The following is a 72,089-nucleotide window of genomic DNA, read 5'->3' on the forward strand; positions in this document are numbered from 1 at the left end:
AGTCTCATGTCATGAATCCCAAGTGGAGCACTGACCATTTTGCCAACAATCTCCCCCTCAACGTTACTTGAGGGGATTTGAACCCGTGACCCAACACTCTGATTCCATTTGTTGGCCCATTTTGTCATTGTGTCAAAAGACCAGTCTATCAATGCTCAATACAAACTGTAGAGATATGGATCACATGGGAGGCAGTTAGTCCCTTGTCATGAATCCCGAGGGGAGCACTGACCATTTTGCCAATAGAGATCGCCTCTAGGGTCAAAATGTTCAATTGGTATTTGGATAATCAGCGACAACCTCAATGAACAACTAATTTTTTTGTAAAGGACAAAGTCCTTTTATATGTGATCCTACATTGTTTACCTACTAGCAATAAACTATAAATATATAGGATTGATTTGCAAGGGCATAGTAGGCAATGGCGAGAATGAATTTAAGTCCTATGACTGTTATCCACAATTGTAGCTTAGCAAGAAAGCCCACTTCAAAAGGGTAAATGATGCATTTTTTATGTACATCACCAGGACATTATAGGGAGGAACTCATCAGAGGCTCACACAGGAAGTCAAGAGCTTAATAAGCAAGTATGAATCCTAGTTTATCTAGTATCCAAGATTCACATTGTAAGAGTCTAGGGATTTATCGGATGTCCTTATCAGCTTCCGATTTATCCCACTAAAAGAATGGTCTTGCTTGAAGTTCTTAGACAATTGGAAACATATCAAGGCTTCCAAAGAACAAAGTAGAAGGCGACCATTTCCTTTCCATTTTTCATTGAAAATATGCTAGAGTCTTGCCCAACGACATAGGCATCTAAGAGTGTCGGGTTGGAGATGTAGTGGTATCCATTCATATTTTACCAATCCAGGGCTGATTTCAATCCTCACAACCATATTGGATCAGTGAATTGAGAGAAGTACATGCATAGGGTAGATCTTGAGGAATTTTTGGGCAAATGCAGCGGATGAATTTGAAGTCAGGAAAAGGCTATGGTCAAGATTACCAGTAAGTTTGATAAGAACAACTGAGCTTTTCTATGTGCTTGATCAACTGGACGATGATGGAGAGTACACTCAGTCTCGCTTTGATGAGAATTGGCCTCTTCCTCCTGTCAGATGATTAGAACCAAAGCTCGAATATTTAGCCACCTTGATGTGGCTAGTTGTCAAGTATTCACAATGGTGGGTTGATCAACAAGTCCAAGTACTAAATTGAAAGAATATGACTCTCACTTATAAATTAATGAGCATCATGAAATCATATTATTTTAATGAAGGAGAATCCCAAAGTGACAATCTAATTGAAAGCATTAATTCTAGGAAAAGGAAGGAGACAGTTGATGGATCTAAAAGGTCAAAGGGGAAGAAAATTGTGAATGAGGAACCTGCTGAAAAGAGGCAGAAATCAACCCCCTCCCACTCTGCTACATCCAGGAATGTGAACAACGTATTAACTATTAAGGATGAATCACTCACCAAGATAAGGATTCCTTCTCCAATCCACGAGGAGAATATTGAATCAATCCAAGAGGAAGATCAAGAGCCCCCATCTCCTATAGGCACAAAGATACTTGAGTCAGAGAATGAGATGGATATTCTGGGTGAGGAATTTCAAGAGGGAATAATTTTCTCTCTTCGAGGAGTTCAGGATATTCTATGTGAAGAAGGTAATCAGGAAGAGGATGGCATTGAACAACCTACAATTCCTGACTGGTTGAAAGAAAGGTTGAAAATAAAAGTACCTATGAAAGTCTAGAAATAAAATGACACAACTGATTTCTTGGCCAGATTAGGGAAGGTTGTTGTAAAGAAGCTAGCCAAGAATTTTTTCACAATTCAGAGGGATGAAACAGGCTGTCATATAGTTCAGATTGTTGTACCGAAAGTGGACAAGGCAAAGGAGGATATTACTCCTTAGGAGTATGAAATTACCACTATCGTCTTTGAACCAACTATAAAAGGTCAAGAGGTTGAGGACTTGGAAAATTCAGTCACTTCCATGAAGACAAGATTGGAGAAGGAGATAAGAGGTTAAGTGGACTAAGATGGTGTGCAAAAAGGAGGGTATAAGTGAACACTTTTTTTCTAAAATCAGGTAAACCTAAACTTAGAGGAGAAAGTTGAGAGTCATCCACTCAAGATATGAATATACTCAAAGAACAAAGATTGTAGTACTATAAATCTAGTTTCCAAACTACTATTTTGTTTCAAAATTGGATAAGATTAAGGGGTCAAATCCTTCGTGCACAAAAAATAGACCTTGATTTTTCTGAGAAACATAATAGTGTTTGACGTGCACATAAAAAAAGTCATAGTTAGATTTATTATTTTGACAAATCCTTTTGTAGAAAGATAGTTAAGAGTGAGCACTAGAAGTTGTGTATTTTTTTGTAATTTTTTGTTGAGTATTTTGTTTTTTATGATTTTTCCAATCGAGCACATCCTGAAAATCAAGTACCTATTCATGCGTGAAGCATAACTTGCACCAAAACAATTGAAAATGTAATTTTTTTTCTAAAATTGTAAAGAATCAAGTGCACTACAATAATAGATAAAGTTTTTTAAATTTGGATAAGTATATCAAAAGTTATTAAAAAAATGGTACACGTATGTCTCTGAGAACTATGGAGACAGTGGTAAAAGAAATTCAATCATAATATGTTATTGTTTTTTCAAATTTTAAAAAAATTATATGGCTAGAAAGCTCAGAACATGGGTGAAAATACGATGACAATTTTAAAAATATGGGCTTGATGAAGTGTAAACCTGATGATGACAAAGTCGAGAAACCAAGTTCATAAAACAAAACACGTCAAAAAAGAGGGAAATGGAGGGAAATCAAACTTCCACACAACAACTCTCTCATCGAAGCCTATTCACAAGCCTAACCAAGCAAGAGCGCGTACGAGGTTTCTTTTGAATAAGAACCGCGTATGGGGTTCCTTTTGAATAAGAACTGGGTATGAGGTTTCTTTTGAATAAGCACCGCCTACGCAGTTTTGCATGTGATACTCTAACATAAAGAAATTAATGTGTATGTTTAAAATGTGTGTGTGCATATATATGTATAGGTATAATACGTATATATGTAGATATTGTATGTATATATGTATATATAATATGTGTATATATATACACACATATGTATGTATATGTATATAATATGTGTATAACGTATGTATACATATATGTATGTTTATAATATATGTGTGTGTGTGTGTGTGTGTATTATCTTTTGATATTTTATGTGTATGCACATGTACATGTATATTGATATATATTGTCTTTTGATATCTTATTGTACATTATATTCCTACCTCTCTCTCTCTCAGGACCCCACATAACACCTAATGACATCATGTAAGGTCCCTTAGATCACATGACCCCTTAAGACCATATGATGTCCTAAGGGGTCATATGATGTTCTAACACATGTGTGGCCCCATTACGACCCTACATGACCTCCAATTATGCCATATGACCCCTTCAGACCATGTATGATTGTTGGCATTTGATCATTTGAATCAACCGGTAATGGTTGTTTTCTAGATGCAACCGATACTTATTTGTTTTGTAAAGAGATTAGTTTTGCATGATGACTATATTGTATGTTGTCATTGATGGAAACTATGTTTCTTAAGTCATCCAAGTCCTACAATACAACTGGTAGACAAAGATAATTTATATCAGAACCAACAATTAGGACTATAACCGGTAAATGACCGACATAGTTACAGACCGACAACCGATACGTAAAATCTATGAAGATTGAAGTAATGTAGTTTTGTAGCAGCATTGAAGATTGGTAGATGAAGATATGTTCATGAACGCACGAGCTGATTTGATCAGGTGAAGGAGATTTGATTGACATAACAATTATGTTGACAAAAACTTGATTGGTAGTGATGATAATCACTAAGATCGGTAAACCAACACAAAATTTGTTGTCTTATGTCAGTGGACGACACAAGGCGTGCATTGCAAGTTTGACTAGATTCAATGAACCTAGGGAATTGTTTCAAGGTTCTAGCCAACTTAATGATGTTTTTAAGATGTGTGATGAGGTATGAAATTGATGATGAGTATGAGCTTGAATGTGTGAGAGATCATTAGCGAATATTGTATTTCTGATTGTGCGCTGATCAGAGAAGCTTTGAGATGTTGTGTATGTGATGGTGTAATATTCTGAAGAAGATCTTATCAGACACAAAAGGTGTTATTTTGAGATCATTTGTACTTGTTGTCTCCCTAACAATTGCAGCAAGAAAATCCTCTCACAAGGTCACTCCTAACAGGGTGCAGTTGGATCCTAACAGGTCTGATCATTAAATCCTCTAACAAGGTGACACATTAGCTTGTGTTTTCAAATCCCAGTAACTTGGGTTGCTCCTAATAGGCCTGGTCCTCACAGGCCTTATTGTATAGTTCTTAACTAGCCTTACACACTCCTAATAGGGTGTGCCCCTAACCGGGTGTTCTAGACCTTAACCGGTCAGATCCCTATACTACAAATAGTGGATCTTGTGGATACTAACTCCCACAGTGGTTTCCCATTTGGGTTTTCCATGTATATTCTCTTGTGTTATGTGGTTTATATGTTATGTGGTGTTTTCATACTTGGTGTTATTTCTCACATGCCTATTAAGTTTTAAGTTGGTGAAATTGTTAATCAGATTTGTGTTGTTTTTACTTGCACCAATTCACCCCCCGCTTTGTGTCTTATAAGTTCATCAATTGGTATCAGAGCCGAACTTCCTTAAGGCTTAACCGCTTGGAAGGGATCCCTAATCCTAAGGAAAATATGGGGGAAGGAATGAGCTATAGAGAAATGGCTAGAGAGCTTGCTGAAACCAAGGAAGAGCTTGAAACCTTAAGAGGGAAATATAAATATTCACTCTCTAAAAGGAAAGAACTTGCAAAACAATTGCTAGAGGTCTCTGAAAGCAACTTTTCTGATGAGGCAAACATAGATACATTGGTTGAAGAAGTGGAGAAGCTGAATGATGAGAAGGCTAACCTAAGAAGAGAACTAGAAGCCCTTACAATCCAGATGAGTCAAGAACTTGAAGCAAGAAGGACTACAGAGGACAAGATCAAGGAAAAGGAGCATGAAATATTCAAGTTAAATCAGGTAGTCGGTACCCTGTATGCTCATTAGCATGAGCAGAAAGAAGAAAATGAAGGTATACAAGTAGATCTAGATATGGCAATCTCTCTTAGAGAGACCCTTATGAAGTAGAATGAAGATCTGATAAAGGAACTTGCTGAGGCCAATGACAAGCTTGATAAATTCAACAAGAGTTCCTCTATGCTTGATGAACAGATCCAATCTCAAAGGATGAATGGTGATACAAGTGGATTAGGTTACACTACATTTGAGAAAGGTGAACCTTCTGGTACAAAGAGCAACATGCATGAAGATAAAACAACTCCTAAAGTTCAAAAACCTACTAATAAGAAAGCTTACACACCTATTTGTTTTAAGTGTCATAAAACAAGACATATTGCAAATGTGTGTAAAAGCAGATTTGATACTAACACTGGTTATAGACCTAATGCTAGATATGTGCCTAGGAAATTTGAAGGTTATTGTTATACATGCAACATGTCTGGGCATAGATCAATTGAATGCATATATGGAACTAATAATCCAACTCCTCATATGAATCAAAGACCTGTTGGTGATTGGAGAAGGAATTTCAAAAACCGGAGAAATACTAGTTGGCAAAGACCTTATGTTAACCTGTCTAGTCCCTATGAGATGGAGAAAAGAATCAACATGATCTACACAATCAGCAACAACTTTGGACATGTGGCTATGAACTATAGAAGAAGGATAGGTAGAGGCAATGCAGAACCCTAGAGAGCATCTGAAATGGCATGCTATCATTGTCATAAACCGGGACACATTGCTAAGTTTTGCAAAATGCAAAGGAACCAACTGGTAAACCAATCTGAAGATCAGAAAGGAAAGAAGACAATAGATGTTGAAGAAACCAGAGCAAAGATGAATAGAATCTAGAAGAAGAAGAGTGATGATAAATCATCTAAGGAATCAAATGCTTCACCAAGTGTGGAGAATTATTTACCGACAAACTAAGTTGTTTTCACAACTTGGGGTGTGCATATTGTGAAATTTAAAGATGAACCCCTGGATGAAGTATTGTAAGTTGAATCTGCATATTCTGAAGTATTTTGATATTTTGATAAGTTTTGGAATCATAACCGGTAAATATATTTTAGTTTTGGCAACCGGTAATATGTTTTACAGTGTTTTAAGATGTTTTAGGGTTTTGTCGATTAAAGCATTTATTGTAGTAGTTAGATGGCAAATAAATATAATATTTGAATTTCATTTGTCACCTTGCGATTTCCAGTGCATTTGGAGAGCGAGTAGAACAAAGAAAAGTGTGTGCCAACAACATTCAAACCATTTACCAGCAATCTGAAGTGATCAAAGTGAAGCTTGGATCAGTGATCCGGTTATTGAAGGTTTTGACGGTTGAAAACCATTGCACCGAAGTGGAAAAGGTATTTATCTAGGAAATCCTACTTTTACTTGGTGATTTGCATATCTGAAATGGATACACCTCATCTTATCAATGTGACCAAGAGGGCAAGACCAAAATTTAAAAGACATCCTTATAAGTCAGAGGTAACTGATCCTGTCGGTGCCCTATTCGGTGTATCGAATGGAGTTTGGCATGTAGAGGATGTAAGATCCTTTTACCACTGTAAATTAGATGACTTGGGTGTGGCAGCCATTTTCAATCAGTTCAGAAATCTATGTGATAAAAAGGGTATTTTGAAGGAACAATTTAAGAGCGTTGCTGACAAAGGGTTTCAACATGCAATCAGTTTTATTGATGATTTTGTTGACGAGTTGGTCAGATTTGTTTTGAGACATATACATGATCAGTTTTTTATGGTTGGATAGACCTCATAAGATCATGAAGGAAGCAATTCATGCAGTAACCAGTTTCTGCTCAATCGGTGAAGTACCATTATTGAGACCGGTGTCAAATAATGAAGTTGAAAAGCTCACTGGATCAAATTGGGATGGAAGAGCCATGACGGTAAATAATATAAATGACCCCACTGTGAAATATGCATCCATGGTGATAGGTTATATAATTTTTGACAACAATAGAATGAACATACCGACATCAACTATTCATACTGCTTACCAGATGATAAAAGAGGATGTGGACTATGATCTAGCAAAGCTTTGATGAGCCAATTAATGGCAAATCTGGAAGTTGTAAAGAAGGACAAAAAGTTTAGATTTAAGTTTGGTTAGCTGATTATGGGTTTGTTCTTTTATTTTCAAAACTTTTTCCTTGGTATTGGAGATGTTCAATGGATAACCGGTAGCCCTGCCCTACTACAGATGAAGAACAACATTAGGATGCTAAGTGATAAATTAGATAATATTTCATGGGGTTATTTCAAGAAATTTCAAAATAAAATGCATGCTAGAGAGCGCATACTGGCAAAGGTGGTAAACAAGTATGAGGATTCCATCTATTTTATGGTAGATATAGACACATGCATGATGAAGGTTGTGATTCCCCATACCACATGGGTAATGCCCATGAGATATGAATTAGACAAAGATCTACTCATTGCTTATGCTGATCATCTATTGGAACACAACCGGTTGACACCACTGCAGAAAGGTTTGGAAGCTATAAAGAGAAATTACTTCAAGTACATTCTAAATTGCAGCAACCGGTAATTGTTAAGAAAGTGAGGAAAGTGGTGGAGGCCTTTGCTGAACAAGCCGGATTCACTAAAGAGCAAATGGCAACTGCAAGAGCTAAACATGCAACTGAACAAGAAGGTACATCTAGTGCACCTACCGGTACCCCAACTAGTAAGACAAGAGCAATGAAAGTTACAGAGAAAATGAAGGCAGCAGAAACTAAGGTAAAACCTACTAAATCTCAAAGAGATAAGCCTTCTAAGATTCAATTCTGGAGGAAGCAAAAGATTGTGGAACCACCTGTTGCACCGGCACAAACCAGAAAAAAAGGAAGAAGGCACAAGCCCACAAATCGACAAATGTAGAGGCTACTGAGTTTGATGAAGATAAGAGGCCACTTAGAGAAAGTGCCAACAATCCTAAGACAACTGGTAAGGGTAAGACACCTAAGAAACCAGTAATATTTGAAGATTCTTTTACAAGAATGGTTAGAATTGTTAAGGATTATGGACTCTATAAAGGTTTGAATACATTGCTTAGTCATTTATCTGAAAACCAACAAAGAGAGATTGAAGATGCTGTTATCTTCAACATGAATAAGTATTGAAAATCCCTCATTGAGCTACAAGGGAAAATTCCAGACGCTTTGTATAATTTGATTGATGCAAGATGGTAGGCTGCAATCAACCTAGATAGAGAATTCATTGATTATACTCTCAAACACTTGAAACCAGAAGCAAGTGAAGAGGAGATTGAAGAAATAAGAGTCAATGCAAAAGCAGCTTTTAGATCCAAAAATAGGTTAACAAGGATGTTGATAGGAGAGACCGAAGCAGTCCAGAAGGAGACTAAGATTTTTCTTAAGAAAGCTTTAGGTCTCATCCCTAATAATAAAGTAGAAGAAAAAGATAAAGAAAGTGAGGATGATACCCCTGTAAAGCTTAAGGTAGTAGATTTTCCTGAAGGTGTCAAGCCTACAGACCTTGAATCAGATAAAAAATACTTGTATGATGATCCTATTGATACTGCAATAGTAGTCATACCAGATGATGACACGAGAGACAATGTTGATAATATTGCTGATAATGTAACTGTATTTGATGTTGATGTACAAGTGTTTGATCAACATGAGCAGGAGCAAGAATAGGATAATGCACAGGTCAACATTGGTGTACAAAATGTTGATATGGAGATTGGTGAGCAACAACAAGATCAAAACAAAGAAGAAGAGAGAGTAGGCGACAAAAGCACAACTGAGCAACCGACAATTGCACAATCTACTGCTACTCAAACTGAATTGGTAAATGTAGATGCAAATGTAAATACTGATGATACTCAGAAGGAAAAGGAAGCCCCGGTGACTGAACTAGTGAATGAAGAGGTAAAGGTACAAACCATTGAAAATCCACCACCGATTAAGGACTCTACCGATGAAGATAAAACAGAGGAGAATACAGAGAAAGAGAAGATAGATAAAGAGGAGAAGAAAGAGGAGAAGAAGGACACCTTATCTCCTGATTCTAAGAAGAAGAAAATAAGTGATGATGATGATGATGACACGGTGAGTATTAAAGGTCCTATAGACATGGATAATTTGAGTGCTTTGGAGTTAATGTAGATTGTTATTGCCATGAAATATAGAGCACAAAAGAAAAGAATGAAGGAACAACAAAGACATGGAGAGACTATTAAAACCATTGTTGATATTTTGTCAAGTCTCTTACCGGAGACTGATACAGAAAATTGGCTACCCCTATGGCTAAACTTGGACAATTAGTTGTTGATGTCGGTGAACAACTTAAAACTTTTGAAGAAGCTGCATACATTTATGTTGAAAAGGATTATGAGAAGAAAAGGGGAGAACAACTAATGGTTGAAATAGATAAAGGCAAGGTAGCCCTAACGTCAATAAGGACTTGTTGAAAACCAGACTGGAAACCGCAGGTAATATTTTGGCTACTATCTCCCAATTTTCATTATTTTGTGATGATTTAAAGAAGAAGAGAGATGATACTGAGAAGGAGTTACAAAATTTAGGTGAATCATTCACACCGACATAAGACTCAACAATCAATTTTGGCAAAAATATTGTTGATCTACGGCTCCAGTTAGAACTATATGAACATGAGCGGGTAAAGCGGGTCAGATCAGTGAAAGAGCTCTAGAATCAACTACTTCCAAAGGTGGATATTATTTAGAGAGCATTCAAAGAGTCATAGAGAATCTTGGCAACTCCAGAGATGAGTATAGTTGATGCTATGGAGGAGTTAGCCGCACAGATAATGACACATGTTGAGATAACCGAGACACTGTTAGAAACTTGGGACAATGATCTAAAACAGTTGAAGTTTCATTTCAGTGATGTTTTCTTAAGAATTGCATTGTAAAGACTTTATGACTCTTATATCTATATATATGCTCTGATGCAAATTTTTCTATACAATGTTTATATCTTTCATGTACTTTACTTCTTTATTTGGCATTGTTGTCAAAGGGGGAGTAGAATTAGTTATGGGAGTAAAATTTTTGTATGTATTGTTAAGGGGGAGTAATGATTTCATTTTTGTAATGACATGTAATTGCTAAGGGGGAGTATGAGTCTACGTATGTTAGAGAGCAAATTTTTGTATTGCACACTTAGTTGACAAAATTTTCCTAAGTGTTTCCATCAATGCCAAAGGGGGAGAATGTTGGCATTTGATCATTTGAATCAACTGGTAATGTTTGTTTGCTAGATGCAACCGATACTTGTCTGTTTTGTAAATAGATTGGTTTTGCATGATGACTATATTGTATGTTGTCATTGATGGCAACTATGTTTCTTAAGTCATCCAAGTCCTACAATGCAACTTGTAAGACTTAACCGGTAGACAAAGACAGTTTATATCATAATAAACAATTATGACTTCAACCGGTAAATGAATGACAGACTGACAACCGGTACGTGAAATCTATGAAGATTGAAGCAATGCGGTTTTGCAACAGCATTGAATAATTATAGATGAAGATATGTTCATGATGACATAAGCCGATTTGATCAGGTGAAGGACACTTGATTGACAAAACAATTATGTTGACATAAACTTGACCGGTAGTGATGATAATCACTAAGATTGGTAAACTGACATAAAATTTGTTGTCTTATGTCGGTGGTCGACACAAGTAAGGCGTGCATTGCAAGTTTAACTAGATTCAATGAACCTAGGGAATTGTTTCAAGGTTCTAGCCGACTTAATGATGTTTGTAAGATGTGTGATGAGGTATGAAAATGATGATGAGTATGAGCTTGAATGTGTGAGAGATCATTAGCAAATATTGTATTTCTAATAGTGCGGTGATTAGAGAAGCTCTAAGATGTTGTGTATGTGATGGTGTAATGTTCTGAAGTGGATCTTATCAGACATACAAGGTGTTATTTTGAGATCATTTGTACTTGTTTTCTCCCTAACAGTTGGAGCAAGAAAATCCTCTCACAAGGTCACTCCTAACAGGGTGCAGTCGGATCCTAAGAGGTTTGATCATTAAATCCTCTAACCAGGTGACACATTAGCTTATGTTTTCAAGTCCCAGCAACTTGGGTAGCTCCTAACAGGGCTGGTCCTCATAGGCCTTATTGTATAGCTCTTAACTAGGCTTAGACACTCCTAATAGGGTGTGCCCCTAACCAAGTGTTCTAGACCTTAACCGGTCAGATCCCTATATTGCAGATAGTGGATCTTGTGGGTACTAACTCCCCCCGTGGATTTTTCCATTTGGGTTTTCTAAGTATATTCTCTTGTGTTATGTGGTTCATATGTTATGTGGTGTTTGCATACTTGGTGTTATTTCTCACATGCCTATTAAGTTTTAAGTTGGTGAAATTGTTAATCAAATTTATGTTGTTTTTACTTGCACTGATTCACCCCCCCTCTCAGTGCCTTATAAGTTCATCAATGATATCTTAAGGGGTCATATGGTGTCTTAAGGGGTCATATGGTGTTGTAACACATGCATGGATAAATTAGGACCCCACGTGACCCCTAGCGACATCATGTGACATCTATTCCTCTCCCCTCATCTCCCTCCCTCCCTTTTTTATTCCTCTCTCTCTCTCCCTCCCTCCCTCACTGCCTTCCTCCCCCATCTCTCTCTCTCTCTCTCTCTCTCTCTCTCTCTCTCTCTCTCTCTCTCTCTCTCTCTCTCTCTCTCTCTCTCTCCCTCCCTTTACCATCCTCTCTCCCTCTCCATTTCCTTCCCTCTCTCCCTCCCTCTCTCTCCCTCCCTCCCTCCCTCTCCCTTAGGATTCCACATAACACCACATGACCCTTTAGGAGTATTTGATGTCCTAAGGGGTCATATGGTGTCCTGAAGTGGTAAGATGAACCATTATTATAATATAAAAAGCAGTGCCGCTACTGTTTACAAAACTTGACATGTAAAGGGTTATATGGTTTTTTAAGGGGTCATAAGACACCATATGACCCCTTATAACATCTTACGATCCATAACGACACCATATGGTGTTGTAAGGGGTCATATGGTGGCTTAAGGAGTCGTAGGACACAATATGACCCCTAAGGACACATTATGACCCATAATGACATGTAAGGAGTCATATGGTGTCCTAAGGGGTCATAGGACACTGTATGACCCCTTAGGACACAATATGACCTCTAACGACACCTAAGGGTTCATATGGAATCCTAAGGGTTCATATGACACAATATGACCCATTACAACACCTAAGGGGTCATATGGTGTCTTAAGGGGTCATAAGATATTATATGATCCCTAAGGACAACATACGTCCCATAACAACACCTTATGATGTTGTAAGGGGTCATATGGTGTCATAAGGGGTCATAGGACACAATATGACCCCTAACAACACCTAAGGGGTCATATGGTGTCCTGAGGGGTCACAAGATACCATATTACCCCTAAAGACACCATACAACCCATAACGACACCATATGGTGTGCTAAGGGGTCATAGGACACAAGATGACCCCTAAGGACACCATATAACCCTGATGTGGTGCTCTAAGGGGTCAAGTGGTGTCCTAAGGGGTCTCTCTCTCTCTCTCTCTCTCTCTCTCTCCCTCTCTCCCTTAGGACCCTACATAACACCATATGACCCTTTATGAGCATATGATTTCCTAAGGGGTCAAGATGGCATTACAGTATTGTGAGGTGGCAAGATGAATCATTATTACAATATAAAAATTAGTACCAATACTACTTACAAGAATAAAAAATCAACATGCTCCCCCTCTCTCTCTATCTTCCTCCATACCCCATCCCCCCTCTCTCTCTCTCTCTCTCTCTCTCTCTCTCTCTCTCTCTCTCTCTTTCTCTCTCTCTCTCTCTCTCTTCTCTCCCAGAGTTTACTTTAGTGGCAAATATTCGCCAACGATGAATTTTTTCACATCAGTGACCCGGGAAATGACAAATATATTGTACCGACTGGGGGTGGCCATGTCACTAGAACATTATCAATTTCCATCAAATTCACGCGTCGATTGCAATATGTTTTATGCAATTAATTGTTTTTATGGGAGGATTTCACCAATACAATATATGGTGGACACACGGTAAATTTAATTTTTTTGCTTACACTCTCCGAGGTTACCTTAATAGACGACCATAATTCGCCTATAGGCAATGAAGATTTGTTGGCCAAGAGGACCCAATTTTACCGACATTTTGCCGATGTGTGTCTCCATTCACCCCAATTTTCACCAACTCTATTGCATTTACCAATTAATTGGACGACCCATAATCGCCTTGAAAATTACACAAGTTGTGTTATAGTTAAGTGAGATTCACCAAATATTTGTATACCATATAAAATTTCCACAGAATTCACCATATAAGGATTGGTATAAATACATTCAAAGATCAGATCTATCTCTGCATAATCTAGTGGGTTCTAGGCTCTGCATTTGGATCAATAGCAAAGTTTCAGACCAAGGAAAATCATTGTTGTTGACTGCATTGGCGACTGCTAGGTACCCAAAGGTGAGCGATCATATTTTTGAAGTGTTATAATATTATTCTAAATTTATCTATATCTGGTTGCACTGTTGAGTTCATTCTTATTCAGTGGGGACCTGCTAATGCCAAGAGGTCAGCCATGAGACCTCAGACATCTAGATGGTAGGTCGTAGGGCCAATGAAACATATATTATACTTTATAGTATATTAATACTTCTTCAACAAATTGATATTTTTTTTGTAGCTTTTATTTCATTGGATATATCAAACAGGAAGAAGGGTAGGAATCTTGAATGTGGGTAAGGCCATGAGAGGCCAACAAAACGCATAACGTTCTCTTCGTAGTTTGGCTTTGGCAACGATTGTGGTGAAAATTGGGAAGGTACATCATCACAAGTACAAATACAAAATTCACAACCTACACCGCATGTTGAAGATGATGGTGAACCTAATATCTCAGATCATGATGAACTTGAAGAAGATTATCTAGTAGATACCCAAGTTAGCCGGAATGATATAATCGACTTGGGTGATAATGCCACATATGATAATGCACAGAAAGGGAAAAGAAACACCAAATAAAAAAAGGATCAACCCAAATCAAAAAAGGATTGGGAGTGGGATATGTCAGTGAGGAATTTTCAAATTAATTGGGCATCAAAGTATCCATTCATTGAACTAGTGGAGAATCCAATTGAAGACAAGCCTCTAATAGAATGCAGGTGTAAGATTTGCACTTGGAAACATAAAAAAGAAAAGAGGTTGCAGCTAAAAATTGACACCATAAAAAAGCATATGGGTAAAGTTTATGAAAAACAAATGATAGATGGAGTTGAAAAATTAGTGATAAGATGGAAAACAAAAGAGGAATGTAAGCATGTGAGGAATGCCAAAGAGTATTATTTTCATGAGAAAATACAGATGAAGCCTGCTGAAGTTAAAGGTTCTATTGAAGCTATTCTTGGAAAAACAATACAAATAGAACAACTGGGAAAATTTGTTTAGTTAAGTGTTGTTTTTTATATTTTGAGCAGAGGGTGTGCTATGACAAATTTCCCATCAATTAGTGGTTCATTATACTTTTAAAAAGTTCCTAACTATCCTAATAGTCACCGATCAATAAACAGTGGATGGGAATGGGAAAGTTGTCTTGTTGAGGATGAAAAAGAAGATGTAAAGGAAAAAATAAGAGAGTCAAACTTTATTGCATTTTCTTTAGACTAAGTTACGGTAGTAGATAATAATTCATGGGTATGCATGCATGTTTATACTGTACAAAATCATGCCTGCCAACCTCATCTATTATCTGTTGCTAAAATGAAGGATAGTGAAACAACGAATAATTTATTTCAACTAGTAAAGAGATGTTTAATTGAATATGGAGGTATGGATGACAGGACGATTGCCAAAAAAATGGTGTGTTGGAGCGGACGAAGCTTCAGTAATGCAAGGTCACATGAACGGTCTTTGTAGAAAGATGAAAACTTCTTCTGCACCCTACATTACTGGCATTCATTGCATGGCTCACAGAATGAATCTATCTTTTGGAATTGTGAGCAAGTATGCTCTGGTAAAAAAAAAAAAATTAATTAGAGAGCTCTACTCACACTTCTGTCGAAGTACCAAGCGATTATGGAATTTCAACACTTTGCTGATGGAATAACTGATGGGAACAAGCTTCTCAAGGATAATGATACCAGATGGATCTCTTTGGATGGTCCAATGCATCGAGTTTTTTCAGAATACCCATCCTTGATTGGACTATTTCACACAACTCACAATGAATCAGAGCAACCGAAATTTCTTGACCTTCTTCAAAGGTTAAGTAATATAGAGACACTCTTAACTTTAGCATCTCTTTTGCCCATGCTAGAGGAAATGAGGAATATTATGAAGAAAGCCCAACAAAGAGCTATGTATATTGCAGAATATGCTAAGCTTCATAAGTTGACATGCATGACACTTGATAATCTCTATCAAAGTCAATCGAGACTATCTGATGAAAAATTTGTTAAGTGGTGGACACTCATAGATTTGAACAATCCTGATAACTTTTTACAAATCGGTGCAAATAGGGAGGTATGTGCCAATGTATGGGGAGTTGAGATACCAATGCACTTCTATTCCATAGTCGACCCTGAGGAACCAGGAAAGCACCCCAAGAAGCAACTAGCAAGAGTTACAAGGGAAGATTTCGACAAGAGTGTTGAGTCTGTAACTACTTCTATGAAGAAAATTTCCTATAATATTTCCTCACAAATTAGAAGCAGGTTCCCTCCTCAGAAACTACTCGAAGCCATGTCTATTGTGTTTCCTCAATATTGGAGCCTCAACAGTCTAGTTGATTTTCAAAGTAAGCTACTGACTTTGATAAATCAATTTTGCATATCTAGAGAATTGAATGGAGTAACTATAAATGGAATATTAGATGAAACTCTTCTTAGAGAGAAATCAACTCATTTTGCATACACTATGAGGGAACAATATGACAGAATGGAGAACCTCCATGAAGAGAGATCAGTAACAAGGCTTTGAAAAAATCTAGGTGAGAACGAAGTATTGCGTGATTCAATATCAGAATATTTCAAGCTTGCTGATTTATATCTTACCATGATATTGGGTTCGGTGGAAGATGAGAGAGTTTTCAGTGCTTTGGGGTTCCAAAAATATTAGCTAAGAAACAAGCTAGACAAAAAATTGAAAAATTGCTTGAGGCTCTATACATCTAGGTATGATGTCCACACTTTTCCTTACGATAGGGCACTGAAAATATGGAGGTCCAAATGTGAAAGAAGAGTTTTGGGAAATACTTCAAACCAAAGTGCCAGTGGGAATATTGTCTCGTGCACTGGACCTACTGGTAGCATTGAGATGCAGTTCAACGAAGGTATGCAGACTCAGAGTGAAGAAAACACAGACAAGAATCAAGAAAGCTTTGAATTTGACGAGGAGGAATGACAACTATAAGAGATCGGTATTTATTAAAATACCAATCTTATTACTATATCTCATCATTCATATTACAAAAGCATATTATTATGGTTGATAACTTGATGATATTTTATGAGTTTGTCAACTTTTTGCAATTAAAATTTAATATTGATTTGTAATTGTATTTTTCAACTTTCTATTTCCAGATTTAAAATAAAGTAATAAAAGACCATAACATGTTTATTGATACAGAGATGTTTATTTAGACATGTTGAGAACTTAGATTTTCATTAATTCTTTCAAAATATAGCCATATGATACAATTCATTCAATACACAACTCTGGGTGATTCTCCATGCAAAAGTCAATACAAAATTTTAGAATCCTTTGCAAATGACCCTGAATTCCCTTTTATAGAAACAAGGGAGCAACAAAAACTTCAGGTCAATTTGCAACATGTGAAGACTCAACATCAAAATTAATTACTAAGGCACTGAACAGTGAATATATCATCCCGACTGCCATCAGTATCACAAACTCAACACAAATTTACATGGCCATCATAGGCTGGATTAACACTTTAGCAATTTAATAACTGCTACATGTCTCCCGTTCAAAAAGCAGAGTTCAAAATTAAATATTAATTAAAGCCATGACAAATTAAATATAGATAATAACAGTGCCCAAAACCTAGAAATCAGAAATAGAGAAATGTAGAAATGTTAAAACTTGGGAGAATTTGAGAATACAAATTTATAAGGATGAAGGTTTGCATTGTGCATCATAGGCTGGATTAACAATAGAAAGTGTTGGTTTTTTCCTGTTCATAAAACAAAGTTATTTCAAGCGATGCCAAATTCCAAACAGAAAAAACATAAAACCTTGAAATTAAGAGTAAAAGCAGAAAACTGTGCAATACATACTATGATTCTTGAGATTTTTGTGCCAGTTTTTGTAGGGTGCTCCACTCTTCGTCTGATGGAAGTCCAATATTCTTTAAACTATGGTAAGTCAACTACAACTTTGTCAACAATCCATATTTAGAAGAGTGACTTGACATTATTGTTTCACCTAATACCACATTCAAAGTTGTAAATGGTTTGATGAATTCCAGAAAGCTTTGGAAGTTGTGTCCTTAGGAAGCAAGTCTAAATTAGACTTCATTTTTTCCTCCATGATTTTTTTGTAAGATTCTTTTCCAGTGAATTTATTTGATGGGTCAATGGACTTCGGCAAACCAAGTTTAATCAAAGTGGTGGTCTTTTCTTGTAGCTTCAATATCTTTTTGCCACCTTTATCCACAATTTTTTATGTTTCCCTTAGTTTCTGCCATTTTTGAAGGATAGATGATGTCTTAATTGTGGAATCAATGTGGTTGTTAATTCCCTTGGATGCCAAATAGCTATCATTGGTACTGTAGACTACTTGCAAAATCTGTTTTGCCATATCCTCTTTTGAATAAACATGTATGCTCTTCTCAATGAGCCCTTTGATCTTCCAATAAATTAATCTTATACTTTCATTCAATTCAAACAATTCACACAACTTGTCACCCCTCAGCATTATTTGCCCCCAAATATTTTCTTGTATAGACTTCTTTGAATTTTTCATATTATCTTTCAATCTGTCCTTTGAAGTTTTAATTTTATCATTTGCATTTTGTAGGTCTTCTTTCATTTGTGCACATTTTTTTATTTCTTCCTCTACTTCCTCATCCAAATGTTTTGCTTTTTCCTTCTCATGATCCAATAGGTCCTGTATTTTTTTTATTTCAGCAGCAACAAACTCATAACTTTTATATAATTTTTGTGAACTGACTCTTTCATCATCAATTTTTTTATTGCTTTCAGCCAATTTTTCCCTTAGTTCCTTCAATTCTGCCTCCATCTTTTCCTTCTCTGCAATTTCTATTGCAGAGCCCAAATTTTTTATCCTTTTTTGTAAATCATTACACTTGTTATTTGTTGCTTTCCTCTTTGATTTTTCATTTGCCAAGTCTTCCTGTAACTTTTCTATTTGTTTCTCCAACTTATTTTTTCTCTCTCCACGTTTAGCAGTGATGTGTAGATCAGTTCATTAGTCTTTTTTGACACACTAATTTTGTCCACATTTTGTACTTTGGAAAAATCCATTTGGAGGGTGCTAACTTGAAATTCGGAGGGATCTATTTGACTATGTGGTGGATTTTTATGTTTATTTGGGGGCATAACAACCATGAACTCCATCATATCTGTGTGGGTCATATGTTGGAAATACCCTATTCGTTGCATGTTGTTCCTCTAAAACTTCAATCAGGGCAACCCTCTGCAATGCTCTCTTTTTTTCCTTTATTTACATTTGTTGTGTGTTCAATTTTTTCATAGTAATCACATAATTGAAAATCTAGGCTTGCTGAAGCAATTGAATGTTTGAAAGGTGAAATAATGGAGGCTCCAATTCCACCTATGCCTATGGCTTTAACTAATGTATTATGAGGAGTACCAACAACCATTCCTGATCATGTTCTACTATCACTTGCATGTGTAGTTTTTCTTGTCTTTTAAGGGGCCTGTTCTAAAGCTGCAAATGATAGTTTTGTAGCGGTAGTGGCACTTGATATAAGATTCTGAATAGTATGAGTATCTACCACTAGTGGCCTCTTGTGAGAGATATTGTATTGATGCACTTGTCCAACACCAATACAACTAGTATCAGTAGTAGTATTTATGCCAACCCCACCAGTCGCAATGATACTTAACTAAACAGTAATAGGAATATTATCCCTAAATTCCCCACTAGTGGCAGTGGCACTTGATTCACCACCAATAGGAATACCATGATGTGGTAGTGGTTGTGGATTTGAACCTCTAACAAATGTAGGTGGAGCTAGAGGGTAATGAGTAGTACCTTTCTGTGATGAATCTGATGAATCAAGTCCAATGACTGGTTTAACAGGAGCTTTTGATTTTGAATCTGATGGAAGTTGTACCTCAAGTGGAAACCGAATGCCTTCTCCTATGGGACCTATACCACCACCTTCAAAAACCATTTTTTCCATAATGTTTGCCCCTTTGCTATATTTTTCTTTCATGCACTCATTGACTCCACCAAATATTGCACGAACTATAGTAGTTGTTGGAGTGGACTCAACCCCATACTCATTTTCCTCATCACTCCTCTCATATGTTGTTGTGGGATGCTCCATATTCCACAATTTTTTAGACTCTTCATCCTCGTCGATGGACTCAATTTCTGCATTAGTCTTTGGTTCACCGAGATTCTTCCTCATAGTCCAAAAATCATTTTTTTTGGTTTGAGTCCAAAATCCGCCTTTACATTCTTGCATAATTGGTTTGGGAATAGATTTTCTAGATGGATTAGCAGATTTTTGGTAGAAATTGTAGGACCTCTTATTTTGGATGTCCTTCTCTATTGTCCTCTGTTTGTGCAATGGCATAATTTGTGATGACAATTCTTCTGTTGAAATGTTATTGTCAGCGACAATTTTCTCCATCTTTCTTTTTACGTCATCCTAGGAGTCCATGTTTCTAAGCTTTTCTAGAAATGGCTTACTTTCATGTTGACATAACTTTGAAGAGTTCCCTTTTTTCTTAAGCCTTGCTTGAACTACACCGATTGGATCATATTGCCAGAGACCCTCATCACCAAAGCTAAAAACTATCAAAAAATCATGTGCCACATTATATGATTTTCTCTCAAATGTGAACCCTCCACATGAGAAAAAAAAGGAAAGAAATATGCTCTTCTTTTGCTAACCATGAAAGAGCCTATTTGTGCTCTCCAACTTTCGTACATATTCCAATGAAAATACCCTCTCTGTCACATGTATTGGAAGTTTGTAGGGTTTTACTGTTGATCCGTAGAACCTTAACACATTGTATTCTTCCATGAAGAACCAATCAACCAATTGTATTTGACTTCCGAGTTGAATGCAATCTCTACAAGACCTAGGCAATCTAGGCATTGGAGTGCTTGTAATTACATGAAACATTGGTGCCAAAAAGAAGTCTACAAAATGGTTGTAGTTTTTTCTGTTATCATCCATCCTTATCTAGGTGTCCATTCATATATTGGACATTGTTCTGTTCTGAGTCTTCTCATCAATCTTATAGTTCACAATGTGAAGACTGTTGGTCTCGAATATTGCATGATACTTGGATAGAAGAAGATAGCACAAGTAGGATGAGAACCTAAATGTTTTACAGTAACCTTTTTTGATCATTAATAATTGTTTTTGCATGGATTGAACAATGTGCTCAACAAAATTATATCTTACTGCTTGACTTAGACAATGGATATTAAAAATCATTTAAAGAAGGCTAGCACCCACTTCCCTATCATTTTCCAATCCCAGACAAAATGTCAGCAAGGAAATAGTATCCTGAACCCATGGAAAAAAATGTTATAATCATAAGTAGGCTTATGATTCTGATCCAATGGAGTACCATGCACTATTAGAGCTCTAATAAATGAATCTATATGACTTGGATCGTGACTCTCATATTTCTCTGCCAACTTTCCTAGGTCAATGTGGATGTTTGAGTTTTGTGCTTCAAACCCTAGGTTCAACAAATGAGCAAATTCTCCCTCGGTTATGGATAGAATTTCCTCTTTTGTATTTTTATTGACAATTGTTTTTTTATCTTCATCATAATTTTCGGTGCAAACCATGACAAATTCAGGGCAAGGGAATACTTCAGGTGACACCATGCTTTCCAATCCAACATCCCATGATGCAATTTTATTCGTACTTTGTTTTAACATTGTGTTGAAAACAATAAATTTTGCCATGTTTGGATCTCCCGCCTTATTAGAAAATGCATATATAATTTCTATGATACACTTTTTACTATGGATAGCAGGGTCATAAATATCATGGTATTCATTAGTGAAACTTGGTGCTTTAACCAGTTCAGTTAGGTATATTTTTTTAATTCACTTGGATTTTTGTTGAACTACTGCTTTCCGGTTTCCCCATCGTTGTTACTCTTAATGGTTCAAAATAATGCTAGATACAAACCTTAAAATGCTAACCCTCAAATTGAACCACAGGATTCAAAAAAATTAAAAAAAAGCGGGATGTAGGTGTTCTAGATTTTACCCAAATTTTTTATTTCACTAGATTGGCGTAAACAGACTCTATTGCATTCCTCAATCTAGTAGCCATTTTTTAATCTCCCTGGATTTACTGGTTTGTACAAGAAATCAAATACGATTATGAATCACTTATTTTGAAAACATTGAAAAATTCAAAAGTAATACCTAAATGGCAAAATTTCTAGAATCCTGTTGTAATTTTATAAATTATTATTAATATCTATTCGTCGTCGAAGGACAAAACATTCATTTCTTCAATCTAAATTTTGAGGATAGTGGACACTTCACCAAACACGAGTCACTTTTCTGAACTGTTTTTGAAGTCTTTTTAATCCTTTTCAACTTCTGCCCGAAATAGAGCTTAATAGACTTAATTATAGTTAATTAAATGTTAAACATTCAATTCCAGGCGAAGTTCTAAAAAATGTGTTTACTTCCCACATTCGGGCTGAAATCCACCCTAAGTCGTTGATCTGTGCTCATCCAATGGACGATGGTATCTATTGTCAGTTATCGTGGGTCCCAAGACTTTTGCCATTTTTTGGCCACATCACTAGACATAGTGACACTTCATCGTCCCATGGGCAGTTGGTGTTTCTGGGTGAAGTTTGGAAAAAAGTTTATCATTTCCACTTTTGGCTCGAAATCCACCTTACACCGTTGATCTATGCTCGTTGCTCATGAAAAGGCATGGTCTGAGACTCCGCTGGATTTAATTTTCAAATTGTTTATCAAAGTGATGGTTCGAGACTCTGATGGATTTAATTAATTTTATGAAAATAAATTAGAAAATTAATTTTTTTTCTAATTAAACAAATGTCACGTAGTGGATAGTACTTACCTTTATAGTATTATAATATCTGCATATTGTAATAAAATAATTTTCTATGAGCCTATGAATTTATAGATAATGTATAAGATATAATATAATATAATATAATGTAATGTATTATAAATATTATTTAAAAATTCAATTTTTAAGTATAAATTATATTAATGAAAGCGTTCATTTAGGGCTAATCCTAAGGTGTGTTAAAGTGTTCCTTTAGGGCTAATCCTGAGGTTGTGTGGTAGTGGGAAATTCCTCTCAGAGAGACTGGTTTGGTGAAGGAGAGAATTGAAATCTACAATGGAGGCAAATTCTTCTTCTCCTTTAATAAGAAGCTTGTCCCATTTGTGGGGAAGGTGATAGACAAAATATTGAAAGACCCGTTCAAATGTAAGGACAAAAATCTTGTTAATGCGGTGAATCTTATCCTTTGTGAAGACATTGCCTATGTAGGGAATCACTATCGAACTAACAATAGGATTTTGGCCCTCATAGCAGCGTGGGGATTTGATGTTGAGGAGGAGGTTTTTAAGGTGTAGAACACCCTCACCACCCTCATCGAGGAAGACAACCTGGTGAATTTGAATGTAGTAATTGCGAGGGTGGTGTCGCAGGTGGGACTCACTCCTGTCGAAGGGAGCTCGGAGAGGGTGGCTACTATCCGATTTGTTAGGTGGCAAGAGGAAGGGTTGATGAGGAGGTGTAGAAGACGGGCCGAACAAGGATGGGTAGCAGTGAAATTATGCACCAAGCTTATCTGTATGGAGGAATACCTCCATTCCTTGCATGTGATTGCTCAAGCTGAAGTTGGAAGAGAGTTGCACCCAAGAGAGGCAATTGAGCGGGCCTCCAAGGTGGCTAGTGTTAAAGAGGACCCGAAGCTTTGTCGCCTGCTAGGTCTTCCTGCTTCTAAAGAGTCCTAGTGCTCTCTGGTTTGATGTGCTTTTTGATATGTTCTCCTTGGGGGTTAATCCCCTTTCTCCTCTTATGTATATAGTTTGAAATTTAAATTTATTTAACTATGGATAGTTGGACGGGTTCTTCTATGTCGTGCAAATCGGGGTTGGTCTGCAACAGGGGTTTAGAATAGGTGTTTTGTAGTCTGGTGATTTTGTGCATGGCAGAAAGATAAAACTGCCCACCACATTTTGTATCTTTCTTATATATTAATAAAATTATAAATTATCAATTAAAAAAAAATTAATGAAAGCGTATATAATTATAATTTCTATAAAATACTAAAATAATATTTATCTATATGGAAACAAGATTTTTTTTTTTGGATTGGTAAAAGGCCAAGAGCTACAATTTTATTAATAATTAATAAAATATTACATTTTACAAACTCCATTCGGTGCGGGCACCAGTAGGAAAGAACGGAGTCAAGAAAACCTCTGGTCTTGCTCGAGACTATTAAGTCCAACATAATTCCAAAAAATCCTAAATCAATCTAAATTACAAAGTTTCTCCGCCCTGCACTAGGGAAAGAACCGAGGTGAGCATTTAGCATTTAGCTCCCCATTTACATGTCCAGTGATCTATTACATTATTATACATAACATTATATTACATCAGCTAAGGATTATCCTTTCACTATCTAATGATATGAACCATTCTCCAAAGTTTAAGCTTGTTCTTTGATGTCTATTCTTTCTTGGTTAGCTTCCACTCTTCCTACCACAGTCCTACAAAAACCTCAACAATTCTTCTACAATCTCCTCTACAAGTTGTTAGTCGAAAATATGCCTATAAAATAGAGTATATGAATCCATAGTGATCATCAATCAAACAACTTTAATAGTTAGGAATTGTCAAAAGCATAATGCAAAATGCCTTCAAATTACCAAAATACCCATGTATGATCACCTATTTATATCAAGTATGATTAACTGTAAGAGTTCAAAGTTACTATTAAACTATATCGCTTCAAAGTCTGACATAGCTAATATATTAAAGCAAAAATAGCATTTTGAGGGTTTAAATTTTATTACTATTTTAACAAAATTCTGTCTCAGGCTACCCATTAAGCCAGGCCTATGCCCTAGCTGGAAATTTTCAGTTTCTCATTTACCCAAATCCCTTTCGAGCTGTGAGGTAGTTTTCAAACCAATCCTCACGACTGGTTCCTTAGACCTGAAAGAGCCAAAGGAGAAAGTTTAGGCTCCGCCTAATTTCAGCTCTCCTCAATGCAAATTCACTTGCATCATAAATTGTCAGAATAGGCATCCTTGGGACCAAACAGTTGTTTAGTATAAGGATATCATAGTGCCTTGGTTTGGGAATAGTTAATTAATCATCAATATTAACCAACACTTTGTCCAATTCCACAAGGATTGTTGGGATGAAAACCTCCCTGCAGATTTGGTCAACCACGTCTCTATCCCGCTTAGTATACATGGTAACCGCAAGAAACATTGCAGCAATATCAGGATTAGCCCTAGTCCTGTCATCACTTTTCATGAAATTATTTCCTAATATCTTGGCCACTGCATGACTAACTACTTCATGCAGATACTACAAGATGCCATGCAATCTTTCATTCGTAAGTGCTCCCAAGAAGGCCATTTGTCTTTTTGAGCTTTTCAGTCTTATCAGAGTATCCATCTATAGAAGGGACCATTTTGATCTTAATCTCAGATGTTAGGGTGCGATCAAATTTCGCCTTAATGCTGAATTTAAAGGTGAAATCTTACCTTGAGTAATAAATTCTGAGGGGACATATCATACATATGTGTGAGTTGTTGCTATCAGCCTTTACGCATAAGCCTCATATGCAACAAGGGATAGGACAAGGTCAGGAATTAGGATTGGCCACGTAGAAGGGAAATCAACATCCAACCTCAAAGGCAACCACCGAAAGGACAAAAGCCAGCTTCATTCCTTGACAATAGAGAATGAGTGATATGTATCATCATTACTATGTCAGAGCCAACCTAGTTTCAAATCACAAAATAACAAGTTGCGTTGGCAATAAAAGGTGGACGAGATCTTTAAGGATCTAAATAATAAATGCATTACTATAGACGACAAAGGCTACACAACCCTTAAATATCTTTAAGGATATTTTCCAGCATTAGCAATGGTTAACTAGTAGTTATGATGTATGCTGCAATTTTTTGAATGGTGCAATGTAAGGGCTGCGTAGCCATTGCCACTATAGACCAGGTATAAATTTATAATCATACACATATGAGTAATAGAGTATGTGAGAGAGAAACAAAAAAGAGATAAAGAGGTAAATAAATATATAAAAGATCAATGGAACAACGACACAAGTAATAAATTATATATATATATATATATATATATATATATATATATATATATAAAGAAAACAACCTAAAAGATATAAAAATAAAAAATAAAATTACAAAATATACAAAACAAAATATATATACATGAGTATAAAAATGATAAATGAAAAGATGAATAAATATAATATAATAAAGCGGTATAAACCTATCAATAAATATTTTATGTTCTCTATTTTATTTTATATTATTTCAAAATATTTTATTTTATTTTTTGCGATATAAGATTTTAATGAGATGATATATTTTTAAGCATAATTGAAGTTTAATATTATACATTAGCCTAAAATTACACATTGGATGTTGATTTGAAGGCCTTAGTAACCTTCGATAAACTAGAAACTAATGATAAGAAGGTGACTGCTCTAAAGGGATATAATTCAATTAATTTTAAATATTTAAATTATTTTTTATTTAATTATTTATTTATTAAATCTATTTTATATATTTAGATTAATTTTTGTTAATTTATATATTCATTAAATTATTTTTAAAAATAAACTTTAAAATCCACCTTAACAAATTAAATATAAATGATTTTAGGGGATGTTATGACATCTATACGAATTGTTAACTCCCGAAATAACTCTTAAAACATATTAAAAAAATTATATTAACTATGTGAATTCTATTTTAAGTTAACCCTTTGAATTATATTCAATAGGACCGCAAATACATGTCCATGTACCTAGTTAGTTGGACTTTTTTTTTTATATTGAAATTATGCAGAAAAAATTACAAGTTAGTTGGAATTTTAATTCATTTGTTTTTCGTGAGATAAACATCTTTTTTATATATTTATAATCAATGATAATCAACGTACAAATAATTAATGAAACAAACTAGATTTTTTATATATTAAATATAGAGGAAGAAACATTGCATAAAAAAGATCAGAGTATTAAATTTATTTCCATTGTTTAACAAAATATTGAAATAACATAGCTCATAGACAAAAAAAAAACATAGCTCATAGACATTGCGATCCTTATTGGATGCTATCACTTGCAGCCAATCCCTGACATTATGTTTTTTCAAATACTTCTTTGTCAAGTACTTCAAATATCTTTTAGAAAAGGCCATCTCAGAAGTGACACTGAGTTTGTTATTTAACTGTAGAGAAGAAATTAGAATAGACCTGCTATATTTTTATGGTGAAAATTAAATCTTATATCCACACAAATTAATAACTATTTAAGATATTTCAAAACATAATGATTATGCCCAGTATCATTTCATGGCATGATGACAACAACAAATAATAAAATGAAATAGAAAGCATTTTTATATCCATAAGAGACAAACTGAAACGAACTAGAATTTGCAAAATTATCATTAATATATATGTTTCACAAATTTACAATTTTTACATGTCGGAGTCCCTAAAAAACTTTAAAACCAAAATGAGTGAGATTACGAGGAAATAGCCAAAAAAACAAAACTACTAGGGGGTTGGGCTAGGGCACATGCAGTGGACACCTTCATGGTTTACCCTAAGAATTGTGCCCTCCCTCTATGCAGAATTCTTCAGACATTATAAGCTGTGAGAATTGTTCAAGCCATTTGTAGTCTAGAAAGTCATCTGGGAGAAACAATTTCTGGAGAAAGTCCCTACCAATCTGCGCCCATATCCTATGACGTGTCAACTGCTCCACATTCAGGTTCAAAAGAAAAGGTTGCTTGACTACTGTTTGGTCAGGGAGGAGAAGATTGGTTAATTCATTCGCCCAAGGGATCCCCACCCCTACTTCTGCAAAGACGATAACAGTAACATTGTCTCCAAAGAAGTCTTCTTTAAACACCTTCCTTAACAGCAACAACATATCCACCTTGTCTCCTCCAAGGTCCAAAAGAGACGCTAAGAACTGGGACGTAACACCCGTGTTAAAACGGTATCTATTTTCATTTTACAAAAACTCTCTGCCCAACACCATTCTCATAGCCTCATTAGTGAACATCCCAACCTCCTTACAGACTGATTGGAGGGTTGGGTCTCTAACGGAGCCCAAAAAGGCCCTCTGGTCCTCTGCAGACATGCTTCTCAAGAAGATAGGAGTGTCCATCTTGAGAAATCAAAATACCAAATTATACAGCCTGAGCCTATAGACCTAAACCAGAGGCAGAATTTATCTACCGTGAGCTCCGACGATTTATCTACCAAAGGCTAATTGAAGATGAAAGAAGCAGAGATCGCCTATAAATAGCTAAAGCTCTTGATTTTTATAATTCCTTCTCTAACTGTATTAATTCCTTTAATTTTTTTAAATCTTTTGTATACCTTTGCAAATCTTTTCCATAATTGCACTAGTGTGCGAAATTGGAAACAACTCTAAACCAGTACCAAATACCATATTGGAAGTCGTGCTAAAGTGGTGGGGCAGAGTGGATTGCAATTAGCGACAAGACATATATTAAATGACCAACATTATTGATCGTGACATTTGATACATTTCTATTGAATCGAATTCCATTCCAGGCACTTTCTGGAGAACTACGTTCTCTTCAGAAATTTGGATCGAAATAAAACTTTAGTCATTGATCTATGATCATCAAACGGTTTAAAATCATTAATGGATTTTAGATATGTGTGACGTGTCAATGAGGTCGCGCTTATTGATACATCGTGTAGAGTCTAGACTCAATGTGATGTGCCTTGTCTATTAATGGCAATGAATTCATGAAATCGCCAATAAAATATGTATTTTTTCATAAATAACGAAATATTAACTAAACAAATTAAATAATTTTCAAACGGTGGATAAAAATCGTCAATACACTTAAATAATTTTTCCTTCGGAGTAAAATTTTTTGCCCATACACTTATATATTTGTTTCTTTAAATGAAAAATATTTGCCTCCTACAATATATATTTTCCCCATAAAACAAGGTATTATTCACTAGAATTTTATGGAATTTTCATACCCTTGAAAAAAATCACCAATACAAATTAATTTTTTTTCCTACTTTGAAATTTTTTTTTTGCCATCAATATGAAAATTTCCCCCCCAAAATAACGTTTGATTCGCTAGGGTTTTACACTTTTTCCCGAGGTGTGCTTTCTTAAAGTTATCCCTATTCTCTCCCTCCCCACTCTGTCTCTCTCCCTACCCCCTTTATGTCCCTTAATTTCCCATCCCCCCTCTCTCTCTCTCCCTTAGGACCCCACATAACACTTAATGACATCATGTGACCCCTTAGCACACCACATGACCCTTTAGGAGCATATGATGTCCTAAGGGGTCATATGGTGTCCTAAGGTGGCAAGATGAACCATTATTACAATATAAAAAGGCGGTACCAATACTACTTACAAAAATAACAAACCAACATGCTCCCCCTCTCTCCCTTCCTCCATACCCCATCCATACACAAATTCAACTTGGTAAACAACTTCTTTATCTGAAAATTGGCTACAAGCCTCTCAAATTTGTTTATAGTTGGTAAAATTTTCATTATCACCCACTTTTCTTGTGTAGAGAAAATTCAGAAACACTTTCAAGCTTTCTCCTTCTACCTCCTCCACTATCACTTCTACTCTTCCGTTCTCCATGAAACCTGCAACTTGAAACACAATACTTTCTTCTCCCACCTTTTTCATCACTATATTTTGTTTACCCATCTCATTACATACCACTTGAAACATAATAATCTTATCTCCCACCTCCTTTATCATAATCACTCCTTTCTTTTGAACCATCAGATCCCCTTCAAACATGGTCTGAAAAACATTTGACCTATTCACCTGCCAATATATTATAAAGCAAAAGACAATGGAATGTCCTCTCTCTCTCTCCAACCCTCTCTCTCTCTCTCTCTCTCTCTCTCTCTCTCTCTCTCTCTCTCTCTCTCTCTCTCTCTCTCCCTACCCCTCTCTCTCTCTCTCTCTCTCTCTCTCTCTCTCTCTCTCTCTCTCTCTCTCTCTCTCTCTCTCTCTCTCTCTCCCTCCCTGCCCCTCTCTATCCTCTCTCCCCCCCTCTCTCTCTCCATCCATCTCCCTCTACCTCTCTCCCCCTCTTGGTCTCTCTCCCTCTCCCCCCTCTCTCTCTCTCTCCCCCTCTCTCCCCCCCTCTCTCTCTCTCTCTCCCTCCCTTTTCCATCCTCTCTCCCCCTCCTCTCTCTCTCTCCCTCCCTCTCCCTCTCCCTCTCCATCCTCTCTCTCACCCCTCTCTATCTCCCTCCCTCTCTCTCTCCACCCCTCTCCCTCTCCCTCTCTCTCCCTCTCCCCCTTTCTCTCGCTCTCCCTCCCTCTCCCTTTCCATCCTCTCTCCCACTCCTCTCTCCCTCTCCCTCTCCCTATATCTCCCTCTCTCTCTCTCTCTCTATCCCCCCTCTCTCTCTCCATTCCTCTCTCTCTCCATTCCTCTCCCTCTCCCTCTCCCTCCCTCCCTTTTCCTTCACATTTTATTTACTACAAGTAATGCGTACAAGGTTTTGATAAGTTAAAAGTGCGTACGGGGTACTAGGAATATGGATGTTGGTCTACTGAGAATTTTTAGGGACTAAAAGCGCACATGGGGTTAATGAATATACAACATACATAGTTCTTGGACATACTTTTAGTTGCCCAACAACCTCAACGACCTCAAAAGAATTTTTGAGGTCGTTGAAGGCCCCACTGCAACTGTTACTGCACTTCTGTGATAGTTTTATATGTAGAAGTAAGTGAAATTTTTGTTTTGCATGATTTCAAATGATTGAATTGTTGTTCTTATTAGTTTGGTCAATGTTATTGTGATTGTTTAATAGTTTTGATTAAAAAAAATAATGATAATGCTTAGTTTTATGGTTATTTGATTGTTTAAGAACTTTTGTTTACATATATATGTAATATGATTCTATTTAGGACAACCAGTATTAATGATGGGAAAGAACAAGTGAAGAACAATGGAACAACAAGAGACTGAAAAGGAAAGACAAAGGCAACATATGAAGAAATTATGTGACATAAGAATAATGGGACAAGAAGGTACGTCATCCTCAACATCTTAATTCGATTTACCAAACAAACATAATGCAATTGAAGAAGAGATCACAATGAATAATCAAACAAACGATGAAGATGCACCATCAATATTTGATTTACCGTATGAACCTAATGCAATTGAAGAAGAGATCACATTGAATATTCAATGAAATGATGAACATACACCAACTCTATTTGATGTGATGAATGTATCTAATGCACACAATGCACCAATGTTAACACCTTCTAAAATCATTCGTAGGAAATTAAAGTATCTAATTGACATCGATGAGAATATTTTGAAGCCAATGCTTGATAAAATGAATGAACGAATTTGTAGGAGAATGGTTAAAAGAATATGGCAAAACTATTTTGAAAACTTAAACCAAACTGTAAGATGCCAATTAATTGTTGAAATGATTAAAATTTTGAATTTTAGAGAGACAATGAAAATTGTAGGCCTAAGATCATCTGAAAGTAATAGTGAAAGAACTATTGTGAGAAATCTATTTGATGCATATCAATCTATTGGTTCAAAATCACGTACTAAATATTCTATTGTTACTCGACGTGATATTACAACAACCATAATGAGTAAGAAAATAAAAAAAGATTGTTTGATAAGCAAAACAAGTCAGTGATTAAACATAAGTAGAACAACATTATGTAAAACATTAGATAGGCGGGAGAAAATAGAGGATCCTAACAATAATTCTCTTTGGGTGTTCTTGGATAGACTACCACGCAAAGAAAAGGTTGTTGTTGATGCACTAAGAACATTAATTGAAACTTTTTGGCATGACAACACAAGGGTTTCGCTTAACCAAACAAATGTTGTTAGAAGGTGAATTGGATCTAGAAATTGTGAGCAACATGTCAAACACTATTTGGATATGACTCAAACAAAATTTTATGAAAGATTCTTTCAAAAGTTTCCTCAAATAAGAATCAGTCAAAGATTTTTTGAAATGACAAAACCTTTTTATGTTAAGATTAATCATGTACGCACCACGTGTTGTTGTAGGATGCATATTGAATTTTCCATGCACTATGATATTTATCGTCATATATGTTGTACTTTGCACACTAACGATGTTTTGTAGGAATGCAATAGATAACAACCTCCTAAGTCACCAAGATAATTTATTTCAAGTGTTTTATGTAAAAGAGATGATGGTTGTATTTATTATAAGATGATGTGTTTGAAAGGTTCTTGTGCTACATGTGGTGGTTTGCAACATTTGCCAAGATGTCTATATTTGGATAGCACACATGAAATTGGTAAGAAACTAGTATCTTTTGAAAGTACAATACAGTGACATATGGGGTTAAAGATGGAAAAGAATTGAAGAGATGTGCATTAGTGAAAAACGATATATTTGTAGCTGATTTTATGAGAACATTTAAAGAGAAACTAGTTTATGAGTACATAATACGTACACATAGAGGTCGATGGTTAGATGAGAAATTCAATTTATGCAAGGACACATTTCCTCTTGGTACCATTGTCTCTATAGTTGATTTTGCTGAAAATTATATACTACAACCTCAAAATGAAGTGCAATCTATGTATTACCATTCTACACAAGTTTCTATTTTTGTACACATAACATTCATGCATGCAGATGATAGCACAAAGGAGGATAGAAAGGTTGTAAGAGAGTATCGCTTCTACATAAATTATGACCATTCACATTCGTACAAGTTTGTGCAAGGATGCTTTAAAGTTTTCTATGATTGTTTAAGGGAAAGGAACATACAATACAAGCAACACATAATATGGTCAGATAATTGCACCTCACAATTAAAAAATGCAAGGATGTTCTATTGTTTGAGTAGGATGCATGTGACAAGCGGTGTACAACATTTTTGGAATTTCACTGAGGCTGGACATGGAAAGGGAGAGCATGATGGTGTAGGAGCATGCGCAAAAAGAGCCCTAGGTAGAGAAGAATTGAAGTAAGAAGGTGGTGCTAAGTTGATAGATGCAACAACAATTTTGCGATGGTGTAACTCTACAATGGGACCAGAGAATGCAGGAACGTCAATGGTTCATAGATATTTTTGGTTGATCACTGAATCTTACATTGAAAACTATCAAGATTGTTGTACAATTGTAGTATCCAATGACATGCACTCATTTCAAAGTTCAAATGCAAGTTCACCAATAATTTATATTAGACAGATTGTATGTTTTTGCTCTTCATGTATGTATTTTTTGTGGGAAGAATGTGAATCACAAGAGTGGGTTGACAAATGGTCTTGTAGACCGTTGGTTCCCATTGATACCTATCAAATTCCCAGAGCACTGCAGTTGAACCAGATGGAAGCATCAATTGATTTCGATCATGTATCCGACCTAGAGGAACCATGTGATTTTTTGGGTAAATTTTATTGCAGAGAATTTTTTTGGCTCATTTTGTTACATCAAACATTATTTTTGGTATTAATTATTATTCTATAATATGCAGGTCATGTGTGTGTAGTTGTTGCAGAAGAGAACAATGAAGAAGGAACAAATTACTTTTTGTGTCATTGTATTGAGCCTAAGAGAAAATTGACAACCACAGTCATTGACAGAGAGGGTATTGAGTATCCAGTAGGGTCTGTTGTCATGACAGGCACATGGCTTAGCAGATACCCTATCAAGAATTCTGATGTTTGGTTGTTCGAGGACTTTGAAACACATAGACATATTCTTTATTTCTCCAACTTTGTTGTTGCAACAAATATTTATTTGATTAAGCATCGTGGTAGACCTCATAACAAGATTTTATGAAAAGTTTGTGAATCTGACAGCGAGGCAATACTTGACACAATACGGGTTAGACCCAATCCAAAAGGCTCACTTGATTGATTCTACAGTTCAGGGTAGAATCATTTTGAAAATTTTGTATATATCGTCAACAAATTGTTTTATATTCGTTTTTTGTATATATAAATGTCCATGAGCTGATTTGTACATATTTAGGGGCATAATTTAATATATTTAAATGGCCACGAGCTGATTAGTACATATTTAGATGCCAAATTTTGTATATTTAAATGGCGATGAGCTGATTCGCGCATATTTAAATTCCAAATTTTGTATAAAAGCCCATGAGATGATTTGTAAAATATTTTTTGAATATATGTGACTATGTTTTGTGACTATTTTTTTAATATATGTGACTATGTTTTGAATATCTTAAGGGTTTTGAGTTTATGTGATGTGATAAGGTCAATCATGACCATTCTTGATTATACTTCAAGTTGCTTCAACCCACTAATGACACACTCCTACTCCAAAAACTCCATCCAATCATGGAACATGCTTTAAATAGGTCACAAAAACATAGATTCACTCAAGACCAAACATTTCAACCCCAAACACGATACCAACTGACCATACCAACCAACCGTAACCAAACTTCAATTGCTTTCTATAATCATGTGCCCAATAAGAAGATAATGGGTTTTCATCCAAAAAACCTTTTGTCCGAGCTGATACCGCTGCAGCCTTTTGTCCAAGCTTCATCCAAAAAAACCTTTGCCATCTTTAGATCCTTGGGTCTAAAATTCTCGCCAATTTAGTTTCACTATCATTTGGGGTAGGATATTGTGGTATAGTACATTTGAACAATAATGATGGGAAAGAGATTGGGCTGGCCGGGTTGGTTTTGACAAATATTCATTTAACTTTATAAAAGAGCAGCCACCAAATACACCGAATAGTTTGAGCAAAAATTAACCGTATTTATTATAAATAATAATTTATATATATCAAAATGTACAATAATCAACACAATGAACAAATTCTGTATGTATCGAATACGCTTATCAATATCAATGAAATGCACAATAATAAACACAATACACATTTATTGGATCGAATATCAACATTTATATATATCAAAAAAGGCATATATGCCAAGTCAATATAAGTTTTAAAAAAATGCGGCATATGCCATGTCCAAATCGATATACAATAAAAATGTAGAATATATCTACATGTATTGGTCATTCAATGACCACAACTAACACTATATGATCCTATACTTGTGGTGGATCATCAAAATTGAGCCTCTTTGATGCAGTACGCGACTCTGTAGATGGATGCACAACCACAATTCAAAAGCCAAGATAGAATCCTTTTGTAGAAAATAGTTCACAATTATCAACATAACTATGTAGTTAACCATAATTTCTTTGTAATTGAAATGTAGATTACATCATCTGCTGATCTAGGATCTACTGTCTTCTTTCTCTTCTCCTTGTTAGTCTTAGGAGTTTTCTTGAGCACAAACTACAAAGGATCCAAGTTATGGCCGAATTGCAAAGGGGCCTATTGTAGATTAAATACAATTAATATAATGTACTAACATATATAGATCAAAAACACTAAAAATCTACAATATAGAGAACAAAAGTGTACCAGAGCCTCAGATGCTTCTCCAGTAGACTGAGGAGTGTGCACCATTGATGGAGCAACTATGGCTATTACCTATACGAAAAATGATTAAAGATTAAGTACAATTAATATAATGATAAGTATAGTAGGTTAAATACAATTAATGTAATATATAAAACAAAAGTGTATCGGAGCCTGAGATGCTTCTCTAGTACACGGAGGAGGGCTCTCCATTGATGAAGTAACTATGGATATTTCCTTATGAAAAATGATAAGATTATAATTTATCACAAGTTCACATGTACACATGTATATAATCATCAAATCAAGAAAATAAAGTAAAGATACATACCTCTGCCCTCTCTCAATCCTTGGGTGTATCAAGTGCATTCAACAATTCTACAACGCCCATGGCCGCTATATATATAACAAACAAAAAACACTAATCAATCTACAAATTCCAACTAAGAAAATTTCAACCTTTTCAAACAATTGTACAATTAAAAATGTGTTCAATTACCTTCTTCCCACGTTTAGGCATTGTCGAGGATTTTTTTCGCTGAGGACGAGGCCTAGACATGGAGGGCGTACCCTAAAACAAACAAAATTAACACAAGAGATATTAATAGATAATATTAAACATAATTTAACAAATCTAAAATTAAATGACTTGCACATTCCATCAAAATAATACATAAAATAAGGTGTACAAAATATGATACCGCATAGCTTTGTAGGCAAAAATCAATCGTTGAGAGCGTGACATCATCAATGTGGGACATTTGGTCCCCTGTCAACGCCTACAAAACAAAAAATTATCAAGCATTAAAGAGAGTTAGTATATATTATTATTATTTTTTTAATTCGAAGTACTATTCTATTTTAACATATTATGAAATGTATACCTCAGGCGTCGAAGTTGCAATTGCAATAACTGCGGGAGGAATATCAGATTGTGCATTAACACCCACTGCTACATCTTGAAATGCATATTGTTTGTATCAATTTAAATCGATCTATAGATAAAAATTCATTTACAATTAAAAATTTTAAGTGACTGATAAATAAAATGTTATGAATTCAAATCAACACACCTGTGCCTACGACTGACTAGAAAACAACATGTTCATCAATCATCCGTCAGCACCACATCCTCAGTCATGCAGGTCTGCCATCTACTCCCGTAAATTTTTCACAGATGGGACATGGAACCATCTGCATTGGCCTCAACATCCATCCTTGTGCATATGCCTGAGCAAGTGGGCCACACATGCTCAATGGGCTGACCAAAGCCAACTGCCTCAGCTAATGGATCATCGTCTGGGCCAAGAGGGTGTGCTAACTATGTCCCATGTTGGATGATCTCATCAGTCAATGTTGTGGCCGCCTGAAGAGTTTGTAGCTCCATCGACTCTTTCAGGGCTACTGGAACTGTCACATGCACCTTGGGTTTGGGTGCTAGGGGGCGATGACTCTACGAGTCTATTACCTCACGAGCCTATTACCTCACGAGCTCTAGTTCTATGTTGGGCAGAGCAACCACCTCTACCATGAAACTCTCTCATATCAAAATAATTAGGCCGCTCATTGAGGACAAACTCACAATATACTTTCTTCAAAAAATATAATGGAACCTCAAAATTATTACAAGGTGGTTCGCCAAAGACCATCCACCACCTATTCCAAAAAAGATTCTTCATCTGCACATTGGTACACCAATGTATGGGAAACCTCTTTGCATTAAGAGGTAAGGACTCACCATTTCTAGGTTCAACAAAAAGAGCACATATTTGTGCTTTATGTTTTTTCTTTTCACTGCATCATATGATAACCCATCAGCATAATAAGTGTGACAACTATCCCTATAGTTTCCTCATTTTGTAATCTGACTCGAAATTGCAGTGGCACCACTAGCCAATGTTTCTAGGCTAGTGGCAAGGCAAAAATGATGCTCAAGCTCATATGTTTTCAATCTATTAATCATTCTAGTTATTTTAGTAGTGTTTTGCCCTAACTGATTAAGCAAATCCTCCTGTGTAGCTGTTGTATGATCTAAAGGAGGAGTTGGAGGTGTACCATGAGGGTTTTGTAGTGGGTTTTGTAATGGCTTTTGTTGTGGGTTTTGAGGTGTGTCTTGTTGTGGTTTTGGATTTTCAGAATTTGATATTGGTAACAAAAAATAAAAAATACTAATCAAAATTAACGAATTTAAATTGAAAACGTAAATAAAATTTATCAAATGTGCAAAAAAAATTAAAAAAATGCATAACTGACCTCTTTCCATGGTGTCTGGGTGTGAAAATATGTAGCTTGTGTGTGGTTTGGAACAAAAAAACCCCTAAAATTCGCTCTCGACCACAAAAGAAAAGAATACAGTCGACTATTAAAAAAACAAAATATTGACAGGGACCGCATACGCGGTCCTTTAGGAACTAAAACTGCGTACGAGGTCCTAGTTCCTAAAGGACTGTGTACGCGGTCTTATTTCCTAAAGGACCACATACACGGTTTTGTCCCTTTAGGCTCGGGCACAACGAATCTAACCGCGTACGGGGTTTTTTAAAATTTAAAACCGCGAATGCAGTTGCTGTTTTTTCAACTTTTTTTTGGTGTGTCCACTTTTTTGCACACCATCTTGGTGCACACACCCAAGTAATAAAAAAGAATACATAAAGAAATTGAGTGCTTGAAAGAGTATATTCAACATTTAACCAAGCCTCTTAATTAGGGTGATGCAACAACTCCTCCACTTTTGAATCCTTCATAGGAAGCAATCATAGATTTTGAAGAAGAAAAAGTGACAGCCAGAGCGACCAAAGAATGGATGGCAACAAAAAGTGAAGAAGCAACCATGTTTGTAGAGAAGTTAATGTTGGCATATGGACAAACTTCCATTTTTCTTTCCAAAATTGTGAACATGGCAGAAGCATGGGATGACCTTCATGATGTCCAGGACATAATTATCCTGTGCCTTAGGCTGTTGAAAGGAATTTGTAAGCAAGAATTGATTGATGGAAAGGTAATTGTATTAGGGGTTGCATATGATTTCAACGCATGGTACTTGGCATTGGTTGCACGAAGTGAAGTTCTAGAAAGAGTGAAGGCTGATAATATTAAGGGTGAGGAGTAGATTAGAGAAATTAAAAACAAGATTTCCCTTGTAATTATTGATCTACTTGAGAAGGAAACCATCCGAGAAAATGATATGTAGATGGAAAATCTTAAGCTCAGAACTCAAGAGATTTTATTCGCCATCACTGGACCAGTCTTGAAGCAGAATTTGACTAAGGCATCAAATTTCTTGTCCATCTGGGATGCCTTCCAAAGATAGGAGTTGGAATGGGAGATTGCTTTTTCCGTGTGTGCAAATGACTTGGATGGATTGGAATTCAAGGTCAATATGCTGCCACATGTCACAATGGAGGAGGTTAGCCTAATCATGTCTAGGTTCATTGAACATACTGCCACTCAAGAGGATAAGGATACATCTTCCTAGGAGAAAGCTCCTCGCGCCACTTGTCCTTCATGTATTTGTCCTTGATGTTATTTTGGAAAACCCTAATTAGGGTTGTTATGTTTTATTCTCGGCCATTGATCTCATCCTTTCATTTAAATTCTTGAACTCTATATAAACTCCTATTCTCTCATTTTGTTGTGTGGAGATATTTATGAAATTGTTGCTAAGAGCTACTTTGGTAATATAAGTTCATTCACAGTTTGCTTTGAAGCCTTATTGTTATCACGTGGTTGCATGGTTGCATATTTTCTTCAACAATAGAATAGATTTGCTTAGAGTAAATTTGCTTTTAAAATTGTTAGATGAATGAAGGATTTGATAGTATAGATTGGTGAAACAATTGCCCATACTTTCTTTGAATAAATGATTTTTATTCAATTTGTAAAGTTAGTCTGAGCTTATATCGTGGATGCTTTAACTTCTACTTTGAATAAATATTGTTCATTGGATGGTATTATTCACAGTATGAAAATCTTGAGCACAACCCTAGAAGATTACACTTACTTTGTGTAGTTGTCCTTAGTGTGGTGAAGCTGAGTATTTTTATTGGATTCACCTACTCTTTACCATCTCTTGAGTTCCTAGGAGTAGTGTAGAACTCCTTTACCTTTCTCCTTTTTTCCTCTTTTTGAAATTCCAAAATTGAAAATCCAAAAAAGAGATAGCATGTATTGTCAAATTTGTCTAAGTCCTAACTTGTGAATGATACTAGTCAAGCGTAAGTCCCCCTTGTAATTCAGCATACATAACCAAGGAAGTTATCCAACATAAAGTGACCCATTTGCAAATATAAACATTGAAGTCGTTGTGTGGTCTTCATGCAATCTTGGCACACGTAGTGATTTTGTTCAAGAGAGGGTAGAGTGTCCTTGACATTTTATTCTAATGTTTGATGAATGATAAAACGTGCACCAATAGGTCCTTCAACCATTTTGCTTAGTAAAAATAATTGAATTCATTGGGTTCAGTTGCACTCAGATGGATCTGACATAAAGTACTAGGTTTTTGAAGGACCAATGCATTATCCGAAAATAGTCTTTTGTGATATGGCCTTGGAAACTTGATTCTTGTGTCAGAAAAAGGACATTTATTATGCAATCCATGAATGCATCCATAATGCAGCTTACAAACATGCTATATTATGACATATTGTATTATGTCTTGTTCTTACAAGATTCCGGGATTGAGTTTTTGATTGTTCTTTGTAAATGAAAGGCACTGTGTTCTCTATCCTGAAAGAAAGAAAAGTTCTAGAAGGGCAAAAGGTCGAACATGCACTACCAAAGGAACTCATAGTTTCTATTGTAATTGAACAATTGAGTCAATTTTCAAATGTTGGTTCAAATTCTTAATGAAAATTGGAATAGTCTGTATATACCTTCAATAATGCTTTAGATGAAAAATGTTGTTAGAAGTAGTCTTTATTTTATTTTGTGCTTTCAAATCATGTGCCTTCAGTTCCTGTTATTTTACACAATGCAATTATTAGTGTGTCATAAACCATGGTCAACATTAGGGTCAAGAACAACGACCTATAACAAGTATTTTTATTTACAAGTTTACATCCTCCACTAGATAGGCACTACGCATTAATCACCAAAGGAACTTTAAGAAGAATCTCTAGATAGAAGCAACTTACATAGAAGAAAGAAGTGAACAAAAGCTCTCTTTGGGTCCACAAGAGGTGAGGCTTCTACCTCCAGGAACAACATCAACAAAAATTCAAAGGGTCTACATAAGCAAGAACTTACCAGAGATGTCATCACAGTGTAAATAGTCAAGATCTGTGCATGGCAATTTCTTTGAAGATTGGGATTTTTTTTCTACACACTATAACTAATTTACCTTTATTGTCTTTGCGTACAATATTTTTGGGGAGGTTATGAGCTGCCTTTTAATACTCTGTGGATCATCTTTGATCACATTCCTTAAATTTGGAAATAATTTCTCTTCCATGAGGAATGAAAATGGTGGTAATGCATAAGAAATTAAAGAATTGATTGCAGACTATACAAGAAGAGGGGGTTGGGCCTTCACCTCTCAAACCGGTACATTAGCATAGAATTATCCTCAAAGCTTTGGAAAGTATTTTAACTTAACTCAAACAACATCTCCTAATTCAAGATTAATAACCAGGTATATGATAACAAACTGAAAATCAGATTTTCTAAAATGAAATCAGACTTACAAATAACCTTCAAAAATGAATTTAATACTAGGGAGAGTTACCCATGTTTAGTATTCAAAACCAGTTAACCTCACAACCACTAATGTCTGAAAATGATGTTATAGGATTCCAAGCTCACAAATTTCTAACGCTTCAAGCTATAGATTTTAGATGCCTAGCAAAGAGGATGACTCAAATAAATTCCAAAACTGAGCTCCCATCCTCCTCATAATGAGAACCAAAATGAGCACCAGATTGGAAATCATAATCCCACTCAAGTTCTGAATCTTCTCTGGGATCCCATACATTGCTATCTTCACCAAGTATAGTATTACAACCAAAAGTTTTTCCAACATCCAACTCAAAAAGGGGATTGTCAATTATCTTCTCAACACCCATCTCAAACAATGGGTTATCAATGGATACCACAAACTGATTTTGCAAAGAAAGTGACTTGCTACTCTGATGAGTACCAAAATAAGAACTATCTTACCTGTCACTAATGATTCCATAGCTGTCCCAAATCTAATGTGATTCCTCATTATCATTTTCAACAGTATATTGTAGATCCAAAGTTTCAAATTTTCTTAAACTTCAGCTCAAAGTTAACCCCATGCAAAGACAACACAGATTTTGTTTCAAGATCTTCATTAAAAGGTTGTTCATCCAACATAGGGTCCTCATAATAGTTAGGAGATAACACACCTAGATCCAAAGTGTCAAGGAGCTGATCATCCTATTCAAAATAAATGTACTCACCAAACTTCTCATGAGTGGTAGACTTTGTGAAAGAGTCACCACCAAACTCACTAGCACTTATGTCATCCAATCTCTATCCATCTGGAACCAACATCACTGGAAAAATCTAAACTCAAAACCAACGCCGGTATTTTGTTCTTTTCTTCATGCAAAACCTCAACCACGATATCTCCATGCATGATCAAAGAGTCATCATGAACCTTTGTCACAAACTCACATGTCAAAGCACCATCTCCATCATTTATCTTCCGTTCTAACAATTTATTTTTATATTCTTCCTTATGTTTGGACTTCATCATGTTTTTGAAGTACCCCTTGATGTCTGGGTCTTTCATAAGTTTGGAGAGTTCTTGCATCAACTTAGAAATAGACTTATATCAGTGGTATTCATCTTCTCGATTTTGAGTCACAATACACACCCTCGCAAGAAAAACTTTCCCTGATACCATTGCAATGACCACTCATGATTTTTTTTTGAAATATGTGTTTGCAAGTTTGGAATGAGTGTGAAACGTTCCTCTAATTGTGTGCTTACAGATTTCATTCACAGTGAAGAACATACATAGAATATAAGGGTTGCAAATAAGATAAGAACCAAAGTGCATTTAATCTAATAGTTCAATATTTTTTTGTCAATCTCATCCAATAAATTGAAATCACATTTAATAAAGTGCAGACCTGAAAATGGATTCTCTGGAATTTGCTTTAGCTTGCATCAATAAACTCCTTGACATTAAGTATTGCATCTATGAAACGTTACATCATTAAAATACCTCCTATTGGAAGCCAAATCAGTCAATCTTAAGTCTGATATAGAGGCACATTTGGAGTAGTTACTAACAAGGACTAAGCAAAGTCTTCAAGTCACTGAAATATAGTTGTGGTTGCTAAGATGCCAATATCACTTCCTAAACTTGCAACCAGGCCTTTAAAACCACTCAAAAATGAATAGCAGCAAGAAATACTTCTATTATGAATGTCAACAACTCAAAGAACTTGCAAGATTCTCTATTGTAGCAATTTTCTTGCACTAAGCTCTTCACTCACACTAGAAGCCACATATAGTAGATTTTCAAACCTCCAAATATTGCATATTTTAAACCCAAATTGAACTTTCAACCCCTTAGAGTTAATGAGCAGAAATATGAAGAACAATATCTCTGAAAAAAGCACACCAACATTCAACAAAATCACCAGAATTCTACTAATCACGAACAACACTTCAAAAAGACACATCACACACCAAAACCACAATACCCACATCAAAATATTGCAAATATCTTCATTCTAACTCCACCAAAATGATAGAAATCATAAACTTTGTGAATACCAATGTGACCCCTCAAGTAGAATCACTCCTTCCAACTAGGGTGGATCTCTCACCATTGAAACAGTTAGCAAAGATGAGGGTTTTTGTCCTCAACTAGTAGAAAAAAAACTCTTTGAAAAACCCAACAACATCCTATTATGTTGTCAAAAGAAAAATCTCCAAATGAAATCCCACGAGGTGATTATATAGGAGAGGGAAGGAAATTGGGGCAAACAAATTTGAAATTACTTTTCTGTCCAGGAAACCCCACGTTCATTCATAAGACTTTTTAATTTCCCATGCCTCCCTTCCTAGGCGTCCGCTTTTAGCCTTCAAAAAAGATAAATTTATTAATCCATGGCATCCCATTAAGGCAAAAAATGACCCCCTTTAAAAACAACGTTGTGCACCTAGCCCAAGGTGTACTAGTCACTTAAGTCATAAAGTGAGAGTATAAGAGACTTGGGTGATTAAAATCAAAATATATTTCTTTGAACATAATAAAACTTCACTCCAATTGCTAGAAATGGGAACTGCTAAAAATAATAAGTTTTTCAAAACATCAAATTGGTCCAAACTAAGATATACTAAGACTCAAATAAAAATAGTAAGTGCTAAAAATGCCCATTGCTATAAATAGTAACATACTAAAAATAGTAAGTCTCCAACAAGTTGTCTAAAATCATTCGGAAAAGTGTCATTAACCTCCATTAATCTATCTAAACATACGACGACACCGAAAAACCCCTCTGATCTTGTTTACAACAACTCAGAAAGCCAACATCATATACACTACCAGAAAACTAGAAAATGGAGACATGCCATCCATTTTCACTTCAGTATAAGGAAGACGTGCTTGCTATGAAAAATTTCATTTTCTAGTTTTTCTTTGTGGACCAACTCCTTGCATGGAAAGGAACTTAGATTTTATAGTCCTTACACTTTATTTTATTTTGATCTAGGACTGTTGAATAATTTGTTCATTGTATTCGGGTTCATAGTGTCAATAATTGGAGAATAAAGGTCAACAATCTCTGACATCTATACATATGTGCCACATAATTGACGACCGTATTATATTTCAGTTACAATATATTGAATTATATTTTAGTTCCATCAAACTTGCCCAACACAGGCTTGGGTAGACTGATTGGGGATTATTTTATAGGTCCTCTCATCATCCAACTTGTAGATAGCTATCAGTGAGCCAATTTCCCGTTTTGCGTCAGCGGGAGTGTGGAAACTGAAAAACATTTTATCTTGGAGTGTGAAGCACTTAAAGTCAGCCGGGAGAAGTTTGCCAATTTCCTAACTGCCAGCACATGGTATAACCTGTTCAGCGAGGAGCATATCGTGAAGATGGGTGCTCTCATCATCAGCCTGAATAAGTAGAGATCAGACCTTAAAAAAACTGATTCAGCTTGATCAGGTTGTCCCATAGGCTATTCTTAGCCTCGTAGACATTAACATTCTTTCTTCTTCTTCTTCTTCTTCTTCTTCTTCTTCATCCAGCTTGTAGATAGCTATCAGTGAGCCAATTTGATCCACATGATATTCTGCTTGTAAGGGCTTTTTAAATAAATGCTACCCATTTTTCCTCATCACCATCCCTCACGGTACGACACTATTTATGTAGAATCTTGAGGTAAGTCACTTGCCATAGTTTTAGTGATTTGCTAGGATCATTTTTTGTTTTGTTTTCGCTTGTTATCTGTTAAATTGGTTCTATGGTTTTATGCTAGCCAATCAACTAAGCCACTATAGGAAAAGAAATACAACATCTAAATTGATATTACCAACATCATCCAATAGTAGCTTGAGGGTTTGTATAACATGCAGCTATAGATATCACCGACACTATAGCACATAGGGATGTCAGATTGGGGTCACGAGCTCACTGCAAGAAACAATGAAAACTAATCACAATCACAATAGATGCAAATCAAATAATAGAATTTTGGAGATTAATTGCACTTTCAGATCTGACTGTAACATGCAAAATGTATCTTGGACTCTCTAATTCGCCGATCCATTGTAAGTGCTTATATTTATTTTGGCAAAAGCTAGGGTTTGTAAATCAACTCCTGATTTGATGTACTACAATTCAGTTCTAGTCAAAAAGTTGTGGATTTGGAATCCTTGTTCTTCCAATTTCTAGCTCAGGTTCTATTTAATTTTGTTTCAAATATAATCATAGATTTTCAATAATTCTAGATTGGGAAATTAAATAGAGAAAATCTAAGCCTTGCAGGTGCAAAAGGCATCTTGCAAAACTTGGAAGATAAACAACCACTTTTTCTCCCTCAAACAGGTTTAAAAAAATATAAGGCATGAGCACATGCTCTAGATAAATGCTTGTGACTTTCTTTATCTCTGGGTATTAAGCATTCAAGTTTAACAGTCAAAAGAGTATTCGTTGGATATCATTAATGTCATCTAAATGTTACTGCAACCTTAAAAGAAGTGAGAGCTCTTGCTCCTCTTTTGAGTTCAACTTTTAGTCATACATTTTTCAGAAAGGCAACGTAACAGCTCACCTACTTGTAAATCATGAAATTTCTGAAATTCCTTAACATAATCCTTCACAATTCATCCCCCTCAATCTCGAAATCCTTCGCTATGATTCCTCAAAACAAGTTCCCATAATCTTAAGGAGTTCTTCACATTATTTTGGGCACTGAAGACCCAACTATCAAAGATTTATTGGCCAGATTAGGCTGCCTTATTCACCATTTTCGTCTAATTTTCTTGTTCTTTTTCTGTTTGCATTCTATTTTTTTGCTTTGATGGAATCCAAGGAATAGTTGGTAAGGGCCATAAAAGAAGAGCATTGATATTTCCAACATTTTCGACCATGTAGGGCTTGGGTTTATTTAGAAAAAAAATTATTGTGATGGGATGGGTTATCATCACTTTGGTGATGAGTTATTGCCCATTGCAGATTTTCTATAGGAGTTTGAACAGGGGAACCAAGGACTAGATTTTTTTTATCTCCTTTGTCGTGTCTTCTCAAACACCTTCAAGGTTTTCTTGTTATTTTGTAGTAGAATGATCAAAGAACCTGCTTGCAAGCTAAAGCTTTGGAACTATGAATTCAAAATTAGATTGTAAAAAACTTTAATTAGCATCCTTTCAGATTACATTCAAACAATCCTTCCCATGTTTAATGCTAAGAATCCATATGAAAACTCTAATACATAAACTGCATCATGTAAACAACATGGCACTTGTTCAAAATGCTTTGCTTGATTTTCAAAGCCAAAATCTTATTTCTATAACCAAGTGATTTGACTAACTGCCTTGTTGAAATATCAAAATAAATTTTCCAACTGTCACAAACTTCAGAATTCTTAATAAAAATAGCCCATTTTGAAACAATATTAACCCTGGGATTTCGTTTCAAGGAAAAGATTCCCATGTTACATTGCATTGTTTTATAAAATCTATCAACTAAACTTCATGGTTCTCAATAGTTCGTGTATTTTTGTAAATTAAAAATTACTACAAGTTTCCTATTAGCAATGTTGTGTATAAGATTATCACTAAACTGATTGCAAATTGGCTTAAACTTTGGTTGCCTTCATTGATTTCTGACAAACAAGAGGGTTTTGTAGCTAGTAGACAAATTTTGGATGAGATTGTTATTGCTTCTAAAGCCATCCACTCTATGTCTATTTCACAGGAGAGAGGTATGTTCATCAAGCTGGATATGACAAAAGCCTATGATAGGGTCAAGTGGAGTTTTTTGAGGAAGGTTCTTCTTGCTTTTGGCTTCCATTTAGAGTGGGTCAGTTGGGTAATGAGTTGTGTGAGCTTTGCTTCTTTCTTTGTCCTTGTTAATGGCCAACCTTCACAGTTGTTTGGTGCTTCAAGAGGTTTGCGACAAGGTGATCCTCTTTCTCCTTATTTGTTTATCACCATGGTTGAGGACTTGGGATGTTTCATCAAGTCTCAGGCCTCTCAGGGCTCGATCAGGGGGTGGTCTTGGGGTATTGGATTTCCTAAGCTTTCACATCTTCAATTCATGGATGATACAACTCTTATTGGGGTTGCTCACCTTTAGAAGGCAGAGTCATTTAGGAAGTCACTGGATGTCTATTTAGCTACTTCGGGGTAGCTAGTGAATGAGAATAAGTCTTCAATCTATTTCTTCAATACCTTTGACTCTATCCAGAGGCATATTGAAAATATTTTGAGATTCCAAATCTGTTCTCTTCCTTTTATCTATCTAGGTATTCCTCTCACTATTGGTCGGCTACCTAGACCCTTTTGGCAAGAGTTGTTGGATAAGTTGGGCCAGAAGGTTAAGCATTGGACTCATAGGTGGCTTTCTACTGCTGCTCATGTTACTCTTCTTCAATCTGTGATTCAAGCTCTACCTATTTATAGGGGTTTTTTTCAGGCAGCTCCAATGTATTTCCTTAGGTAATTTGATGCTTTGTCTCATCAATTCCTTTGGAGCGGTACCTTGCAGTCTTCTAAATGGAATTTGGTTAAGTGGGAGTTTGTTTGTCGACGTAAAACTGAGGGTGGCCTTGGTTTTTGTTCAACGGTTCTGATTAGTCAAGCTTTGGTGGCAAAATTATATTGGAGGTGGTGTACCAATCAACATCAACTGTGGGCGCATATCCTTACTCATAAGTATTTGGGTACTATTCATGATTGGAGTGTTCTTCGTTACCAGCTGGGTGGTAGAGGCTCTGTGGTTTGGCATACCCTAAAAACTAGGGCGCAATTGGTTAAAGAGGGTCTCTTTTGGATATGTAATAAGGTCTCTGAGGCTCTTTTTTGGTTGGATTCTTGGGATGGTAATCCTCCCATTTTTTCTTTGTATCCTCATTTACAGCCTCTCTATGATAGTTTTGTGGATGTTGGGTGGACTTCGGTAGGACATTATAAGACAATTCAAAACTTTAGACCTGCTTTTGGTTACAGATGGAAGGGTCCTAATGAGTGGCCGGTGTGGGGTTTTGAGGAATCTCAGCAGGAGCTGGCCCATATTCTTGCTTCTCGAAACTGTAATTCCTTAGAGGGGTCGGATATTTTAGCTTGGGGTCGTCAGTCATCTGGGAAATATTCAGTTGTTGCTGGCTATATGAAGCTTGTTCATCATATTTATGGGGATGTAAAGGTGCCTTGGTAGAAATATGTTTGGAATTATTTTTCTTCGCCTAAATGTAATTTTTTCCTTTGGATAATGGTTTAGAATTGATGTCTTACTTGGGATAACCTGTGTAAGACGGGTTTTTGTGGGCCCTCTATGTGTGCTCTTTGTTGTAATAGTGAGGAGTCTGTATAACACCTTTTCTTTCAGTGTTCATTCTCCAGGAGGATTTGGCATTCCTGGTGGGATACTTGGAACTGTACTTGTTGGCATGTTTCATCCCTGGTGGAGTTTTGGGACCGTTGGGGTCAAGCTCCTGTTGATACTCCTTTTCTTCAGGTTGCCTGGTGTAGACATATAAAAATGACCATATTCTTAAATGAATATTTTATGTTCATTCCTCTATTTAGTTAAATCTAATTTAATTAAATCACCCACATTCTTCTATTTAATTAAATAAATTATTCAATTTATTTAGTTAAATTCACTTAAGCCCTTTGCATCATTTAATTGAATAAATCATTTTATTTAATTAAATCCCTTCTTCTTACTTTTTAATTAAATTTACATTTAATTAATAGTTTACCCTAAATTGAATAAATCTAATTTATTCAATTTCCCAAATTGCAACCAAATTGAAATAAAGCAATTTATTTTAATTAATTCTATTTTCCCCACCCACTTGCATTTTCCTACATCTCCCACTTGCATCCTAAACCCTATTCCTAATTTCTTCTAGAATCCATCTAATCCTAATCAATTAACCCAAACCCACCCATTATCCCTTTTCCCTAAATTTGAGAAGGTCACTTCTCAAATTTGGAGTAAAGTCTTCAAAAGGCATTAAAGCCTTTATCCGTTCAACAAGCTAACTTGTTGAATACCCCCAAATTTGGAAGGACTCTTACAAATTTGTCCCCAAAGTCTTCAAACCATTAATGGTTAACTAACCCTTAGTGGCATGGTTAGAGCCTTTTTGACTAACTTAACCTCCATCTAGCCCAGAGGTCTCATCAAGCATTCATTGCTTTGACCATGGTTATCCCTTTAACCTTTGCACAGGAGTTTACCCCTTGGATAAAAGCTTTATCCATTGGATAACCCTAACCTAACCTTAACCCTTACCCCCTAAGGTAACCTTCAAGTCTTCTCAAGCATTTAATGCTTCTTTCAACTCCTCTCAACCAGTCTTATGTTGACAATTGTCACCATTTCATTGGTGAAAATTGTAAACATGGATTGATAACTTTCAATCCTGACCCTTGATTAACTCCTTCAATCTTGACCATCCATTGCTCTATTTTCACTGTAAATAGAGCTCTCATTCCTCCATTTTAAGGATCCATGCAAGCTTTTGGTATCTCATTTATGCTCAAATTTATTAATACACCTAGCTTCTCTTTGTAATAGGAATTAATCTAATAAGCACTTTAGACTATTTCCTTTATCATTAGCTTAAATCATAAACTAGTATATCATGTTAGGATAGTATTGCTACTAATCTTGTCATCTTATAATCTAGTTTATTGCATTTGTAGAATCATGCATAGATAGGATGCATTTCATAATTAAATCAATCATAAGCATCCCTCGTTCTTGCATTCGTCATCCCTAAGCCACTTTGCTCAATGATCTGAGAGTAAAGGCATTGGCTTGAGGAACCTTGTGAGATAGAGAACCATGGAACCAACCTTGGGAACTTGAGTCATTCTTCATGACTCCATAACTTACACCAAGAAGTCTCGTGGGTGTGTGAACAAGCCTCTTTGAGACCACATTTTCGCATTTTAAGTTTCATTGACTCACTTTTCCCGCACACATTTCTGGCGCCCACCGTGGGGCACTACCCCATTAATCAAATCGGTTTTTAAAAATAAACACTTTTGCAGGTATGCGGGAAACAGGAATCAGCGCATAGGGAACATCCCTTAGCGCATCTGGTTGATCTTTTAGCGCATCTAGCTCACTGTTTGGCTCGTGGGACTCATTCCCCAGCGCGTGCAGACCATACCTTAGCGCATCATCCTCACTAACATTTTCCTGTAGGTCTTGATGCGGGAGAATAACATAGTAGCATATTTGGAAAACAGTTCAGCGCATCGGGTCTGTCCGATAGCGCATCCTGATTATATCGTAGCGCGTACAGTCTGTTCTGTAGCGCATCACAGACAGAGACAAAATTAAAAATTGTAACCAAACATGAAATTAGACTTGTTGAAGTGCACCAAACCCATAGATTTTTCTAACGATTTTACTTGGTATCTTGCAAGGTTTTTAACAGTTTCTTGCAGATGGGAGCTTAATTTTATTTCTAGGATCATAAATAGTTTAAGTTTTTACTAACTTAGTTAAGTTAGTTAAAATATAAAGCTTTTTTATTCTTGTTGGATAAAATTGAACTCACTTTGTTTGGGTTTTAAAAAGAACCACAAAACAATTTTTCCTTGTTTTTCTAGGAGAGAAAATTTTCAAATTGGATCTTAAAAAGAACAAATCAATTTTTCAAGTTTTGTAAACAAATGGCTTAAAAAAAACTTCACCATCCTTTGGTGCATAAAATGATCCATTTTTTAGTTTTTTCAAGGTAAAGAATCACACAAAGTCCAAAAAGTCTTTTGCAACTAAAGAGGGAAGATCTTCCCCTTTCAAATCGATTTCTTTTGTTGACGAAACATCGCATTTATTTTGTTGACCAAGTTCCTTTTTAATAGATCAGAAAATCATTGCCTTGAAAGGTTAAAAGGAACACCATGTTTTCGTGGAGCAACATCTCCATATAGAGTTAGCAAATCATTACTTTGAAAGACTAAAAATAACTTGTGTGCTTTGTCTCGAAAGTGGAAGGTATATGCTCTCCCCTTAACTGGGTGATCAAAAAGCAAAACCACTCTTAAACCTTTCTTTACTTCAAGCAATAAATCCTTTAGCAGGCCTGCCTTCCCAAGGGGTTGAAAAACTCTTAAAGCCATTTTTGGTCGATGTGAAGGGAACGACCTAAGTGAGAAACGACTTTGAAGCCAAGTGTTCCAACCCACTATAATCAAAAGTGAAAAGTGACGAAAGTCCTTTTCAACAGTTACACACAGCGATTAGCCTTCCCCCAGTATCCTTGAGATATGTAAATCTTTTGTTCTAAAGGTTGGGAAGCCTCCTGAGGGAGTTTATCATTGATGGCCAAACGAGAAGCCTGATTACGAACCTTAGCATAGAAACTTTGAGCCGAGTCAGTATCTAGACATTTGCAATATCATAGTGCAAGGGTGGGGAAGGATTCACCCCCAAGATTGCTCACTATATATCTCCCAAGATAACTACTCAACTGTGAAGCAATTCACTTTGAGTTAATTTCTGGCAAAAGGCAAAAAAATGGGCACCCCCTAGGGGGTGACATGGTTGTTTGAGCTGACGGAGTATCGAGACTAGTGAGCTATGATATTGCTTATGACCCTTGAATAAAGAGTTTGACTGAAGTGCATGTTGTATCCAAACCTGTCAAAACATTGGGGATTTGAACACATCCTTGTAGAACATACACTTATTGTTTAGATTAAGCAAAATGGTTGTCTCTTTTGTGTCATGCTTTCATTTGTTACTCCAGAAAATCATCTATCAGCACTGAAAACTCAAAGAAAAATTCCAAAAATCGCAGAAAAACAACCAAGTCAAAACTATCAAGGCAGTTTAGCGCATAAGAGAAGCCTCTTAGCGCATGGAAACCATCTTTTAGCACATTAGACCTTTTTATTAGCGCATTAAGGCTTAACATTAGCGCTTCAACAGAAACCAAAACTAGCAATTTCAAGTAATGCGTTTTGAAAACATTTTAGCGCGTTGAAACATCAGCTTAGCGTGTAGAAACCAAACCTTAGGGCATAGGGTTTAACAGTTAGCGCATAGGTGGCTCATATTGGCGCATAACCTTTTGAACCAAGACAAAAGCAAAATAAACCAGTTAGCGTGTATCAAGGGGCAACGTAGTGCGTGGAGTCTTTTCGCTAGAGTGTTGAGAAATTTTTATAGCGCATTATGTCTCTGTTTTATCGCATAGCCAAAACTAGAAAAATAGGGAGCAAAACAGAGGTCAATTTTGAAAATTTTGAAAATAATTTCGAAAGCTTTCCTTCATCAACCTGAACTTCATCAAGCAGAAAAATAGAGTATCAAAAGCTATTTCTAAAGCAAAATTTCCATCAAACAAAGTTGTCCAAAATCTGAAACTAGTCGCAGGATAAACATATCTCTCCTATCAAAATCAGGAAACATCATCACAAGTATCAAGCAGGTCCTTCAATCAAATGGATTTTTTTTATCCCAAGAACACACTTGTTTTAAAACTCCAAGTTGTCAAATCGAGTTTCCATATCAGGAAAGCTCGTATTCCATATCATTTGACACACTTTGTCATGAGGGGGCATCTAAACCTTCATTTTGATAAAGTAAAACTTGAGTTTCCAAAACAAGCTAAACTAAATCCAAAACAAATCAAAGGAAACCATTGATCACTTGTGCATGACTAATCCTCATATTCTGAGAAGAAAGAATATTTATCATAACACTAAGTTGAAGAAACAACAATCGAGTTCTTTGAAACTTGCCAAAAGAAATAAATTTTTATACATCAATCGCCAACTCTTCAAATCTCATCACACATTCCTTCGTCATATACGCTTGTATCTTCAAAACAAAACAAACGAATTTGACAAGGAACCCTTGAGGAGTAGGGCATTCTGTCAAAAATCAGCATTCAGTCAACGCATAAATCAAGGAGGAAAGATCAATCCGGCCTTCTTTCCCGAAGAGTGCATCACTTATAACATACCCCGATTTGAACCACCAACCCCTAAACAAAACATTGAAGAAGAGTTCATTCCTTTTGTCACATAAAGCTTCTACTAGATGCCCGTTGTTACTCGCTCTCAACGAAACAAACAAAGCGAAATGCAACTGGAATCCAGCATGAATAGGAGATTATCAAATACTTTCGAGGGTCCGCATCTAGAGGACACTGAAATTACTGAGGAGCTCCTTCAAGAGTGTCAAGAAAGCGCTTCATTTCAAAGGCTTGTGGAAAGGCTCATGCAAAATGACAAAGAAAAATATATGCTCATGCTTACAAGCAAAGGAGTTAAACTTCCTGAAGACTTAGACACATACATTTTTAGAACAAGATCTCGACATTACGAATATCAAGAATGACAAAGAGAGGAAGAAGCACGTGACCCTGAGCAAGATATCCCTGAGAAAAATATCCCTGAGAAAAACATCCCAGAGAAAAACATGTCATTCCACACACCATTTCAACCTAGAACTAATACAAGGGAAGAACTCTTCCCTTGGCAAAATAATGCACCTTTGATTGCTCTCACTCAACAAATGCAAATGTTACAAAGACAAATGCAAGACATGCAACAAGGGACAACAATACGGTACTCCTTAACTGAAATTTGTCCTTATCCTTTTGACAGACGGTTAAACATGGTAGCTTTTCCCCCAAACTTAGACGTTCCCAAATTTGACAAATATGATGGGAAAAGCGATCCCCGTGATCATGTTCAAGAATTATGTACAATGAGTCTGGAATTTACCCATGATGATACCTATTTGATGAGGTTATTCCCAAGAAGCTTGGGAGGGCAAACAATGGAATGGTTATCCAAAATCACACCTCCCATCAGATCATTTGATGAACTAATCAACAAATTTATAACTCAATATTCCTATAACATTCAACATGCTATCACTATGCTAGATGTCTGTAATACCAAGCAGAAAAAAAATGAAACATTCTTGGTATTCCTTCAATGTTGGTGCTGTATGGTTTTGAGATATCCTCATGATGTGCCCGAAAAAGGAAAAGATAGAAATTTTCATCAACAACTTGAATAGTGAGATGAGTTACAAACTCAAACTCCAATGCATACCATCTTTTGCCAAGTTGATTGAGAATGGCATCCAAGTAGAAGAGGCATGTGTCAAGAAAGGAACATTGAAATTCTTCAAAGAAGGACCAAATTCATCCAACTACAACAACCAGAACAACAACAACTTAGACAAATCCAGATTCTGGACTAGAAACAAAAACAATGGAAATGAAGGAGGAAATGAATCAAATGATCCAAAATCAAAGCATCCCATGCTCGCATTATCAGGTAATCTCAAGCTACAAAGAATCCCAAAGGTGCTAACCAAGGCACTCACACTTATGCACCAAATACCAATCAAGATCAACTCAACACAAACAACACCAACAATACCCAAAACAATAACACCAATCGGGGACCTAATCCAAAGTCACAGGGTAATGCAAACAACTTTCCAAAACACATTTACACACCACTAGGGCAATCACTAGAGTCGGCATTCAGAGAACTCCTAGCAAACAAAATTATCTCTTTACCAATGATCAACAACTTTGAACCACAAATCAAACCACCCTGGTGGAATGACTCTCACTTTTGTGATTTTCATCCTAACAAAGGTCATCAAACCAATGATTGCATGAGACTGAAAAACATTGTTCAAGACATGATTGATAGAGGTGATTTAACGGTCGATGGTCTCAAGACAAATGGTGACCATGGAGCCTTTAAGAATCCTCTTCCAAACTAAAACAAGGATGGAGCTTCAACCTTGAACGATACATGTGGAGCTCGTACCAATCACATATACAATAACACCATCAATCATATATCAGTTGAAGACAATCAAGTAAACGTCATCACAATCAGAGATAAGCGTGAACATGAATCTGTCAATGTAACAACCAGAGCTCAAAAATATGTCTTGAAAGGGCATATGTCAATAGCGAACACAGTACCCAAAATTCAATATGATCTAGTCAATCAACTGCTCAAACATCTATACTAGAGTTGCTGAAACCTTTGTCAAAACACAAAGACATATTGGAACAAGCGTTACTAGAAACAAATGTACCTCAAGATCTGGATGCTGACAAATTCCAAGCCATGGTGGCTCATATGACAGGGCCTCATAACCTCGCTTTTGCTGAGCATGATAATATCTCATTGAGCCATCCACACAATACTCCACTCCGCATTGAAGTCTTGGTCTACAAGCATCGAGTCAAAAGAGTATTAATAGATGGAGGAGCTGGACTCAATATCTGTACCTTAAAACTTATCCGTGCATTAGGCTTCTCTGAGAAATCTATTGATCCACGCAAAAAGATCACTATCAAAGCCTATGATGATGAAGAGAGATCACACAAAGGAACAGTAATGTTGCCAATTCAAGTAAGACCAATACAAAAGGACACTATGTGCCAAGTCTTGGACATAGACCTCACATACAATATCTTATTGGGTCGACCTTGGATACATGAAATGCAAGTAGTACCTTCTACTTATCATCAATGTGTTAAGTTCCCCTACAATGGATAGGAGATTTACATATCAGCAGATCATAATCCTTTTCAACATTGTAATGCTATGGGGGCAGCCCAAGATATCTTGGTTCCACATAATAGAGAAAAACAAAGTAACTCAACACCATATCCTCAACAAGAAAAGTCTACATCACTGTGCATAGATTTCAAGCAGAAAATGAAAATCAAAGAACAAGGCATGGGAGTGTACTCTTTGGAACCCATATGTTTGACCAACTTACCAACATCACCTAAATCTCATGGATTACCTACATCATCAACACATCAAGAAACCCATCCCATCACCAAGTTTGATGGCACATTTATCCAACTAGGTACTCTAGCACATGAATCAGAGGAAAAAGACATCCTTAGTTGGTTGTACAAGGATGAAGAAGAAGACAAAGAAGCTACTATGGAGGTAGCTATACCAACACACCTGTATGGAAAAAGGCTACTTGATCATGCAACAAATGGGATATAATGGCAACGGACCTATTGGAAAATGTCAGGAAGGCATCACAGAACCATTGGATCCTCCTTCACAATTCAGTAAAGACAAAAAGGGATTGGGCTTTGAACTCACTCTACTACCAAAGAGGGCACCACGCAAATATCAAAAACCTTAGTGGAAAGCAAAGAAGAAATAAAAAGAAGACTCTTGGCAGGAGGCACTATTTGAGTCAGCTGAGACAATACGTAAGGAACGTGAACATCAAGAACAAAAGCAATATCAAAGGCAGCCTATCAATCACAAAAAGGAAGCATCTACTGCAGAAGCACATCATATTCAAGAACTAATATCCAAAAAAGAAGAATAACCTCCTAATTACATCATTCCTCCCCGAGGAGAGACAATATATGAACAAATGCAAAAAGTGGAAACAGGATCTGACACAGAATCAGAGAAAACTATCAAACTTGTATCAATCATCAAAGACCTGTTCTCACCCTACAACATACCAATTCACAATACTGCTAGAATCTGGGATAATACCTCTGAGACTGATTCCAGTGAATATGAATGGGGCAGCTATTCTTACATTACTGAAGATATTTGTGCAAATGACAGTAATACACCCATCTCTCAAGAAGAACGTGACACAAAATCTAGACCACTTGAATTTGGTCCACAAAATATCTATGACGCCAAGGAAAATGAGCAGCGACATTATGAGCAAGTCTATACGGAAAATGATACCATCAAAGACTTCGATGAAATTCTTAACTTATTTAAGACCCCGGCCAATCATGATGATACCTCTGTCCTAACACTTATAGCAATAGAACTTGATTCACCTAATGAATCCTTACCACTTGTATTTCCTGACCTCATAGACTGGGACGAACCTAAAACTCATGATATACCAATTTTCCCAAATGACAAATCCATTATCTATTACTTGTGTACCGTTAACCTAGAAACAAACTCTACCAGTGAACAAAGTAACGATATCTGCAACCAGGGGAGTGCCAAGTCTCTCAGTCGCAAAAATGAACAAAATAAAGGATCTACTGTTGAAAACCAGTCAAGGGCAGCAATAGATCACAAAAAAGTAAAAATAAAGGACGCATCTGAGGGTGAAAACCTTTTTAAGGCACCTAAGGATGGGAGACTTGACACTCTTCCTAAGCATTATCACGAGCGATCACCCATATTGATTGAGCCCACTCAATAAATCAACATTGGTACTACAGAAGTAGCCAAAAATATACACCTTGCAGAATCTCTGACAGAGGAAGAAAGATCAGAATTTATTAAATTTTTTAAAGAAAAGCAAATCAACTTTGCTTGGTCATATGCAGATATGCCTGGGATTGATCCACAATTGATCATGCATCACCTATCCATTACTCCAGGAGCTAAGCCAGTCAAGTAAAAATTGCGAAAGATGAATCCACATGTGGCACTCATGGTTAAAGCTGAACTAAAGAAACTATTAGATGTCGAGTTCATTTGACCTATCGACTATGCTAAATGGATTTCCAACATTGTACTAGTATCGAAACCATATGGCAATATCAGAATATGCATTGATTTCAGAGATGTCAACAAAGCTTGTCCCAAGGATGAATTTGCTTTACCTAGTATCGACATAATTGTAGACCTCACAGCAGGCCATGCAATGCTATCACTAATGGATGGTTTTTCAGGCTATAATCAAATCAAGATAGCCCCGGAGGATCAAGATAGAACAACATTCACCTATCCCTGGGGAACATACTATTGGAACATCATGCCTTTTGGCTTAAAGAATGCAGGAGCAACTTATCAACGAGCTATGACGATAATCTTTCATGACATGATGCATACCTTCATGGAAGACTATGTGGATGATTTACTAGCTAAATCATTCACTAGAGCAGATCATTTAAACATCTTAGAAAATATTTTTGACAAATTGGAGAAATTCCAAGTCAGGCTCAACCCTAAGAAGTGTGTCTTCAGGGTTACATCAGGCAAGTTACTAGGCTACATAGTTTCAGCTAAGGGTATTGAAGTGGATCCAACAAAGGTACAAGCCATTATGGAGATGCCACCACCAAAGAACATTAGTTAGCTTAGATCTCTACAAGGAAGGCTCCAATCAATCAAGCGATTCATTGCTCAATTAGCAGATAAAAGTCTCCCGTTCAATCATTTGCTACATAAAAATGTACCATTCAGATGGGAAGCCAAATGTGTCGAATCATTTTATCAAATCAAGTAGTATTTAATGAACCCACCAGTTCTAGTACCACCAATAGCAGGGAAGCCACTTATTCTCTACATTTCAACAACAGACATATCACTGGAGGCATTGTTAGCACAAGAGGATCAACAAGGCAAGGAATGAGCTATATACTACATCAGCAGGATATTGAACGGATATGAACTCAACTATACATTCATTGAGAAGGCTTGTCTAACAGTGGTATTTGCCTCTCAAAAGTTCCGACACTACATGCTAGCTCACACAATTAAGCTAGTTGCAAAAATTGATCCTCTCAAATATTTACTCAGCAAAGCAGCTCTTACAGGCAGATTGGCTAAATGGGTCATGATTCTCAGTGAATTTGATATCCACTACATAGAGCGACGAGCTATCAAAGGACAAGCAATTGCAGATCAACTGGCTGAAGCACCAATACCTGGGAAACAACCTATGGAGATCGAATTTCCAGATAGAGACGTTCTTGATATCTCTACCAAATAATGGACCCTATACTTTGATGGATCATTTACTCAACGTGGCTCAAGAGCTGGCATTCTGTTCATCACTCCTGAAGGGCACACCATACCAAGATCATATAGGCTTATGTTTCCATGCACAAATGACGTTGCTGAATATGAGGCACTGGTTATAGGCATCAAAATGGCCATAGAATGGAAAATCACAAAATTGAGTCTACGGAGATTCACAACTAGTCATCAATCAAATCAACAATGACTATCAGACAAAGGACGACAAGCTGCTACCATACAAGCGAATGGTGGATGATTTTAAACAATATTTTGTACACATCACATTCGAGAAAATACCAAGGTTGGATAATAGAGCAGCTGATGCAATGGCTACTATCACTTCACTACTGCAAATTCTAGAGTAACAGAATCGTTACGAGTTTCTGGTAGAGCAACTGTTGTCCCCAGCCTATGACCATTCTGATTCCCATGTTATCTATGCCTTGATCGGTTCGGACTCTCCATTATATGGACTGATATACGACTATCTTAAGAGCAATATCCTACCCATTGACCTATCCCGAAACCAAAAATGCAACTTTATCCGGCAAGCCACCCATTATACTCTCACTGCTGATACTTTGTACCGTCGAGGTCTAGATGGTACTCTTCTTCGTTGCCTTGATTGAAATGAATCTGACTCCGCTTTACAAGAGCTTCACAAAGGTATATGTGGCACACATTCAAGTGGTCCTACTCTTGCTAAAAATCTTCTAAGAATGGGTTATTACTGGCCGACAATGGAAAAAGACTCTTATCACTTTGCAAAGAAGTGTCCTAAATGCCAAATCTATGGCAATCTTATACATGCACCAACATAGGAACTACAGCCATTCACAACATCCTGGTCCTTTTGCCAGTGGGGACTAGATTTAGTCAGTAAAATTCATCCTTCATCTTCAAATGGACACGAGTTCATTATAACTGCAACAGAATACTTTACCAAATGGATTGAAGCAGTCCCCATGACCACAGTAACTGGGAAACAAATAGCCTCTTTCATCCTTAATTATCTGATCTGCAGATATGGTATTCCAAGCTCCATCATCACAGATAATGGATGACCTTTCAAGAACCAAGATGTACGAGAACTATGTGAAAAATTCAAAATCCAACATCATTTTTCTACACCTTACTACCCACGGGGGAATGGTCAAGCATAAGCATCCAACAAGACAATATCGAAAATCCTAAGGAAAATTGTGAATGATGTAGGCAAAGATTGGCATGTACAACTCAATCCAACACTTTGGGCATACAGAACTAGCATCCGCACACCTACGGGAGCTACACCATATTTATTGGTATATGGATCAGAGGCAATTTTACCATTGGAGGTAGAAATTCCATCTCTCAGAGTCTCTTTGAAAGGCCTAATTCCAGATGAAGAGTATCGAGTTAACTTATTGCAAGAGCTCAAACTTTTAGATGAAAGATGCTAACGTGCCTACACTCATCTCAAAGCATATCAGCAACGCATGTACAGGAGCTACAACCACAAGGTCATTCCCCGAATTTTTAAAATTGGTGACCTAGTACTCAAAGAAAATCCTAGAAATCAGCAAGATCGGGAAAAGAAAGGGAAATTTGAACCTAACTGGTTAGGTCCCTTTGTCATTATATCAGCCTATGGATTAGGCGCCTATCAGCTAACAACTTTATAAGGAGATGTGCTCGACGAACCAAATAACAACACCCATCTGAAGAAATACTACACTTGAGTAGTCTAATGCACGGAAAAGTCAAAAAATAAAAAAATATCAAAAAATCAAGAAAAAGCAAATAAAGAGGTACAATAAAAGCAACTGGTGAAAACCTGGCAAATAGGCGCTATTGTGAGAGGACAACTCCTCTATCTATATCCATACCATTATATCCACAGTAAAGCACTATCGGCCATCACCCAACATTTTTATCACAATATCCATCCAGGACATACTTAACGTAGTCAATATCCTGATTTATCATCATATCCTTTCACCGCATCTCACCATGGCTTGGTAATCCTTGTACATATCCACATTAAAAGGAACACTCGGCTAGGGGCAGTATTAATCAAAACTTGTAGCATGCTCAAGATGTCAAAAACTTGTCGCAAACTCAGAACATCATATCCAACAAACAAAACTCACACAATCGCAAAACCACACATTGATCACTTAACAGGATTCACAAAATATGATGGATGATCTTCCGAAGTATCAAATGTTGCATCTTGCATAAAGTTTTGACTATTTTTTCACTTAAACTTTTTGAATTATTGGATCTTCTACCTTTTCTCAACAAATGCTTCAAACTGGAGAAAGTCATGGGGACTCCAATATTTTTTTAGTTTTCTGTCTATGAGGCGATCATTTGTACTGTGTCGATACTTGTCTCGAGACATGATTCACACCATATCACTGAAGAATGATTCCACATCATGCATACAAATGGTTTAATCTTGTCTGTTTATATGCAATCCGCACTCAGGTCATCCCGGTTCAATTATACCTTGACGCTTGTGCTATCTTGCAAAATCAAAAATCATGTAAATTTTTCTCAGGACATTATGGTTCAATTATACAATTATGCTTGTATAAATTTTCAACATATCCCAAAACAAATCGATGCTCAATGATGATACATACAAAGAAAGCAAACAACATGTGGCTATACAGGGATGACGAATGTAGAATGAGGATGCTAAAAATCAATTAGTTGCATATCATTTTACAATTAGTCGCATATCATATCATACATCTCATTTTCAAGATACATCTCACAACATATCATATCATACATCTCATTTTCAAGATACATCTCACAGCATATCATATTATACATCTCATTTTCAAGATACATCTCACAACATATCATATCATACATCTTATTTTCAAGATACATCTCACAACATATCATTATCATACAACTCATTTTCAAAATACATCTCACAACATCATGCATTATCACATCATATTTATCCCATATCACATCAAATGCATCTGTCTAAGCATTGCATCATCATAGAATAATCAAAAGCATATAGAAAGCATAATCCATAACACATCACATGAGGATCAAAGAAAATGGTGTCATATATATATCTCAAAAAATGATCAATGTACAAAATATGTCATGTCTGTGCCAATGCAACAAAATGATCAAAATACAATAGAGACAACGTCTCTCAAGTATGACTATCTCCTGAGGGAGACGGTCTCGTTACAAATGTCCCAACACTTGGATCTCTAGGTGGATCATGTCTAGGAGGCCCTGTCATGCCTCTACTCTCTGTCCTCAACCTAGTCTCTCGAGATCGACTGGATCTCGACGTGGTGAAACTTTGCACTCAACGCTCCCTAGGCAGCACATCCTCATAATGTCTCCAATAGTACTCCACCTCCTTGGCTCTCAAAGCCATCTCTCTCAAGGCGTCTCTCATTGGGCCACCTGCTGTCACTCTCTACAAGCTCGTTGCGAGCTCCTCTGCTTGACCCCGATGCTCTATCTCAGTATCACGCTCTGTGGTCAGCTGAATAATCTGATGCTGATGCGCCAACAACTGTGTCTGCAATTGTTGCACTGACAACTGCAGTGATCTAATCTGCACATCCTCCAGACGCGTCAGAATCCGCATCTACAGCAGTACCTATGAAGGGGTACCCCCTGTTCCTCTGCCTGTCCTCAGTGTTGGTGGAGTTAAAAAATCTGACCTCCTCCTCTGGGTCGGTCATCTGAAGTCATCATACCCTCCCACTACCGCTATCACCTCCCCAACCCTCTCCTCACCCCCAACCCTGATAGCCAAACCTCCTCTCCCTCTATCCATCACAACCTGCCGCACTGCTCTCTCCACCTGTACACCACCATCTCCACCCCTATCTCCTCTCCTCCCCCTATCCAATCTCCCCCTATCCTCTCGCCGACCTCGGCCACCTCCTCCACCATCTCTACCATCGTCTCCTCCTCCATCACCACCTCCCTCATCTACCTCCTCACCCACCTCTCCCCGTCTCCCTAATCTCTTGGGCTGATCATCCTCATCATCATCAAGAAACCACCTATGAAACCTACGGTCAGGACATAAGAAACCACCTATGAAACCTGCCAGCACTGATAGTAGAGGAGCGTAATCCAAATCTAAGAACTCTTGCCAGGGGATCTCATACCCGCAAATGGTATCATCCTGCAGAATCCGATGAAGTGCCTCGGTCCCACCCTCCTCAGTCTGCTCATAGGGTAATAATGCCCCTACCACAGGAATCCGCAGAATCCGGTAACAATCCTCAGGCGTCACTGTGATCTTGCCTGTCACCAAATGAAAGGTGTTCGTATCACTGTGCCACCTCTCAGCCAATGCTGACAATAAACCCCGGTTCACGATAAACCGAGGCATCTCTAACAAGGAGGACATGCCACACCTCTCAATAATATCCCTATCAGCCTATGTCAATTGTGGTATCAATGACCACGGTCTTGGAAATTTCTCACGTGACTGAACCACTCCAAGGCGCTCCTGTCGAAAAGAAAAACAATTCCAATATCAGTTTCCTCATCAAAACAATTCATATCCAAATAAATTCATATCAACTTGAAACTTTCAAAATATAATCAAGTTCCACATCATATCAATCCATTTTCATATCAAATCATATCCGCTTGTAACACAACTCAAGTTTCACATTCATATCAACTTGTAACACAACTCAAGTTTCACATCCATATTATCTTGTAAAACAACTCAAGTTCCACAATCAATGCAGCTTGTAAAAAAACTCAAGCTCCACATATATATCAACTTGAAACAATGCAAATCAAATCAAGTTCATATCAAAAACATCCATATCAAACACCACATCATATCAAATTAGCACCACATCTATATCAACTTGAAAATTGCAAATCAAATCAAGTTATATCAGAACTCCTATTGGACAACTTATCAAACACAATGACAATAGACACGCAGACCGACAATTTGCACCTATCTCGACAAAACTGGCATTAACCTACCAATTTTCTTCATCCACAAATCACACTTTACCAAAAAATTTCCCTATGCGCTAAACAATCTTGTCTACGCGCTAAACTGCTTACTATGCGCTACCTTGTCCTCGCAAAGCGCTACCCAATCCACCCTATGCGCTAGCCAACATCTACGCGCTATCCTTTTTTTCCAAAGCGTTACCTAACCTACCCCAAGCGCTAAACTACCCTATGCACTATTTTATCCTGCTTTTGCGCTACAAATCTAACCCTATGCGCTAGGTCATTCCTACGCGCTACCTAGGCCTACCCATGCGACCCCCTAGAAACCCTATGCACTAGGTATCTCCTATGTGCTACCCATTTTGCCCTTTGCGCTACCCTGTGATCCAGGTGCGCTACCCTAATTTACCATTGTGCTACCCTAATCTTTTTAGATGCTACCTATTTTATTAAAACCTACGCGCTATGAAACCTATCGTATGCGCTACGCTTTGACCTCGACGTGCTAAACCGATTAATCCACGTGACAAAATTGAAAACATGATCAAAAATGACAAAATAAAAAATCCAAAAGGGGTCAAAAAGGTTGACTTACCGATGGTCCATACACGACGTGCCTTCGATACCTCTGCACACGCTTGAATCGATGAGAAGCATAAGGAATTGACATGTTGACTTCTCTCCAAATATCACTTTCTCAAAAGTCAACAAGAACAAATAAGACAAAAAGAAATCACTTTTTCCCTTTTATAGGGTAAATCAAAATTAGGGTTATATGGAGGAACGCGTAAATTGCTCGTGGTGTCTCATACAACCCTACCAAACATCATTATCGAGAGATGAATCAACTAACTGCATTCAACATAGACACAATTTTACAATGCAATGAAATTTATCAAAATTATCCAAATCAAATCAAATGTTCAACATTTTTGATTCATCTCCCGAGGGGGCATTATTAACATCGTTTATCAAATCTGGGGCATGACATGAACATCTTGACATAAAAATTGATCATAACTAAATCATAACGACACATCATTTCCTTTGAATCAATATGTGCACACACGTCACTTCAAAGAGGGGAAAAATGTAGACATATAAAAATGACCATATTCCTAAATAAATATTTTATGTTCATTCCTCTATTTAGTTAAATCTAATTTAATTATATCACCCACATTCTTCTATTTAATTAAATAAATTATTCAATTTATTTAGTTAAATTCACTTAAGCCCTTTGCATCATTCAATTGAATAAATCATTTTATTTAATTAAATCCCTTCTTCTTACTTTTTAATTAAATTTACATTTAATTAATAGTTTACCCCAAATTGTAACCAAATTGAAATAAACCAATTTATTTTAATTAATTCTATTTTTCCCACCCACTTGCATTTTCCTACATCTCCCACTTGCATCCTAAACCCTATTCCTAATTTCTTCTAGAATCCATCTAATCCTAATCAATTAACCCAAACCCACCCATTATCCCTTTTCCCTAAATTTGAGAAGGTCACTTCTCAAATTTGGAGTAAAGTCTTCAAAAGGCATTAAAGCCTTTATCCATTCAACAAGCTAACTTGCTGAATACCCCCAAATTTCGAAGGACTCTTACAAATTTGTCACCAAAGTCTTCAAACCATTAATGGTTAACTAACCCTTAGTGGCATGGTTAGAGACTTTTTGACTAACTTAACCTCCATCTAGCCCAGGGGTCTCATCAAGCATTCATTGCTTTGACCATGGTTATCCCTTTAACCTTTGCACAAGAGTTTACCCCTTGGATAAAAGCTTTATCCATTGGATAACCCTAACCTAACCTTAACCCTTACCCCCTAAGGTAACCTTCATGTCTTCTCAAGCATTTAATGCTTCTTTCAGCTCCTCTCAACCAGTCTTATGTTGACAATTGTCACCATTTCATTGGTGAAAATTGTAAACATGGATTGATAACTTTCAATCCTGACCCTTGATTAACTCCTTCAATCTTGACCATCCATTGCCCTATTTTCACTATAAATAGAGCTCTCATTCCTCCATTTTAAGGATCCATGCAAGCTTTTAGTATCTCATTTATGCTCAAATTTATCAATACATCTAGCTTCTCTTTGTAATAGGAATTAATCTAATAAGCACTTTAGACTATTTCCTTTATCATTAGCTTAAATCATAAACTAGTATATCATGTTAGGATAGTATTGCTACTAATCTTGTCATCTTATAATCTAGTTTATTGCATTTGTAGAATCATGCATAGATAGGATGCATTTCATAATTAAATCAATCATAAGCATCCCTCATTCTTGCATTCGCCATCCCTAAGCCACTTTGCTCAGTGATCTGAGAGCAAAGGCATTGACTTGAGGGACCTTGTGAGATAGAGAACCATGGAACCAACCTTGGGAAGTTGAGTCATTCTTCATGACTCCATAACTTGCACCAAGAAGTCTCATGGGTGTGTGAACAAGCCTCTTTGAGACCACATTTTCGCATATTAAGTTTCATTGACCCGCTTTTCCCGCACACACCTGGTCCTTAGGTCCAACTTTTATTATTTGTCACATCTAGTTGGAAAGAAATCGTCGTATTTTCCAAGATGTTCAGCTTGATGTTCAGCATGTGTGGTCGAAGATTATGCATTATGTTCGGGAGACAGTTTCAGCTAATTGTGACCTTGCAGGAGGAGTGGCTCCCAGGGAGATGGACATATGTAACCGCTTTGATTTTTCACTTCCTGATCCAGGTGTGCAGACGACTTGGTAGCTTATGAGAAATAGGTGTCGTCATCCTTTACGGAGGATCTCTAGAGTGGACCATTAGAGACCACCTCCTCCTGGTGTTCTGAAATATCTAAACTAATGGGTCTTCAAGGGGCAATCCTGGACATGCTGGTATTGGTGGAGTGGGGTGTGATAGCTTGGGGCAAGTACAGTTTCGGTTTTCTATCTACAAAGGTTTCCACATGAATAATTATATGGAGGCTTTTGCTATTTTGGTTCCTTTGAGGCATTGTTGTACTCTTCGTTGGCAACAAATTATTGTTGAGTTGGACTCCCAAGTTGTGGTGACACTGTTGAATCAACAAAAGTGTGATGGTGTTAGTTGGCAACTACAGTTGGTTATTTGTCAGATTCTTTTGCTTTACAATTCCTTTGAGTCTATTACTTTCACTCATATTCCCAGGAAATGGAATGGTGTGGCTAATTGTCTTGCTAAGTGGGCTCTTGTCTTTATGTGGGGTTGGTCTATTGAGGATAGGGGACATCTTTCTCCAGAATTGGCCCATCAGTTGGATCAACTTGTTGATCAGGACAAGTCTTTGTAATCCTCTCTTTGCTGGGCTTTTGCTTTTTGTTGTTGTATTTCTTTTGTTTTGAATAAATTTTTACCCCTCTTTATTGTCACTTTAATTTAATCAGTGAGAATTCATATGAATTTACTCGTGCCCAAGTAATTTTAAAATATAAGATGAGATCAATATCACATGCAAATTCAGTGAAATAGTTGTGATGTAATAGTAATACGATCCCCATCTTGTGTGGCATATGGAAGGTTGTGAGTACTAATTATGAGTTATCTTCATGACCCAAGTTTACACATCTAACGAATGTGATCAAACATTACCCTACATTACCTAAATGGTAGTCCATATCCCTCACCCATGATTGATTACATAAAGGGAAAAAGATAACATATAAAATATATTACATAAACAGAATAAGATAACATTAAATATAAAAAATGGGAGGAATCCCCTGTAGCAATTAAATTTGGTATACCTAAAAAACTTGGACTGAGAGATCTACCTCAACTATGGTATTTATAGCCCCAAAAATATACCCTGGAGAGGATGCAAGGAACTTTTTAAAAGCATGCAACTATCTTCAAATTACTAGGACACATATTAAGGATTTTACCAATTAATTCGCAAAAAAATCATATGCAAATTGTAAGCGGTAAATATCTTGTTCTTATACAAGGCAAAGAATATTTTTTAAGTTTAGATTAGGCAAGATATGAATTTGATGTATGAGAACTTTTGTGGGCAATCATTATTCTAAAATAAAAGCCCACATTAATTATTGTATTTCTTTGAAGAGGGTTTTGCAAGGAAACTTGAATAGTCACAATTTAAAACACTACACAATGTTATCCATGTAGATGATATTATGTCTAACTGTGAAAATAATAGAACCTTAATTTCTTTTCATATTGAAAGTTGGATAAAATATCAATTAGTAATATAGTTGATATTTGGATAACATATTAATATAACATCTAAAATGAACACCAGGCTAGAAATCACACTCCCACTCAAGTTCTGGATCTTCTCCTATAAAAATCTATATGATATGAAGCAAAGCAATTTAGAATTAAAGGTATCAATCTCTAACTATGAATAAGAAATATTCTCCTATAAAAAAATATATAATATGAAGAAAATGGATTTAGAATTAATTGTGAGAATCTCTAACTAATGATATTATGTCTAACTATGAGAATCTAAGAACCTTTAATTGCTTTTCCATTTTGTATCTTGTTTGTTTGATTGTCTTCTTCCATTATATTTCATTTGTTTGTAAGTTTATATGGTTAGTGGCATGTATTATTAGCAATAGATAAAGTGATGGAATTGTTTTTTATTACTTAAGCAGAGAAAGAGCCATGATCCCTCACAAAGAAAATACTTCAAACAACAAATTTGAGCATTGACATCACACAGACAAAAGCTCGACAAAATTCATGAAGCTAACCCATCAATAAGTAATCAAAAACATTAAAACCTGAAACCCAACCCTCTCGAAAGAGGCTATCCACCCAAAACAACCACATATAATTATAAACAGTCATAGTATCATAAATATTAAAGCCCAAATAAACTATACTAACAATATCGATATCAAAATTAACCATAGTTTAGGCAACACACAGGCCTCATTAAACATATTGTTTATAAAAATAAACTTATAATCATAGACAATCATAGTATCATCAATATTAAGGCCCAAATAAACACTACTAACAACATCGATATCAAAATTAACCATAGTTTAGGCAGTACGTAGGCCTCATTAAACATATTGTTTAGAAAATTAAACTTAATTATAATTATAAAACCTAAGCCATAACAAGCTACTAACTCTATTAGAGCCATCAATGCCAGTAAGATTTTAAAAACAACAAAAAGGCACATCACCCAACAACCCATCATGAACCTCTGCATTATTTACTATTGAGAATCTCCCACTTCCTTATGAAGCTCCTCATTTGGTCCTGCCTAGCGTCTTGATCCAAATCTTCATCAATTCGCTCCTCCTAAAAGTGACATGTGTCCTTCTATTTCTGGACTTCCCTCCTTATCTTTCTCTACCTCGACACATCCCATAGCAACTTTTCTCATAATTCCATTTTGTAATGGCATAGAGTGAACTAATAATCCCCACCCATCTGCATTTTGCGTTTTCGACACTCAACTCTAGTCTGGTTTCTAGGTTCATAACACAAACCTATAAATCTGCAATTTGACCCTTCAAGTCATCAATTTTGTCTTCATTCTTCACATAAGGATGATCTTGAGGCATTAGCCCTATATCTTCCTCACCAGTACAAAGAAGGGACAGGTGATGAGGGCTCATCATGGCATTATTAATCATACTTAATGTTTAAAACTTTTTAATCATCTGTGAACTAATATGCCTGGCGACATCCTAAATACTTGCATGTTTATTCATTTTTTCTATTATACTCTGCTTATTAAAAGTAATATTAGAAATAGTATCTTTATGGATTAAATGTTTCACTTTTTAATTAAATTACAAGTATGAATGTCATAATGTGTTGCTTTGTTCTATTTTATTGTCATAAATGTATTTTTGAATATATTTTGAGGGACGAGCAAGCCCAATTAGTAAACTCTAGTTCAGTAGCCACCCGTTGAATGATAGATTTTGAGATGCTCCAAGTCGAAGATCCTCTTGATCTTCCCAGCGCTTATTTCATTGGCTTTCTTTGAAACATTCACTTCACTCTGAAGTTTTCTTGTTCTTTGATTAAGTTTCTTTTAGTTCTGTTGTTGTTGTTACTCTGTTTTAAGCGGGTAACATGATTTGAATTTGAATAAATGGATATCTATAAATATCCTGTTGAGTCTTGTATTAGGTAATAGGAAAGTTAGTCAGTAATAGGAGTTCCATATTTTATAATAAACAAGTCTATTTTTACTTCCAATGTTAAAATCTTAAATTTGGTGACGCTCAGATCTCTGGTAATAGATTCAAATTCTTTTTAGGATCATTGATTTTTCGTAGTTTAAATCTTGGAAAGTCTTTAAGTTTTAAAAATCGCAGTCTTAGGAATAGCTCCAGATAGATCCCGACAGCTCCCGATGGAGCATGATCCAACCTAAGTCACTTTTCTACAGTGCACAACTCCCACAATTGAGACTATCCTATTGCAGACAAATTTCAGAAACACCCCAAGTCGATAATATAAGAATTTAAATGATGCAAGTTGTGGCATCAATGACCTTCCCCATCAACAGGGATCTTTGAACTGGCCTCTCACCTTCATCCTTAGGCTCATTAGCGGTTTCTAAATTTTCATCACTCTTGTCTTCCTACTCCTCCTTAATGTCTTGAAAATCCCCATCTTCAAAATCCTCAGAAGAATGGTCCACATCCTCTTTCAGAGCATAAATATCATAAAAAATAGGGGCTTCCTTATTAGTGCCATTCTTGTTTTTGTTGTCATCAGCAACTAGATGTGCAGAGTGTCTCTCACCTAAGCTAATATCATGTTTTCAACTTCTTGCTTGGCCTCTTCCTCGTCATCTGAGCTCGACTCATTTAAGTCTATAGTAATGCTTTTTTTTGTGTACTTTGCTAATTTTTCTAGCCTTGAAGGGTTGGGCTGGGGAGTAAAGGCTTTATGTTTATCCGAGGGAGTTTTAAGAAGCGTGATCTCTAGAGCTTCATTGACAGGAGGATTTTTTAGCTTTCTACCTTTTGTGTTAGGGTTAGGATTGCTACTTTCAGGAGGCAACGGTTTGGATTCAATAAGTTCAATACGAACCGAATTGCGAGGGGCTTCCTCAATATCACGAGGGTTTTCAGGATAGGTTAAGAGACAGCTATAGTGAGGGAAACGGTCAAAGGAAAATTGATAAAGGGCATACATTAAGCCTTGATGTAAAGGAGCAAATTCTGCTTTACAAATACTAGCAAACAAAGATGAGAACAAAAAAAATAGCAGGTCTATTTTTCCACCATGGCGAATATGATTTAAAATCGAAAAGTGATAGTTGTGAACAGTAGAATAATGCCCTTCCAAGGTAAAATATTTCATTATGTATATGGAAACTCACCATAGCATAGAGCGCTGACAGGATGGAGAGAAAATAGTCGTTATGCAGTATTGTCGACCTTTCCCCTTTTCTTGAAGAATTTCTTAAGAAATCCTTTGTAGGCCCCCGAGCTTTTCTTTTCCACTTTTTACCTCTGCATTTCAATCCAATGGCTTTCGCTACGAGTTCATAGGTAATACTAAATTTGATGCAACCAATAGTAACCAACCCTTTTGCCATGAGTTGCAGAATTTTCTCGACAAGGAACTATTATAACCTTGCATGGAAAAGAAATAAGGGGTCATCCTTGCCTTATCAAAGAGGTCCCACACTTCATCATTTTGTTGAAGCGTTTCAGAGCACCCCCATAGCAATCTTAAAAACATCAATGGTCTGGAGAGGCAATCAGATAGAAAGAAAATTAGGCCCACGAAGATTTCTACAATCCATACAGGAAAAAATGCAAGTGCCATTAAGGATTGGAATGGCTAAAAAATGGATCCAATTTACACATGTGAAGTGACTATCCCATAAGTTCATCCCCACAAATCCTTTCACCACTCGTAGCAATGATGGTGACATAAAAGCAAGGATTATTCATAAAATTCATATCTTTGAAGCATTAACTTCCCCTGCGCCGAGAAGAATCATAATTAACATCCAATCTCACCCACGATCAACAAGCCACATCAAACATAAGATACTTCATCCAAATTTGAATTCGAAAAAATAAGGGCATGTCCACCCTTTGTCTAATATTCCTTTTGATTAACATGGTGCATACTATTAACAAAAGAATTAACATCCTTGTAAATCTATCCCCTTTCCAAAAAGAGAATATATTTTAAACTAGGAGGACGTGATTAGCCATTTCATTAGCTGCCCTATTACCTTCCACAAAAACATACCCAACTTTATATTGAGGGTACATTAGGTTGCCTTACCAGTTTGCTATGATCATGTGTGTTTGCAGTATCGGAGCTCTCACCAACTTCAAAGCCAAGGCCATTAGTGTCACCTTTAGGTTTCTGATTCTTTATCAAGTCACCAAGTTCTTCTGAGCTTTTCTTGAATTTCTCCTTGTGTTGATTTGCAGTAGCCA

The 72,089-nt window shown here is 36.4% G+C and overlaps 1 protein-coding gene and 1 long non-coding RNA gene across 2 annotated transcripts; one reads left to right on the top strand and one right to left on the bottom strand.

Annotated features, from left to right (window-relative positions):
• Window positions 1–8,893: 8,893 nt before the first annotated feature.
• LOC131047981 (nucleolar protein 58-like) lies at window positions 8,894–9,325 on the top strand. The gene has a single exon (XM_059212277.1). It carries the CDS (start codon window positions 8,894–8,896, stop codon window positions 9,323–9,325), a length of 432 nt encoding a protein of 143 aa, XP_059068260.1.
• A 25,425-nt stretch (window positions 9,326–34,750) lies between these two features.
• On the bottom strand, window positions 34,751–35,807 carry LOC131047974 (uncharacterized). Its single transcript, XR_009106343.2, has 4 exons — window positions 35,725–35,807; window positions 35,557–35,621; window positions 35,229–35,297; window positions 34,751–35,138 (listed from the first exon to the last, which is right to left on the bottom strand). It is a non-coding gene; the product is annotated as an uncharacterized LOC131047974 (long non-coding RNA).
• Between the last annotated feature and the right edge of the window lie 36,282 nt (window positions 35,808–72,089).

Source organism: Cryptomeria japonica, chromosome 10 (assembly GCF_030272615.1).
Source record: "Cryptomeria japonica chromosome 10, Sugi_1.0, whole genome shotgun sequence".
Classification (NCBI taxonomy): domain Eukaryota; kingdom Viridiplantae; phylum Streptophyta; class Pinopsida; order Cupressales; family Cupressaceae; genus Cryptomeria; species Cryptomeria japonica.

Coding starts and splice junctions, on each gene's coding strand:
- LOC131047981 (XM_059212277.1), top strand. CDS start 8,894: ATGGAGATTGGTGAGCAACAACAAGATCAAAACAAAGAAGAAGAGAGA.